Source organism: Aulonocara stuartgranti, assembly GCF_965226115.1.
Source record: "Aulonocara stuartgranti genome assembly, chromosome: 8".
Classification (NCBI taxonomy): domain Eukaryota; kingdom Metazoa; phylum Chordata; class Actinopteri; order Cichliformes; family Cichlidae; genus Aulonocara; species Aulonocara stuartgranti.
Window position 1 is genome coordinate 19525710 of NC_138959.1, and position 54937 is coordinate 19580646.

Consider the following 54937-nt stretch of genomic DNA (forward strand, 5'->3'; position numbering starts at 1 on the left):
TATACCAGGAAAAACAAAAAACAAAAACATGATTTCATCAAAGGAGATACAAATGCATCCTCCTATTTTCCATCCTCTGGTGAAATCGGAGATTCACTTCCCCGCCAGCTCTTTAAATGGACCCAGCAGGTCATGGCCTCATAAATGTTATTTTGAAAACCCATGCCAGTGACCGCATCAGACAATATGGTTCCCACAGGCACCATGGGAGCCTTTTAAAGGCTTGAGAGAATATGAAAAACAGTACAAAAGCAGACACTAGATAACCAGGTATCATAAAGGATTCCTCTGTGTAAAAGGATAAAAGCAATGTATGTTTGGGCTTTTCCGACCAGCTAAGAAAAAAAGAAGCTTGGATATGAAATAACAAATAATTGCAAATTCTTACCTCCTGAAATCTTTTTTTTCCTGAGAATGATATATGATTAGCACATTTTCCAGAGCTTCAATGTGTTTGTGATATCATGTAGGCTATAATTGTCATGACTTTGCAAAGGTTGCTTGTTAAGAAGTAGATAAACCACCAAATCTCTCAAATCTATCCTCTTAAATCTTTAACAACCAGAAAAAGGCACGTCTTTTTATATGCAGTTATAGCCAGAGGACATTCCTACACACACACACACACACACGTGTTGAATGCACATGTTGTTTAAGGCATAAGGTAGCAGGAGTTTTCTGTGAAGTACTCCCTACATGTAGAGCCAGGTGGACGTTGACTGTTCTCATCGATATGGTGCTCTGGTACTGTAGCTGCTATCAAACTCATCACAGAATAACTGAGTATTGCTTCATTGTGCATACATCTGCAGGGAGACATGAGAAGTGATGCATCTGCAAAAGAGTGACTTTTCCAAATGCTGTATATATTTTCAGCTCAGTTCAATATAAGAAACCCCCCAAAACAACACTTCACTTATATTATAGTGGTGAATACTGTAAGGACTTTAATGGGAAACAGATGTACAGAGTTCCATACTGTAGTGTTGCCTTGTCCTACAGTTTACATTGCTGTTTGATGCTTCCTCCTCACTTGTCTGTTTGTGAGAGAGGTACATCAATGTGCATGCACCACTGGATAAATTCTATTTGTATCCCCATGTTTGGAGTTCAAGAAAAAAGATGCCACAGCTTTTACTTCTTTAGCGCGCAGACTAAACCATCAACTCACCCAACGAAAAATCCTAATGGGCTGCTGAAACATGAATTATTCATCTGGGCTAGGTTGCCTGGTTTTCTTGTGCAGGCACATGTTTTATTGCCCAACTTGGCTCCGTGACAACAGCTGGGCAGTACCTCAGTCCTATTTGTTGTGGGATACCATTTCAGTTCCCACGCAAAGCTCCATCATCAGTCCTACACCACAGTACTAATGGTGGAAGATTCCTCTGACTTGCCCTGTCTGCTGGGCAGTGACTTGAGATACTCCAGATGTCGACGTGCGTCCTCCTGATTAGCCCTGACATAGTAGACAAGGTAGGAGATGACCATGGTGAACCAGCCAAACATAACAACCAGCATGGCCACATCTGTAGTCCTCTTCATCTCCACACAGAGGTCTATGTCCGGTGCCAACAGGAAGGCAAGTCCTTCAACTCCTATTTTCTCAGGTTCTGAAGTGTGGCACACAACGCCTGTCAGTGATGCAGGCTCCAGGTCCACACGAGGCATGGCCATCTGCAAATTGCAATTACAGTGCCACGGATTGTTTGTTAGGTTGGCGCGAGCTCGCAGCCCCTCAAAGGCATCAGGGGTCAAGTTTCCTAACTTGTTAGAAGAAAGGTCCAGGAACTGTAGCGTGGAGCCGAGGCCTCTGAACGCACCTGGTTCTAACTCACTTAGTTCATTGTGTGAAAGGTCTAATTCAACCAGTTGGGTTAAACCGGCAAAAGCATTTGTTGGAACTGTGGTGAGTAGGTTAAAATCCAGGTAGACACGTCGTGTGTCATTGGGGATATCCTGCGGGATCTCTGTGAGCTGCAGGTTGCTGCAGCGCACCGTCTTGCCGCCACTCTCGCTCTCGGTGCAGTAGCAGTTCTTGGAGCAACTTGTGGCAGCATGATGAAAGCAGAAGGTCATTAGCACCAAACTATGCAGCAGCAAACACATGACCACCGAGTGGCGTAGCAGCCAGTCTGCAAGAAGGGACATTGTGGGATACGGTGGGCATGCTCCAGGGAGGACCACCTCAGCTGAGGGCTGAAGTCCACGTCAACCTCCCCAGTAACTGTTGAACCTGTTGCATAAAAAAACAACAGAAAGTGACACAGGCTGTGGGAAGTTTACCTTCTGAAAGCAAGAAATGAAGAGCACCTTGTACAGTGAAAAACGTTTCTTTTGTAAAACACTGATGATTGTAAATGTTCTTCAGAAGCGGTGATGTTATTTAAGGGAGCAACAGGAGCTTATCTAATTGCACTGTGGAGGCAGCGGGAATACTGTACGCTCATTTCAGCGTGTTGCCAACTGGCATCAACTGGTGTTTCCAAGAAACTCAAAGGATCAAAGATTCCCTTCATCCCAGCACAATAAACAAGCTAAGAAAATACTTTGCTGTCACTGTGCCTCTTTTATAATTGACATCCCTGCAGTGCAGGGCTATTTCAGTACACATAGACGGGCATTAACATAGTAGTGTGACACTAAGAGGGAAAAAAATGTTCTAAACAAAACATAACTCCACCTACATTTTAACTTTTTTTCTTTAACGTCTTTTGTCACATTTCCAGATTTTTTATTTAACATGTTCTAGTTTTACTGGGAAGTGCAAGTAACACAGAGATAAGAGCTTGTCTTTGTGTCCTGTAAATGATAAAACTTTTATATTTTGTAGGCAAGTCTTTGAAAATTGCAGGTCAACCCACCTTAACACACTTCATTAATAGCTGATAAGGGCTTACTCCTATCCTGTTACTAATCCTCTTCAGGAAAAACTCCTTAAGTCAGTGTAACGTTAGCGCTGGCCACCCAATCCTTATGCTGAGGTAAATGCTAATGCCCCCAAAACAACTAAACAGACAATGTGATGATCTGCCTTGTTTGAAGAGAAAGAAGAATTCACCAGGCTGCTTAATTTCTCCAAAATGGTCAGGGACTGAGCAAGATCCACTTACCAAGATTAAAAATGAAATCGATCTCTAAGTACCTCAAAGTATCACATGACTGGGGGGGTTGGGAGTAGTGGCACTGGTGGTGTGTACATGAGATGCAGCTAAAACCCTCAGTGCACACTAGTTAACAAATGAGTGTCAGACAACCTCAGTAATGAGCCATTTGGGGAGACTGATGCAAAGCACAGACGAAGCTTGTGCTATTAAGCACTGACTGCTGCGGTTTGCCTCCTTCAGATATGCCATTTATCCATCTTCATCAAGGCCAGGCAAAGCAACTTTCAAAGGATTTCCCTCTGCACTCTGTGGCAGCAGGGTGTACGAGAACGTAAAACAGCACGACAGAAAAGCTTAAAACCCAAGGAAATTAAGGGTCTTGTACGGCTAGTGTTATGCTTCTGTAAAGGCAGTACTTTTCCCATCACATAGCATGCCAGCCTGGTATTTGGCTGAGAGATAATGGGGGAGCAGAAGTAAAAGGGCTGGTGACAGAGATGGGGAAAGCATGTGGGTGAGACGGGGAAATTGGACACACAAGCACAGGGTTGTGAGAGAAAGAATGATATCACAACGATTTAAGGAGAGGGGTAACATTGCAGTGACAGCACAGAGAACATTGCGTGACACTAATGAGAGATCGAGGAAAAGGGCAGATGTTAGTAAGCCAAAGAGGCAGCTGACAAAGACAGCTGGAAGAGAAAGGATAGGCAGGAGAGGGAAAATGCAAGGGACACTTGTAAATAAGATCAAGACAGTAGACATGGTGTAAGCTGGATGAGTAGCAGGGTGGGGCACAGGTCTGCAAAAATAAAAAATTAAGAAAAATCTGTAATGCATTTGCAAAAGATTGCATGCATGCAAATATTCTAGGAACAGTTAGTCTTCTTAACGTAATGTGATAAATAACGATGCAGCTGGCACTGCAAATGCATTGCTTTTGCAGCCACAGGTCAATCTCTCACTTCCTAAATTCACTGCTGTCAGGCCTGCGCACACTCTGGGACCATTTTAATATGGAGCAATGACGTGGACACACACACCCAGACATCCGAGTCATTAAGATCTCATATATGTTAGTGTCTGTTGTGTGTAGTCTCACAACAGTAGCCTATTGCGGCAGCTGCGAACACCACGTGAATTTTAAATAGGGGAAAGTGGGGTGATTTGTGCCAGTGGGGAAGTTGTGCCACCCCCTGTTTCTAGGGAACCATAGAAGAAATTGGTCATGTGACCACACATTTTTGAACAGTCAGCCATTTCACTTATCCTGCAAAGAAGGGAACGACACTGCATGAGAATTAAGCACATTTAAGTTAAGAAAACAACAGTTTTTCGGTTTTCAAAGTAAAATTTCTAGGCTCAAGGTTTTTCGGTTGATTTGTCTGAGCAGTTATAGACAAGTTTGAAAACATTGCACAAATGTTTTAATGCTTTGACAAGCTACACTGTGTCCACACAGCTAGCATGATGTTAGTTCAAAACTGCTGGATGATGCATTTTTTCCAAAATAGTAGGGTTGGAGTGATTTGTGCCAAGGAGCCTGGGTTAAGCTGTGTCAGTGGCACAACTCACCCCCAATTATGAATATTTTAAATATATTATTTTATTGTAATTGTAGCTTTTATTTCTACAGTTTACCACTAAAACTATACTACAATCTTAATTTCAGACCAACAATTAATACTAGACTATCATGCCAAGGAGTTATAATGAGGAGGACAGGCAGGGTTTCCACTCCTTTAGAGGACATGGAGAAGGGGGAGTCCATTCGTCAGGTGGCAAGGAGGATGAACATATGCAGGATGACATTAAAACAATACAGTGAGAAGAGAAGAACTGGACTTGCCAATCAAGTCTTTGATGAGCATAGGAGAAAGAACTGGCAGAATATATAAAGGCACTAGAAGCAATGTTTTATGGTCTAAGTCCCATGAAATGCCTTGAACTGGCTTTTGAGTATGCACAAAGAATCTTTTATAATCAGTTGCACAATTTACCACAAGGTATTCTTTCCAAAGGCACAACTTACCCCACACCAGGGGCATGCTGTGCCACTTTTTTTTTCCAGAAAGCTGTATTTCTTAAATACTATATTTCCGATTCAAAGTGATTGTGCCCAAGGATGCACCACATCCTAAAATATATGTACATATTTTATTTGAAAGCATTACTGTCACGGCCTCGCTTTAAAGTCACGTTAACTAAAAACTGGCACAATTCACCCCACTCTCCCCTGAGCTGACAGTTATTTGTGGCGGCCTGGGTAAACAGCAACAAGGAAAGGACAAATGAACATCCTCGATATAGCCTGTTTAACTTGGATTGGTCCTTTTAATGCAGGCCAAATATTATTTCACTGATTTCAGCTCATGAAGCCCTATTCTGGATACACTTTTCTGGCTCCGTGCAGCAAAACACTGCACTCGGTAGATTTCCATTTCCAAATAAAAATCTTTTTGACTTGACTTAGAGAGCAGTACAGTAAACAGTAATACTGCCGAGCAGCCAGCTCTTCTGATGCAATGGCTTTCACTCCGTGCTGGAGATTAGAAAACTGTGTCACTGACTCATCAGTGTATCCTCAAGATTGACTTGAATCTTCAAATCCTCAACGTAAAGTTTTACAGCCTGGTGATGCCATTAGTTTTAAACTTTAATTTATGATAATGACAACACCAGCTGACATCACAGGAGCTAAAATGAGTGGCTTAAACCGGCTACCGGGTCCTGCAGAAATACCAGTTTTCCTCACGTACAAGCATCTGGTTAAAATGAACTGAAAGCAGATAAAGGTGATACCTCGTGGAACCGATACCTTTGTTAAGTTTGTCTTTCATCCTGCTTATAGTCAGCATCATTAAGCGCCTTTTCCCAACAGCAGCTACGTTTTTAAAATCTTTGTTTAAACGGCGATTTTATTTTTTATTTTTATTTTTTGGTTTTTTTTTGGGGGGGGGGGGGGATTAGCTGCATAAATTATCACAAAGAACAAAAAACACATGCATCGTGGCCAGTATCACAAACACAAACACTCACGTCTTTGCCGCTTTCCCTCTTCCTTCCATGGCGCGTTTCTAGGCAAGTGTCCAAAAATAATATCTTCCACCAGATCAGTGCGCTTTCCAACAAGCGACTTGTTCGATATTTTGGTTCGCCTCCAGTAAGTCCTCCTGCAGCTCGTCAAACTTGCGGCGAAAGCCGCTCTGGAAACTACGACGCTCCAGTGGAAATGCCCCTTCACTCCAGGGCTCTCACTCAGAGCAGCCTTTTAGTTTCCACGCAACGAGAAAACTAGGCAACATTGCCCAAGCCTCAGCGAACTGGCAAGCAAACAGAGCGAGGGCATGACTTTCAGTGACGGCGGTGTCTCACTGACTTTGATCCAAATACATGGCAAAATTGATATTAATGCACAGTCTCACGGCGCATTTACGCACTGGTCGGATATTTTCTGCCACTGCTTGGAGCTGAGTGCTGGACATATATACAGAGGAAAAGTCCATGTGATGGCATGACTTAATCCATTCATTCGTTTGAATCTACTAATTGCTGGGATTGACGTGAGTTCAGTGTGCATGCATCAGGTGCCAGGAAAGTAAAAGAGTGTCCCTCCCACACCATCACACACAAACGCAGAAATGAGCACATGCACAATGCAGTGCACAAACATGGCTCGGTTGTGCTGGCAGCCTACACTGATCATGTTTGATCTGAAGCTTGTTGTTTCAAACATGCAGCCTGGCTGCCAGCGCTGTGGATCTTTGCCGGTCTCCAGTCCCCTTTCCTGCCTGCTGCCACCCGATAAGGATGTCCAATCAAATCCACTATAAAAACAGACGTGCATGGCCACTAGCCTGGGAGAGCCTGCCAAGCAGCCAGTCATAAGGTATTAATGGAATTAAAATCAATAAAATGGGATACTTCACCCAAACTCCCTCCCTGGTGCTCTGGAATAACAGAAGGCATATGATTCACTTCTTTTTTTTTCTTTCATTGATAGTGATGAATGTGTGCTAAGGAAGAGAGTCAAGCATAAACATAAAGAATTTTTGATTATTTGAGTTGAAATACAGTATTTTATGCATCTATGAACTGCTTTTTGTATAATCCTGGAGCAGTGAGAGATAAAGAATAAAATAAAATAAAAATCACTGTTTTCCAACACATCCTTTTCCAATTCCCATCCCAGTGCCTGTTTCAATTTAGAACGTATAATTTCTTTGTCTGTCCAGACATATTACTGTAAGATTATTTTAGGGACTAGTAATTGTTTGTGTTATGAGATCCAGGCTGGATAAAAGCATCATAACACATCTGTGGGTCTCAGTCCTCATGAGAGATACATGAAACATGGCGTTCCGTGCTGCTGCTCCTTCTGCAGCCCTCAGGTTATGAGACTGCTCTTGTCAATTAGACAAGGATCAGATAGGTGGAAAAGCATATGACAGAGAAACAGCAGAAAATAGGATTACTTTCCTCATCGACAGAGGAAAGTGCACTGGCAGTCAGTCTTTCTCAGCTTAATCAGATTATTTTAAATGCTCCACGGTGGTTGGCAGCTAGATGGTGCATTAAAAACCATGCATTAGTCCTGACAGAGTACACTTCCAAGTGGATCAAAGTTTCCCTTTTTTTTCTATGTAACTGGGGGGGCTTATGTCTGCATTCCTGATCAGCTTCAAGCGTCCTCTGTATTACCCCAGTACCTGTGCAGGTGGCACACCTACAAGCTAACATTAATCCATGAAGTCAAATTGCTGAGTGGGGATTTGGCTGAGAAAATGCTAGCACCAAACTTTTTACAATGTCACCTCAAAAGGGTGGGAATGTAATTTTTTTCTATGTACTCTGACTTCTAGTGGAACAAAGGGACTCATATTAAGATAAGATAAGATAAGATAAGATAGAACTTTATTAATCCCTCGGGTGGGTTCCTCTGGGAAATTAATGAGATCCCGCTCTTTCATTCTCATTTGGTCTGCTCACACAAAGTCTTACACATGCATACATATATAGTTAAGTGCACAGGAACACGCACACGCTGTCTCCTGCTCCCAGGTTACTCCTCCTCAAGATCAAAGCCCTGCCTTGTCTTTGTGAATACAACACTAACCTTCTTTATTTATTTATTTCATCGCCTGTCTTGAGCCTTTTAATCAAAAGCTGTGAGAACAGTGTATTAAAAGGATTTCTCGCCTGCTTAGGTCACCTCACCTCATCTTCTCTGCGAGGAGTCTTGTCTTTGAAGTCTGATATTATTGACATTGAACAATAGGGTGCCGATATGAAAGTATTGCAGATATTCATTTGAGCCTTCGCCACTCACAGAGCTGCGGCTGCCAGAGCCATTTCAAAAGCTTCTAAGTGCAAACCTTGGAGTCTTAAATCTCACTAAAAGCAGGTTATGAATGGCTTTATAGCGGTATGCTGGAAAACGGTGATGTTGTTTCTGTACATAAATCTTGTTTTTGATATGCTCCAGGGCCGTGGCTCTCACTTTCAGATTTGTGGGTAGGAAACCCAAAAGTGGAGCTACGTGGTCAAAAGATGTATCAAGGATAGAAAACTGTACATGATCAAGTTTTTAGAGTTAGTCAGTTGATCACAGTTGCTGACATGTTGATCCCATAGACTGTGTACAAAAGATGGATTACCACTGTGACATTAACCAAGTGACAGAGAATTACTGGAAATTACTGTCAATGTTGGTTTACGTTTAAAAAAAAAAGATTTAAAACAACATTCTGAGCAACTAAAGCAGAATTTGCACAGGTGTGTTTCCGGGTGAAGCACCCTCGCTTTTCATTTTCTTTGAATGGGGTGACATCAAGTGTTGCTGAACTGAATTTTTGATATGCCTCTTCACTTCGCTCATGCTGAAAGTTAAGGGAAAATTCAACCTCTGGAGTTGCAGCACAGGTGTCAGCATTCGTGTCATGTCAGCGCAGCCATTTGCCAATGAAATTCATGCATCCAGTCTCTAGTCTGGAGCCTATCCCTGCCTACCGTAGGGCAAGAGGTGGCAGTAGCCAATATGATGCAGGGCTAACACAGAGAGACAGACAACCATGCACGCTTACATTCACACGTACAGATATTTAGAATCACTACTTAACGTAACCCCACTAACTGCGTAAAGAAGCCGGAGTACACGGGGAGAACCCTCGCAAACACTGAAAGAACATGCAAACTCCACACAGAAAGACCCGGAATTTCTGTGGAAATAAAATCATGCTATGCAGATATGCTGAGAGAGCAACAGGATTTCATTGTACAGCTCATTTCAGTTTTATTTCAGTTTCACTAAAGGCACTTGTATTGTAAGGTAACGACCCAACAATAATAGAGAGAAAGCCCCAGCGAACAACAAACCCCTGTGAGCAAGCACTTCGCGACAGCGGGAAGGAAAAACTCCCTTTTAACAGGAAGAAACTACCAACAGAACCAGGCTAAGGGAGGAGGAGCCATCTGCTGCGACCAGTTGGGATGAGGGGAGGGAGACATAATAAAAGACTCACTGTAGAGCATTAAGTGTAAAAATGTAGCATTTCATTGTTGATTGTTGCAAATAATCAACCTGTTGCTAACAGGCAGCTAACTTGGCTACCTGCTGATTGAAGCTCCTTTTAGCTTGTCTTTTTTGAGGGTCGGTTGTTATTGCCATGACGATCACATGAGCAAATGTCAGGAACGCCCACATTTAAGAGCTGAAGCTTGTGAATCCTGCCTTGAAGTGTCTTCCCCTGCAGCAGCAGATATTTGAATTACATACAACACCTTCAGTTAAAATGGCCACAACCTTATTTATTCAGATCTTATTTACTAAGCCTCGTAGCAGTGCAAACAGGTTGTACAGCATTATACATAAAAACTAACCTTCAAAGTTGACATGAAGAGGGAATTTAGTAATATGGACTTACCGTAAACCAATTTTTGTACGAGGCTGTGAACATACGAGGAACTGCAGCATTTAGCGCTTACATCTTATTTTTATTTTTACTCCCAGTGGGTACAGCGTGACAATTCTTTAGCATCAGTAATGTTTTTGTATGTTTATCATTTTGATTTAGTGCTTAATAAAAGCACATGTAGAAAAAAAGACTACCGGCTTGAGCTGCTCACCATACACAAAAAGCTTTACATGACAGATCTGCAGACAGAAACATTTAGGAAATAAGGTTGTTGAATATAATAAACTGTACTGTTTGGGAAAACACTTCATGGTAAGATTATTTTTAACAAGTGTGATTAAATAACACTGCATCACCGATTGTTAAATTTTAAATGTTAAGTTACTATTGTTGCTCGCAGTTGCCTGCAAACACAGGATAGAGGTGGTCTGAGCTGCCCTTTCAAACTAATAATAATTCTTAGTCCCTCACTGTATTCACAATGACAGCCAGGGAGGGGTGTTCACCTTAAAGGTCATGTTGTGGACCTCCAAGGACACAGCTGGAAATGTGACGGTCAAAACATGACCCAGAAAGCAACCAGAGGAGAAAAAAATCTGTATATTAATGCTGTGAATTTTAGACGTTTGCTCTAAGATGTTATTTTCCTTCCTAAACACTGTTGTCTCTAATAAAAAGTGTTAAACGTTTAAATATTGAGTAACACTTCCTTCTTCCTCACATGCAGCACAGCCTGAGCTACTGAGATTTAGTTTTCTACCTTAAGCCATTCACTGGCGGTCGTTTTATCTGTCACACACCTTGAAATTGACTGAGCCAAAATATCCACAGTGGACCTGAAGCTGTAATTTTGTTTTCATTTTAGTTCATTGTCATCATTATTATTTTTTTGGAGTTCTCTCTTATCCTGCTACTCGCAGGGAAAAGCCTTTGCCAGGAAATAATTACACACAGTTTGAGGGGAATTTAATCAAATATAAGTAAAATCCAACAGAAAACACTGCTGTGACACTTACTCGTCATAGAGAGTGTTTGGTAGCACTTTATATAAGGGCCTGCTAAGGGCATAATTTCCAAAATCTGAAATTATGATGTAATTATATTCACCCACAAATACTTAGGGTAGCAATTCAATTTTTTACAGAAAATAAGAAATGATTATACTATAAGTAATTTTAAGATAGTTGTTATTACAGTTTTATAATGCAGCAGATAGTTTTATGTTCAATGGTGGACAACAAAATTGATACATATACCCTATATTTGATGAACCCCCTTTCTAATAAAATAAACAAGACTTTTTAATTGTATCAAATCACATCATGATTCAGTTTTCTTTATATAGTGCCGAATCACAACAACACAACTCAACAAGTCAACTCAAGCAACTTCACATTGTAATGTAACCATTCAATAATACAGAGAAAACCCCAACAATCACGACTCCCTATGAGCAAGCACTTGGCAAAAGTAGGAAGGAAAAATCCCCTTTAACAGGAAGAAATCTCCAGCAGAACCAGGCTCAGAGAGGCCATGAATCTTCTCTGGGGTCTTCCTCTTTTCCTCCTGGTTTGCAGCTCCATATTCGGCATCCTTTGTCCAGTTTATCGACTATCCCTCCTCTGCACATGTTCAAACTGTCTCAGCTCTGCTGCTCTTATTTTCTCTCTAGTCTGTTCGACCTGAGCCGTCCCTCTGATTTACTCATTTCTAACCTGTCCATTCTGGTCACTACCAATCAAAATGATTCCAGTGCAGGGTCATTATTAACTCCAATATCTTTGGCTCATCTTTTGTGGTCTATGATAGATGCAAAGCCAAAATAAAGAAAATTATCTTTTTTTTTCCACTCTTGGCTGTCACATCTTTCACAAATCCCAAAACGCTCTCCTGGACAAGCTCTGACAAGCTTGTCAAGTGCTCAGTTGGAGCAGCTCTTTACCTGTCACACTAATATCCGTAAAGGAGCCCTTTCCTTGTAAGACACTGTTCATCAAGCCACATCAAGCATCTCCTTCAGACAGCTATCAACACATCTGTGACACTCCAAGTTTCGTTTTCTCCCACCGTCCCCAGCAGTCAAGCTTCAGAAAACACAGAGCCATCAATAAATAAACAGGAAGGCAGGTGGTAGCTACTGAGAGTGTCCATCTACTTTGCAGGGTGACTATTTTTGGATGCTAAGTACTTAGCATTCCTGTTTCAAACTGCCCACTTCTGCTAGATAAGAGAAAGTCTGTGTGAGACTTACACAGTGTTTAAAAAAATCATTTGCCCTCATTAAAAGTAAAAAATGCAACAGAAATATATAAAATCAAAGGTTTATGTATTCTATTAATCATTAAAGAAAATTTTCTTTATATTAGATAGATAGATAGATAGATAGATAGATAGATAGATAGATAGATAGATAGATAGATAGATAGATAGATAGATAGATAGATAGATGAAATAGTCCAGATATATAATATCTGGAATGTAAGAAATAATAATTTTTGCATGTTGTTTTGTATGCATTGAACAAATGTGATATGTTGATCTGATCAAAATTCTGCACCCTTATTGTAAAGGTACTGCATAAACTGTCTGTTTTCTTTTTTTAAAAACAGTCTTTTTTTAAAGCTAGCATGTCCAACCCTGTGTTCATTGAAAGTGTGAGGGCAGCAGGCACATTCTTTTAGATTTCTTAAAGGAGATAACTCAGTCTTTTTGGCTGAAAATACCAAGCAAAAAAATATCAGATAAACAGTGCAAAAAGTGCTCGCTCCTTCATTCATGTGCGCAGCTGTGGGTGTATTAGTGTACTTGCAATCCACTACATCGACCGGACTGAGGCAGCTCTACTCAAGCTCCTCCGCCTTATTATTACCATGCTAAGGTCAGATGAGTGGGCAACATAGCAGAGGAAGACAGATAAGAATGGTAGAACGGTAGGATAAATCAGGTTACTGCATTTCCATTGACTGATAACCACAAGACAAGAAATATGAAGAGAGATGGTTGCTTAGAGCTGAATAAAATTGTGCTACTGAAGTAATGCTTTCTTAGCATCACATATGAATCTTTTTATCCCAGTAAAATAGAGGATTGGGGAAAAAGTGAAGGTCTAGCTGATAAATGACTAAAAAACACAGTTTAGGGGTATCGTGCAGCTACATGGGAAGAGTCCAGGACAGGAAGGAACAATATAAAAGAAGAAATCTGATATTGAACACTAGACAGATTTTAAGCAGTTCCTGTATTTTATGCAGGTAAAAGAGAGACAAAGGAAAGAAAGTGGCAGAGGTGGTGATAAATCAAGTGAAAGATCCAGTACACTCTAGTGTAAAAAGAAAAAAGAAGTGAGCACCATGGTCCCAGAAAAACAGAACACTTTTCTTGCAAGGCAAGTTTTGTACATTTAAAAGGCCACTCATGCTTTATATCCCAAGTGACCAAAAAGTGTCAAAAATCATAACACCAGACAACAAAATCCATTTCCTTTTTCCCTTTTTCCTCACATCATGTCCTCTTTTTCTCTACAGTTGGGGAGTTGGAGGAAGGAAAGCGACATCAATCAGGCTATGGTCCCTTTGCCAGCGTCAGTGGGGGTCTGAGCCTGCTGACCCTGGATCTCAGTATTAGTGAGCTTTTGTTGCATGAGCAAGCCAGTCTACAATCAGTCCACATCTGTAATGCATTTGAAAATCTTTCTTTTAGTTGAACTGGTGTGAATGTTTATCTGAAACAGCATTTTATTTCCTATGTGAGGTGAATCTCTTACCTGTAAAACTACTTGTCTGTTATGAATGCATGAGTTGTTGGAAATGTGATAAAATATGCATAGATGTTCAAGCTCCCCTCCTCAGATATGACTTCTGATTGGATTATGCAGCTGACTTTTTTTTCCGAGTTTCTCTGATCTCTGTAAATCCTGAAGGATTATAAACTAACATGTCAGCCTTCAAAGACTCTTGCCTCATCAGTGTCTTCTTTTACATCACGTTCAAACACTCATGTCTACTGAAAGATATTTTTTTGTAATTAATTTTAGTATATTTTTTAAAATAATTTTTTGCCATATAGAATGCGGTATTTTAGTTGATTTGTAATTTCTTTATAACTTCGTCTTAGTTTGTTCCTTTATTGTGTGTTTCTGGAAATTGTTATGATAGTTACTATTATTATTATCATTGTATTACAGTTGATAAAAAGTGAAGATTCACGTTTGAGACTGCTCAGTCCGCCTCTATTAAAAAACGAGAAACGTGAAATCATCAGAGAAAAAAAGCTTCGTTTGTACTTGTAGAACAAAAATTCAAAGAACATTGAAAACAAAACAGTAATAATAAAATATAGGTCGCATTTCTTCATTAGACACTATCAAAATAGAGCTGACAGGAATTTTTTTAAATCCAAATCAAGGAAACAGGCTATTTTGTTTCCCTCCTAACCCTTTTCCTGTCTGTTCTTGAATTCCCATGCACGTAGGTTACTTCTTTTTGAATGCTGATTGGCTGTGATACAAGAGATGGGTGGGCTCATGCCACTTTTACCGTCTACGATTGGTTATTTAACTGAAAAAGAACGGATTTGCTGCTCTCATTGGAGGAATTCGTCACGCGCTCAGTAGTATGATTGGTCAATATAGCTGGCGGGAGATGTTGCCACAAAATTTCGAATATTCATACTGGGACCTCAGCTCAGGCAGCCGTTATTATTATTGGGGGTAGCTGGGATTTATTTAGCTTGTTGCAAACCTAGAGTGTACTATATTTCAAACGAAGGGCTTTAACATTAAATACAAGAAGAATGGCTGAACCGTTGAAGGTAACGTTACTGTCGCTTTCATATTTGCTGCTAACGTGTTATTAGGCTTACGTGCTAACCTGCTACAACTGTAAGCTAAACTTCTAAGAAACAATTAAAGGCACTTGGCTAACGTCGTGAGCTGCTTAATGTAATAGTGCGCGATGTTTAGACGTAATAATGCACTACTTGCAGAGTGTCCCTTTTAGTAATTTAACAACTAGTCCTAACTCTTGGCACAGCAGCTTGTAAACATTAACTATAGCTAATGCTGTTAAGCCAGTTGAAATGGTGTTACCCCTGCATTCATTCTCCTCGCATTATTTATTGTGTTTGAAATAAAAACTGTCCTTAAATACTGAGCTAAACCCTGTCCTTGAGCCTCAAATGTAATCAGAGCCAAGCAACTTCAGGGGGGTGTTTTCTCTCCCCCCGTACATTTACATTGTTGTGTTTTTGTGCAGTAAAACATGCAAAACTGTCAGCAAGTAGCACTATAGATGATGTTGATCATTATATTAAGGTTTCCTGCAGTACAAAGATAAGTCCCATCTTCGTTACGGTGCAAGGCCTATAGAAGATATCAGTATATTGATATTATTTTCATTTATTTTTTGCACTGTGTGAGGTTCAGTTGCTTTCGTTATGCATGATGACAATAAAGAGTGTTGAATGATGAATCTTAAAAGATAACCTTGTGTCGTTTTCATCAGGCCTTTTTGGAGAACAAGCCGGTGGAAAAGCTGAAGAAGGATCCTAAGCGGCTGTCAGTGGAGAGAATCTATCAGAAGAAGACGCAGCTGGAGCACATTTTGCTCAGACCGGACTCCTACATAGGCTCTGTTGAGCCTGTCACTCAGGTAAGAAGTTTTAAAATTTCTTTAACAGTCACGTGTATATTTAAAGCAGTTTTTTGTTTGTTTTGTTTTTTGACTGCACAATTATGGTTCTTATTGAATGAACACATGCAAGCTCCTTGTGATTATTTAACTTTTTTCATTAGCAAATGTGGGTGTTTGATGAGGATGCTGGACTGAACTGCCGTGATGTGACCTTTGTGCCTGGGCTCTACAAGATTTTCGATGAGATCCTTGGTAAGTAAAAAGCTCTTGCAATTATAGATGTCCATGACAAACCTTTATTAAACAGTGTTTTAGCTCCAGTAAAATGTACCGGTAGTAAAAATAGATTTTACTTTCTCTTCCCATAGTAAATGCAGCTGATAACAAGCAGAGAGATAAGGGCATGTCCTGCATCAAGATCAACATTGATCCGTGAGTTGTGTATAATGGTGCACTACCAAGTTTAAGATATTAAAATACAAAGTAACTCTACTACAGCTACCAGCTGACAAATCAAGCGCTTGTGTATATTTTTGTTCCTTTTAGTGAAAACAACACCATCAGTGTATGGAATAATGGGAAGGGTATTCCTGTGGTGGAGCACAAAGTGGAGAAAGTCTATGTACCTGCTCTTATCTTTGGACAGCTCCTCACTTCAAGTAACTATGATGATGACGAGAAGAAAGTCACTGGTAAGATTGATACATTTGAGTGCTTTATATAATACTGATTGTTTTCTGTCATTCTTAATGAGAAAATATTCTGTATAATTACAAAGGCTCCCTTCAACATCATTATGTCCAACACAATTAATGCTGAAATTTTAGCGTTTTATTAGGAAAAAAGCCTAATTTAATGTTCAATCTGTTCCTAACTCTATAAATGTTCTTCAGGTGGACGAAATGGATACGGTGCCAAGCTTTGCAACATCTTCAGTACAAAGTTCACTGTCGAGACTGCTTGTAAACAGTCGAAGAAGTGCTTCAAGCAGGTATGAAGGAAGATCGACCTCATTTCCCACTTTCATTTTTATGTCTTGATTGGGGAGAATGTCATTTTCTGTTATGCCCATGTCTTCCATAGACTTGGTATGACAACATGGGCAAAGCAGGGGAGGCTAGCATCAAACCGTTTGATGGAGAGGAATACACTTGCATCACCTTCAGACCAGATCTGGCCAAGTTTAAGATGAGCATCCTTGACAAAGACACAGTGGCTCTGATGACCAGGAGAGCCTATGATATTGCTGGATCCGCTAAGGGTGTCCGGGTGTTCTTCAATAGCAAGAAGCTACCAGTAAGTTACTGTGATCTTTAACTTTTTTCCGTTAACTCTTAATGTTTTGGGAAGTAATTTTATTAAGCTTTTTAATATATTATGTGTATTTTAAATGTTGACTGAAGACTTCATTCACAAAGTTAAACCTAAAATCCAAAGCTTTTTGTGGACTTGTAAAAAGTAGTCACTTACCTGACTTAAAATTATTTCTACTAACTTCATTTAATGAAATATTTGATGTCAGCAAGACAAATCTTACATGTTACGTCCTAATTTGTTCAGGCTAAAATGCATTGAAAACTGATATAAACTGTATGAACTTCACACTTAAGGTTACAGGTTTCCGTAGCTATGTGGACATGTATGTGAAAGACAAGGTGGATGAACTGGGTGGTCCTCTTACTGTCATCCATGAGACTGTCAACGAGCGCTGGGAGGTCTGCCTCACCATGAGCGAGAAAGGTTTCCAGCAAGTCAGCTTTGTCAACAGCATTGCCACAACAAAGGTAATAACTCAGTGCATTGGATTTGATCTAATGCATATATTGTGTCTATGTGTAGGCTGTTGTTAAATCAGTAATTTAAATGATTAAGTTTGTTGGAAAGCTGTCTAAATTTACATCTTTGAGCAGCTCTGAAATAGTTTAAGAATGATTGAACTAGACTGAGCTCTCTTGGCAGCCAAGCAGAAATCCGGCTGCTCTCCAGCCACTTTGTGTCACTATGATTAAGACCTACGGTGTTTATTCTCTAAATGGATCTTGTTTTTGTCCTCTGGACTTTAGGGAGGCAGGCACATTGATTATGTGGCTGACCAGGTAGTTAGCAAGCTCATTGAAGTGGTGAAGAAGAAGAACAAAGCTGGGGTGACAGTCAAGCCTTTCCAGGTATTCATTTTATTTATTTTTTTAATGAAAATGAATATGTAAGTGTATTCCGTAAAAATGTTTGTTAACAAAATGCACAACTGAGTGCGCTTCACGTTTTTTTTCCATTTAGGTGAAGAACCATATGTGGCTGTTTGTCAACTGCCTGATTGAAAACCCCACCTTCGACTCTCAGACCAAAGAGAATATGACTCTGCAGCAGAAGAGCTTTGGCTCCAAGTGTCCCCTGAGTGACAAGTTCATTAAACAGGTGCTGATGAAAAGCCACCAGCAGTGTATTTCTCACAAGTTTAATCATTCATCGATTTCACTAACTGGTGTCCATCCTTTGTTGCACTTAGGCCACATCTTGTGGGATTGTGGAAAGTATCATGAACTGGGTGAAGTTCAAGGCTCAGTCCCAGCTCAACAAGAAGTGCTCGGCTGTTAAACACACAAAAATCAAAGGTGTGCCAAAACTGGATGATGCCAACGATGCAGGTAATGTGCGCCGCAGTCGGTACAGTCCAGCATCCCGAGAATGGAGATGACCTGCAGTCCTACTGTACTCACTATATTTTCTCACAGGTGGGAAGAACTCCATTGGCTGCACGCTGATTCTTACAGAGGGAGACTCAGCCAAGACACTTGCTGTGTCTGGGCTGGGAGTGGTCGGAAGGGACCGCTATGGCGTCTTCCCTCTCAGAGGAAAAATGCTCAATGTCCGGGAGGCTTCACATAAACAGGTTAGGCTAGCAAAAATAATGATTGCTTGAATCATCTATTTATTTAACAGCTGTAAGTAAAACTTGTTTGATTTTTTTTTTCTAATCAGATTATGGAAAACGCAGAAATCAACAACATCATCAAAATCATCGGTCTTCAGTACAAAAAGAACTACAGTGACCCAGAATCCCTCAAGAGTCTGCGCTACGGCAAGATCATGATCATGACAGATCAGGTGTTTTGGCTGATCTTTATTTTCACTCCTTTCCTATCTTCCCGTGTCTTATTTGTGTTGATAATATTCAGGATGTTCATGTTTCTGTGCCTACATATATGTAAGAATAGGTCTTTGTGACCATAATGGTTTTCTGTCCATACTGGCCCTGAAGCCTTTCATAAGGTGCTGCAGGAACAAATGGTGGTTAGAGCAGGTACAAATCCAGTGTAATGTTAACTGTGAGCCCAGTTTTAAGAGGAAACATGCACTTAACCTGAGGAAGGTATCCTTCCCCTACAGCTGTGAAGAGAGCTACTAAGTAATTTTCACTGAGCATGACTTTGAAAGCTATGACTCAATTTAGATTAGTGGGGCAGCTGAAGCTTCATATGAGCCTCAGATGGATGTTTGAGTGAATTTTTAGTTTTTCTTCATCGAGCAAGGCTTATGAATTTTGTTCATCATTTGCCAACACTGACTTTCAGATGGGAAAAACAGGATCATCACTACGATTTCTAGTAACAATCCACATGTCCTCTCACATATATGGGGAAATAGAATCTGAATTGGTGGATGGATGCATGTTAAAGACGGACTTCAAAATCCCAGCCCACTATTAAAAACTATTTTAGCGCTACTAATGTTGTCACAGAGCACTTTACTAACCCTTTTTTGTCATCACTCACACACAATTACTTTGTTGCAATATATCTGACCTGTGTTATTGTCACAGGATCAAGACGGCTCCCACATTAAGGGCTTGTTGATCAACTTCATCCACCACAACTGGCCTTCGCTGCTGCGTCACAACTTCCTGGAAGAGTTCATCACTCCCATCATCAAGGTATGTAGATGCTCTAAAAAGCCCTTTGCAGACTTGCCATGTGCAATATTGTTGGCTTCATCTGGCAGTTTACATGATGTGTTCTTTCATTCAGACATGGATCGCTTACAACTTCATACCTACAATAGCAATAGAGAGAGTTGTGATGTGCCATGTTTTGTTGTTACAACACAACCGAGTAGGGATGGGTATTGTTTAGGTTTTATCCGATACCAGTACCAAACCGGTACATTTGAAATGGTGCTCGAACCGGCGCTTAAAGAATGGAGAACACAAAATTGGTCCAAAAACCTCATTTTCAGCTGTTTTTTTTTTTTTGTAAAAAGATAACAATGTTAGCCTTTTCTGCAGCTATAGGGGATTTATGGCATCACTCTTGGCTGGAAGCAGTGCTTAAACAATGGAAAAAAACAAACTTTGTCCAAAAACCTCTCATGTTTAGCTGTTTTCCACTTTTTCTTTGGTCATTTTAGCCTTTTTGGCCAGGGTGAAGGGAGTATCTGCCATCAAACAAGAAGACAGCCGCATGTAACTACGACGGTGTTTGCTAGTTCACCTTACATGCATTAATGTAATAACGCGGTTAGCCTACTCAATGTAAATTACACACTAACAACATTAAGCTACTCACGCAGAGAAGAACAGCTGCTGCTGCCATCATCATCCGTCATCATTTCTGCTACACTGGCAGGGCTAGGGGCCAGGACTCTCCTCTTCGGGTTTTTGGGGGATGTTGCATAACAGGCAACCCACCGGCAGTAGATGTGCTCGGTGTGTCTGCGCTATCAAATACGGCGCAGTTCTCGGCTTTTAACAAAATGCTGTACGTCGCCAGATGTTTCATCATGTTCGAGGTGTTACCTCCTTTGCACAGTATCACCTTAAAGCACTTGTTGCAGGCTGCTGAGTTTGCATCTTTTGCTGTAAAGTACAGCCAGACTTTGACCGCTTCGCTTTGGGCATTTTTAATCTGTAGCTCTGCTCTAAAAGAACGTACGTACCTGGGCCCGACTACTAAGCTTGCAAAGGTAAAATGATTGGCTGGAATCCAAAGTGTATGACATCTCAGGGGGAAAAAAAAAAGCTCCGAAATAAAGCAATGAAATGTTCGCTGCTTTTCGGTCTGGTTACTACCGTTAGGGTACCCATCCCTACAACCAAGTAATATGAGTTTGTTCTTCTAAGACAGGGGTGGGCAATTCCAGGCCCCGAGGGCCAGTGTCCTGCAGGTTTTAGATCTCACCTTGGGTCAACACACCTGAATCACATGATTAGTTTGTTACCAGGCCTCTGGAGAACTTCAGGACATGTTGAGGAGCTAATTTAGCCATTTAAATCAGCTGTGTTGGTTCAAGGATACATCTAAAACCTGGAGGGACACCGGCCCTGGAGGCCTGGAATTGCCCACCCCTGTTCTAAGATCTTATTGTTCTTATGAGCATTCTTCGCAACATGCACACATTTGTTTTGTTTTTCTTCCCTCAAAGACACCTGAGAGATGCACAGTTGAGCTATGGCATGTGCTTATTTGTTAATGTGACTGAGTTTTTAACCATGTTGGAAATTTGAAACGATACTGCCATCTGCTGTCAAAACCTCAGAATACTCAGAGCTTAATGGAAAGCTTGGTTCCCCCCCCCTTTTTTTTTTTTCTTTTTAATTCCAAGTTACTTTTAAATTAAAAATCCACATTTTTTTCTAATAATGTTAAAATGTGAAAAGCTTTAAATGACTATGCGTCAAGAACCATGGTGATGGACATCTTATTTCTGTGTCTCTTCAGGCGTCTTTCAAGAAAAATCAGCTGTCTTTCTACAGTATTCCTGAATTCAATGCATGGAAGGAGAGCCAGCAAAACCACAAATCTTGGAAAATAAAATACTACAAAGGTTTGTTACAAACCCCTGTGTGGTAGTAAAACGGACAAGTAAGCAACACATAATGCATATGGCCATTGTCATTGTTATAGTTTCTATATTGTTTTGTTGTAACTTGTACCATCTCTTTTTTTTCTTTTGTGGCTATTGCCCATCTAGGTTTGGGAACCAGCACATCACAGGAAGCCAAGGAGTACTTCTCTGATATGCAGAGACATCGTATCCCATTCAAGTACTCAGGACCTGAAGACGATGAAGCTATCACCCTTGTAAGATGTTAGCCATCTGTGTCGATCATTCCTTGGCCAATTTATATTTGATCTGGACTTTTTAAACATCCTGTAGGCCATGACTAACAGTTGGAGCATTAGTTCTTGGGTCTGTTTTTACAATTCTTTTTTTCTCTCTGGGAAGGCCTTTAGCAAGAAGAAAGTGGAAGAGCGAAAAGAGTGGCTTACCAACTTTATGATTAACAGACGCCAGCGCAGAGAGCACAACCTGCCTGAGGTAATGTCTGTGCAACTGGTGAACTCAATATCTTGTTTCTGTTCTGTTAAGTTTGACTGTTTTACTGTCTCTTTGCAGGAGTACCTGTACGGTCAGTCAACCAAGTCCCTGTCGTACAACGACTTCGTCAACAAGGAGCTGGTACTTTTCTCCAACTCTGATAACGAGAGGTCCATTCCCTGCCTGGTGGATGGTACGTGAAATAATGATAATTAAGAAAAAAGGAAAGATTTAAAGCCATTAACTAATTATGGAGAAATAGAAAGCTGAGAGTTGTCCAGATCCAGTTTAAAATTTAAGTCATTTGAGCATGTGTTCAGGGAAGGGTTTGCTGAGTCTTCTTGACAGGTGTAAAAGGTTGTGAACCGCTGGTCTAATGTCTGGATGCATTTGTGTTTACATCAGGACTGAAACCAGGTCAGAGGAAGGTGTTGTACTGTTGTTTCAAGAGGAACGACAAGCGAGAGGTGAAGGTGGCACAGCTGGCAGGCTCAGTGGCTGAGATGTCGGCCTATCACCATGGAGAGGTGAGGTGGCTTTAATGTGTGGGTTTTGTCAGTGTGTTTCTAATTTAGATTCTTGGTTTGACTTTTCAGTTTAACTGTATCATTTTTATGTTCAGAAAAATGTTCACTTCTTTTTAAATAGGCTTTGCTTTTGAATACTGTATGTTATTAGCCATCAAATTCTTATATCTAAGGGTAGCTGTCAATTTTGCCAGAACTTGAATTGTTACACATGGAGAAGGTTCCGGTAAAATAAAGTTTATTTAAAGGAAAGTAGAAGCAGTGATCTTTCATAGAAAGATTTAAAAAAACAATGCAAGTCATTCTGGCTGTACATAGCTGTTTCTGTTGTATTTACTCTAAACTCTTTCTTGTTTTCAGGTCTCTCTGATGATGACCATCATTGGTTTAGCCCAGAACTTTGTGGGAAGCAACAACATGAATCTCTTGCAGCCTCTGGGACAGTTTGGAACCAGATTGCACGGTGGCAAGGACTCTGCCAGCCCTCGATACATCTTCACTATGCTCAGGTACGCAGGATTTCTCATAGATTTAATAACGAAGTGCTTATGTAGGGAGCCAGCAACCGAAAAGAGGCTACTATTGGTCATTGTTAAGAAGGCTTATTGTAGTTAAACCGCTGTCACTTCTTGCACTGCTACATCATGCATTGTGGATGAATGAGTTGTATGTAAGTGTGTAGAACTATCAGCCCATGTTCTGCACTTTTTTTCATGAATCTAAAAAAATGGGGACAGTTTTTTACATGGATTAGTTACTGAGTCACTAACGAAAATTCTCCCACCAATCTTTACTTCTAGCCCCCTCGCCCGCCTTGTTTTCCCAGCAGTGGATGACAACCTGCTCAAGTATAACTATGATGACAACCAGCGCGTAGAGCCTGAATGGTACATTCCCATCATCCCCACTGTGCTTGTGAACGGAGCCGAAGGCATCGGCACAGGTTGGGCCAGCAAGATTCCAAACTACGACATTCGTGAGATCATCAGCAACATCAACCGTATGCTCGACGGCGAGGAACCTCTGCCCATGGTCAGGATGGTTTCCTGAGATCTGCCATGTTGGGTGATTTGCTGTGCAAAAACTAAGTGCTTGTTTTTCCTCCTACAGCTTCCAAATTATAAAGACTTCAGAGGCACAATTGAGCAGGTGATGGATAACCAGTACTTGAATAGTGGAGAGATCTCCATCCTTGATTCGACCACTATTGAAATCTCTGAATTGCCTGTAAAAACATGGACACAGGTTGGTCAATTAAGTCATTTCCAGAACATTTTGCCATATGTACGCATAGTGTTTATTAGATTGACTCAAATAAATACCCTCTTACCCTTTTGCTGAACTCTTCATGTACTTTCTCGTCTAGGCTTACAAGGAGAATGTGCTGGAGCCGATGCTGAATGGCACAGAGAAGGTTCCTCCTCTCATCACAGACTACAAGGACTACCACACTGACACCACGGTGCGCTTTGTGGTCAAGATGACAGAAGAGAAGCTGAGGGAGGCTGAGGCTGCTGGCCTCCATAAAGTCTTCAAGCTGCAGAGCCCCCTCACCTGCAACTCGATGGTAATGATTGCCACTTATTTGCACACATTCACAGCAGGATGAATAAAGTCGTCTATTGCTTTCCTGTGAAATTTCAAACATTTATCCACATATTTCCAAACCCTGTGAAGCATCAGCATTTTTCCCTTTGTTTTCCAGGTTCTGTTTGACCACGTGGGTAGCCTGAAAAAGTATGAGTCTGTGCAGGATATCATCAGAGATTTCTTTGAGTTGAGGATGAAGTACTACGTGCTGAGAAAGGACTGGTTGGCAGGCATGCTGGGAGCAGAGAGCGCCAAGCTCAGCAACCAGGCTCGCTTCATCCTGGAGAAAATTCAGGGCACCTTGGTCATTGGTAAGTGCAAAGTTTCAAATAGATTCTGTGTTGTTGTTTGTTTGTTTGTTTGTTTGTTTTCAAGCACATTTTTCAATAACAGTGGAAAATCCTGTATATCTTCTGATATAGTTATTCATAGTTAGTTTGGTTGTTCCTTGATTAGTATTAATGCTGTCCGTGTGTGTGCAGAGAACAAGCCAAAGAAGGAGCTGATCCGCATGCTCCAACAGATGGGCTACGACTCCGACCCAGTCAAGACTTGGAAACAGGCTCAGGAGAAGGTGGGACACTCTGATTCCGACAGTTCCAACAAAGTTCAGCTACAACAGAGAGGGATGTTAAATAACCATCTGTGTGAACTCTCTTAGAATGAGGAGGAGATGGAGGAGGAGGAGGAGGAGGGGGAAGGAGGAGAAAAAGATGACTCGACTGGACCGGACTACAATTATCTGCTGAGCATGCCCATGTGGTTCTTGACAAAAGAGAAAAAGGAGGAGCTGTGCAAACAGAGGGATGCTAAGGTGAGCTATGCGGCAAACTTAGTGATGCTTTAAGCTTGAAATGGTAGATTATTAGCTCCTGTGTTAAGGTCGTGTGTTTCTGTCCTAACTCTTGTACAGGTGACAGAGCTAAACACCCTAAAGAAAAAGAGTCCAGCAGACCTGTGGAGGGAGGACCTTGCTGCCTTCTCTGAGGAACTGGCGGTACTGGATCTTTTCTGTCTTCCTCTTTTCTTTTCCTTTTTCTGCTTTATATCCAATCGGTGCACTTTGTTAGTCATGTGATCAGATTGTGATAATGTTATATCTAAAGAACAACTGTGATCGGTGCTTTTGCTCCTGGTCAAACTTGTGATGTATTTTTCTTCTTCTTGTGTTTAGCGGGTTGAGGCAAAGGAAAAGGAAAATGCCACCCTTCCTGTAAAAACTGGAAAAGGCAAAGCAGTAAAGGTGAAAAAGGAGACTTTGCCCACTCCACAGGGCCGCCGCGTCATTCCACGTGTCACCAGCACCATGAAGGCTGAAGCTAACAGGAAGGCTGATCTGAAGAAAGGAGAGGGCAAGAGAGGAAAGAAAATCAAGGTATGTTTTCATATGTGATTGTGCATATAAACTGTTTTTTACATTAACACATTCAGAACAACAAACTGCCCAAAAGTAACATTTTTCTTGACCTCATTTCTGTCTCTGAAGAGTGAAGATGTTGTGATGAAGATGGAGTTTGGAGAGGATGCAGAAAATACAGAGCCGGTTGAGGAAACGGGCTTAGCTGCACGGCTGAGCAAGAAAACCAAGACCCAAGCAGCAGAAAAAGGTAGAAATGACTGTTCAGGATATCGCCTGGAAATCATTTCAACTATGATCACACACCTCTGCTTACTGGTGTAACCACGAAGCTCTTTAGTGAGATCTAGTGGCAAACCTGTAACAATACACATTTTGCAGACTTGACCTCCACAATCCTCGCTGGAGCAAAATCAAAATTAGCCTCAAGTTTTGAAAATTTCCGGCTCTCAACTAAATGATATTGTACTCCGCCAACATGGATACAAACTCCATTTTTGGGGAATTAAAGTTTAGATTATGTTTTCAACAACCTAATCCAAACTATGCAGACGTTCCTTCATGCACACAAAACTGGATTGTGTAAAATTTGGTGCTTGCTATAACATTCACTCAAAAATGTTGATAATCATAAGCAAGTTGCTATAATAAATATCAGTTTGCACTTAAATTTTACATTGTTGTTTAAGTTCATAAAGAAGTGCATTTCTCGTGTGCAGCAGCATCAAAGACGGGCAAGCAGACCACTCTTCAGTTCAAGCCTGTTACCAAGAAGCCCAAGAAAAACGCGTGGTCAGATGAGGATGTCGGCCTGTCGGACAGTGAAGTAGAGGCAGAGGAAGCGGCTGCCCCCAGAGAGCGCGTAGAACGGAAAACCAAAGGTGAATCTGCTTGATGGCCCACACTGCTTCCTCTGCTGATGGATAACTCTTTAAGTGGTGTGATTTCCTATTTATTTATGTTATGTTTGTCACACCTAAGTGTTTTAGATAATTAAAAAATGTAAATATTAGACCAAGATAATAGAGTAAACATAAAATGCTTTTTCTAAATGAAGGTGTTTATTATTAAGATTATTAACTTATCTGGAAATGAGCCAAATTGAAGGGTTTTTGAGCAGCATTTTAACACCTCAGCTTCTCATGCTTGTTTTCTTTGACAAAGCGCAGCATTACTAAAGCTGCCTTTTCATTTTGTTCTTTTTTTTACTGTTTAAGCTGCGGTGAAGTACAGCATGTCTGACAGTGAAGATGATTTTGATGACTGGGGGAAGAAGGACGCTCCAAAAAGGAAGGCTTTAATAAGTGACGATGATGATGCAAGCTTCGCCCCAGATCCCAGCACTGTGTCGGACAATGATGTGGACTCTCCAGCTCCGCCTCCCAAAGCTCCAGAACCCACGTGAGTATAAGAAAAACCTTAAAACGTATCTTTCTTTTGTTTTAATGTACCTTAAAAACAAACCTTGTCTTTTGTCTGCAGGAAGAAGGTAGCAAAAAGCAAATCGACAGTTAAAAAAACAGACACAAAGTCGAGCTGTAAGTATTTTCATTTAGGATCATAGTTTGATGAATTTGCGAAATGTGGGGCCAAGGCTCTGAGGACTGGATATTTTGTCTCTGTGGCACTTTACAGCTCTGTCAGACGATCAGGAGCCAGCATCCAAGCCTCCAACTCAACGTAAAACCAAAGAGGCCGCACCGAAGAAGCCCGCCGCTGCCAAGAAACCAGCTGCATCCAAGAAGAAGGCTGCAGGTAACACAGATGTTTGTTTGGTCTTATAAAGGTCACAGGTAGATTTGAGCACATGATCATTATAAAACAAAGAAATCAACAAATTTATCTTTGGAATGTCGTTTTTTTTTTCTTCTTTTTCTCTAGATGTGAAGCAGCCATCTATCTTGGATGCTCTCTCTAAACCCAAACCTGCGTCCAGGGCTCCTGCTGCCAAGAATGTCCCGTCATTCGACTCTAGCGACTCAGAGATTGAAAAGAAAGCTCCCGTCACAAAACAGAAACCTGTTCTTAAACGTAAAAAGAACCTCAGTGATGACTCTGACAGCAGCTCCTCAGATGACCTCATGTCACGACTCAAATCCAAGACGACTGCTGGCACCAAGGTCAGTTTTTATACTGAACACTCGTTTTCTATTTATGTGTTACGTCATAAGATGTGATTCAAGTATTTCAGAAGTTGGCATATTCCTGCAGTACAGTAGCCCAACCTCAGGAAGTAAAACTCTAAATATAAAATGAAATACTATAAACTCTGACCACGAAAAAGTGGCTCAACAATGAAGCTATTAAAAGAATAAAAGTAGCTTTTTAAATGGTGACATTTGAAATAAAACTACTGACTTAAGTAGAACAAATGATTCTCTGCTACACATGTTTAGATTTTAAAGGTTTCCTGTATGCATCCTGTGCTAATATAATCACTGTTAATCCTTTTAATCTCCTTTTCTGCTACAGAAGAGCAAGAAGTGGGAAGAGGATGAGAGTTTCCAGGTTTCAGACCCTGAAGAAGCCGCTCCTGTAGCTGCAGCACCACGGGATAAACCCTCACGGGCCCGGAAACCCATCACCTACAACCTGGACTCAGATTCAGATGAAGATTTTTAAATAATAGTTCTCAAATTGTTATTTCGAAAAGATGAGTCATAAATGTTGTAGTGTGCCATGCAGGTAATATTGCACTCATTTTATCTGTTGAAGTTCAGCTGCATTTACACTCGCCTCATATATGGACCTTGGACCAGCAATCTGTAACCTTTAAATTAAAAAAAGACATAAACAAAAACTCACCATTGTTTATTTAAAAAAAAAAAAAATCGTATTATTTCAAAGAGAAGGGGGAAAAAAGCTGGTATACAAGTCTAGTTTTAATAGTATTTGTTCTTAGCTTCTAGGCGTATTTTGTAATCCACTTGTTTGTGTTTTGTGCTGTCCTGTAAATATTTCTTTGGCTGTTCAGTTTATACCTTTAAAAAATAAAGTTTGTTTTTATTGATTGCATGGTGTGTTTGCTTTGTGTCACCGGGTTGTGTTGGGGCTCCTGTTTAATGAAAAAAGCTACTTGCTTTAATTTTGTAGAAAGATTTTAATGCAATGCAGCAGTAGGAGCATCCAAATATACACTATATTGCTAAAAGTATTCACTTATCTGCCTTCAAACACATGAATTTGAGTAAACTCCCGTTCTTAATCCGTAGGGTTTAATATTGGCTCTGCAGGCCAGTCGAGTTCTTCCACATCAGACTCATGTCTTTATGGCCCTTGCTTTGTGCACTGGTGGACTCGTCCATCAGATTGCCAGACAGGAAAGTGATTCATTGCTCCAGAGAACACGTCTCCACAGCTCTAGAGTCCAGTGGTTCCATCCCAGACTTTGTATTGAGCTCAGTGATGAAAGGCTTGTATACAGCTGCTCAGCTATGAAAAGCCACCCTACGCACTGTTCTTGAGCTAATCTAAAATATTTGTAGAAGCAGTCCGCATGCCTAAGTGCATTTGTTATACACATGTGGTCATGGAAGTGATTGGAGCACATGATCCAATGATTTGGATTGGTACCTGCTTACTTGGGAAAACAAACATGACGGTAGGTCATGAGTCTCTGCATAGTAGATTAACACTGTCGTCAGACTATTTTATCTTGGCATCTCTGGCATCTCTGAAATGTAGGAGTTGGGTTTCAACCTGTCCATTAGCAAAGTTCAAATGTATGAAATGGAACCTTGGATCAGTCTTGAGGTTGGTTACTGTACTCTACAATGTTAGCTGGTTGTATTTTATGCTAACTGAAGGAGAAAAGAACTGAAAGGATATATTACAGGCTGTTGCTACAGTTTTTTTTCCTGAAGCGTTGTGCTTTATGTACTCTCTTTGCGGGTTCTTTGCGTCATTTTTGGTTTCAGCCCACTAAGACAGCCCACTGAGCAACTAAGGTGGATAAGCCTTGAAGCAACATTTAATCAGGTTTGATGGGTTCAGTTAAACCGTGAGTCACTGATTGGAGATTACAATAACAAGAATTCTGGTTTCATTTTTAAGACAAAGGCAGCATTTGCTCTGAGACGAACAGCTGAACAAGCCTCCAGACTTCCAAGAAGACAGACCTGACAAAGCTGCAGCCATGGGTGAGTGGGGCTTCATCGGTGGATTATTTAAAGACTTCCAGACCCATTTACCGATGCTGGGTCGTTTCTGGCTCGTCCTCGTTTTGGTGTTTAGGATACTAATCCTGGGAACTGTGGCCAGTGAAATGTTTGAGGACGAGCAGGAGGAATTTACCTGTAACACCCTCCAGCCAGGATGTAAGCAGGTGTGTTACGATGAGGCTTTCCCCATCTCCCAGTACAGATTCTGGGTGTTTCATTTGATCCTCATCGCTACACCTTCTCTGCTTTACTTCGTGTATGTAACACATCAAGATCACAAGAGGGCCAACAGCTCCTCGTCGAGGAAAAGGAGCAGCAGGAAGAACAGAGAAGAAAAAACTTCCAAGGCGCTCTACATTATCACTGTGATCTTCCGCATACTGGCAGAAATCGGCTTCTTATTTGTCCAGTGGCGTCTCTATGGCTTTGAGGTGAAGGCCCATTTCCAATGTAGCCGTTCTCCCTGCCCCCTAACAGTGGAGTGCTTCACTTCCCGGCCTGCAGAGAAAACAATCTTCCTCCTCTTCTACTTTGCTGTAGGGGTAGTATCAGCATTTTCCAGCATTGTCGAGTTTCTCTACGTCTCTTGTAAGTGGTTTTGCTCAGACCAGGAGGACAGAATCTACCACTGTGACTGCGAGAATCTCCGCAACCACAAGCAAGAGGATACAGAGGAGAAATCAGGAGGAGAGACGATGTCAGTGAGCACGGCCAGCAGTGTGAGAATGAAGAAGGGATCAGTGAGAAGCAGCTCCAGTCGACAGAGCTCCAGCATCAGTCACAAGTACAAGAATCCAAGAGGAAAATATGTGAGCGCCTCGAGGCTTACATTGTGAGAGGACACATATGCTGCAATCACAGCATCCTCCTTTTTCTATCATAAATTTGTGACTACATTTCTAATTCCCTCTACATGTTTTCCTCTTCATGTGTATTGGCGACATCATGAAGAAACTTATGGGAAAATGACAAAACGAGCACAGACGATAAGAAGGACGCATGAGAGACATCATTGACTTGTTAGTTCTGCTGAATGACGAAAGTCTGCAAGCATTTTGACAGAAACATTTCCTGGAAAACACTTGACAAACTTCCTTACAGGTGATTGGTTTTTAGTCAATGTTGCCCTTTCGTAGCTGTCAGATTCATCAAACATAGAACCTCTAACCCAGCAGGGGATTCAGGCCATACCGAGACAAAAATAAGACCCAAGAAACCTTGAAAATGAGTACTATTTTTATATTTCTTGGAGAGCCACGCCTTGGTCCTACTGGTTCGACTTGCTCTTCTATCTTTTCCTTTCTCTTCTGCTTTCTCTCTCCCCTTTGTTTGTGTGAATGTTGGCATTTGGTTTTTGTGTTTCAGAAGTCAAGCCTCAACCTTACCTGCCCACACATTTCCAGACTGTGGCTAATTACTGTGTTGACTTTGCTGATTGCTTGTTGGCTTCTTAAGGCTGAGGAGTTCCTTCAGTTGACCCCAGGCTGTTGCACCACTCAGTGTAGCTTCGTTTGCATGCTACACTACCAGTGGGCGAGGACCCTCTGCCTATGGTGAAGAGAGAGAATGGCTTCCTGAGTGTTCTAGGCTTTATTAAACTGCCTCAAATAAATATACTTATATATTTCCGGTGCTTTTAACACCACTTTTAAGTCCACTTTGCCAAACTCTTTATTGACTTTCTGGTCCAGATCTAAAAGGAGAGTGTGCTGGAGCCGATGCTAAATGGCACAAAGAAGGTTTCTCCTCTCATCACAGACTGTAAGGACTACTTCAGGGCATGCTCTGGATCAGGGCATCACTGAGCTCCTGGACAAACTGAGGTGCAACCTGACAGAATCAGATGGACTGAAACAAAATGACCCACATGTCAAATGTCAGTGTTTATCGTCCTCTTCCTTGCATGAACAAGGAGATACTAGTCCTGCTGGTGGATTAAAGACCTTCTACGACCCTCTCCACCTCTGCTAGACTAAGTAACTGGCTCCTGGAATCTCCTCCATGCTTCTGATCAGATATATTAACATTGTGCATGTGTGTGTCGAGAACAACTAAAAGAAGGAAGCGATACCTGTTCTGCATAAATGGGCTACGATTCAACCCAGTCGAGGCTTCGGCAGACAAGATTTTTAGCCACAACAAACGTCAACAATCGTGTGTTGTTTATTTGTTTGTTAATTTATTTCGATCATGTAAACAATATAAGGGTACATTTAGCAAAGAAAAGAAGAGAAAAAAAATACTATACAAATAAAGTTAATTTATTTCAATATTGCTTCATCTGTTCCGATTCAGTTACACATCGAAAAGGAGTGGGAAGAAGTACACACTCATTTAATCCCACCCCTTTGCCATAAGCTATCAGTCAATATATAGTCAGCTTCCTTACTGATATAATCTGTAGTAAAAATAGCAAACAGACTTCTGATAATATATACATCACATGACATTTTCGAAATAGAGACATTCACTGAATTTCAACATTTTTCCTTTCTTTATAATTCAAGAAAATCATATCTTTATAACTCTTTTTGAGCTGCTTTATGTTTAGATGTTGCTTCCACTCCATATTCAAACTGTTCCACAGCTTCAGTCTATGCACAGAAACACAAAAGCTTTTTCTTGTAGTACGTCCCTTCACAATTTTGAAGTTACAAATCAATGTTCAACCCATTTTATCTTGCCATCACTGTCATCTCTGGAACATAGCCGAGTCAGTATATTTCCTCCAGAGTCAATTTCAAAGAGTCAAAACCACGTATATATCCTAAAATAGAAAGAAATTTGGAGCAGTTGACTCTATAATGTTAGTGGGTAAGAGTTTCTTAAAGGCTCGTAAGCTGCTGTTATTGTTTTATGTCTTTAATGATATTGTTGATAGTCTTTGCAGGTTCTTCTGTAATGTTTTATTTTTGGTTTAAGGCCACTGGAGTATGAACTCAGTCAACACTTAGGATGGATAAGCTACCTTTGATCACTTTTATTGGGTACAGTCTCACTGTGAGTCATATATTGGAGATTATTATAACAAGAATTCTAGTTTCATTTTTAAAACAAAGGCAGCCTTTGCTCTGAGACAGACAGCTGAACAAGCCTCCAGACTTCCAAAAGGCCTGACAGAGCTGCAGCCATGGGTGAGTGGGACTTCATCGGTGGATTCTTTAAAGACCTCCAGACCGAGTCGCCGATGCTGGGTCGTTTCTGGCTCGTCCTCATGCTGGTGTTTAGGATAGTGATCCTGGGAACTGTGGCCAGTGACATGTTTGAGGACGAGCAGGAGGAATTTACCTGTAACACCCTCCAGCCAGGATGTAAGCAGGTGTGTTATGACTTGGCTTTCCCCATCTCCCAGTACAGATTCTGGGTGTTTCATATAGTCCTCATCGCTACACCTTCTCTGCTTTACCTCGTGTACGCCACACACCAGCATAACAAGAGTGCCAACCCCTCTCCATCGAAGAAAAGGAGCAGCAGGGAGAACAGAGAAGAAAAAGCTTTAAGGACACTCTACATTATCACTCTGATCTCCCGCATAGTGGCAGAAATCGGCTTCTTATTTGTCCAGTGGTATCTCTACGGCTTCAAGGTGGAGGCCCAGTTCCCATGTGACCGATTTCCCTGCCCCTACACGGTGGACTGCTTCACCTCCCGACCTGCAGAGAAGACAGTCTTCCTCCTCTTCTACTTTGCTGTAGGGGTGATATCAGCATTTTCCAGCATTGTGGAGCTTCTCTATAGCTCTGGGAAGTGGTTTTGCTCAAATCAGAAGAAATTGGATCTGTATGACCAATGTGACTGCGAGAACCTCCACAACCTCAAGCAAGAGGAGACAGAGACGTCAGAAAGCACAGCCAGCAGTGCGAGAGCAAAGAAGGGATCAGTGAGAAGCAGCTACAGTCGAAAGGTCTACAGCAGTGGTCACAAGTGCAAAAGTCCACCAGGAAAATATGTGAGCGCCTCGAGGCTTACATTGTGAGAGGACTGACTGCAATCACAGCAAGTGTGATTCAGAGTCTTTTCTATTTTAAACCTGTGACTACATCTCTAACTCCATTTCATTTGAAATGATTTCACTGTTGATGTGTTAAACAGTATTTACAGTGGGACACTTTACAAGGATTGTTTGGAAAATGAGCAAAGGAAACACTGATGATAAGAAGGATGCATGCAAGACGTTGTTGTTTAAATGATTAAAGGCTGTAAACAGTTCAGGAAGGAAACGTTTTCTGGACTACGCTTGATAAACTTGTTTAATGCTGATTGTTTTGTTTGTAACTGTGTCCCTTTTGTAGCTGCCAGAGGCAGAAACTCTAACTCAGCAGAGGATTCAGGTTGTACTGATAGGAAAAATAAGCACGGCAGTCTTTCAGACAAAATTTCTATTAATTTGACAGTTCCTGGTGAGCCACACTGACCGAATTTAGCTGTTTTTTTCTTGACTAGATCTCAAATCTTTCTTATTTTGCTCACCATCAATCAGCAGTATCAATAAAAAAATAAAAAAATAAATAATAAGCACATAGACTTATTTTGGAAAGGTCAGCTTTCCAAGGTCAAAGCTGACCTTCAAAACATTTGAGCTGAATTTATTTTAAAATTGCTGAATGTTTGGTGGAAAAAAAAAAAGAGTTGAATGAGCAGAAATATAAACATGTTAAAAGCAAAAATTCACAGAGACGAAGTTTCAACGTTGGAAAGTAGTTGAATATTTTTTTAAATGTACCTGACTAGAATAGATACAAACAATAAAGATTTTGATCTCAATACTGTGAATAAATCATCAAAGTTTTAGTAAAACCCTTGCACTTGTTTTTACAAATTACCTCGGACTAGCTTAGCACAGTTTAGAAACATAATGTACATAAAGAGATTAACCAAGTGCACAAGAACTGCAATCAGAGCTGTTTATGAACTGCAGAATTTACACTGTATGGGAGCGGAAGTGTTTGCTAAAGGACATTAATGTTTCTACCAACAATGGTAGCACACTTAATAAAAGTGGCAGAACAGGAGTAGCTCAAGAAAAAAAAATTAAATACACCACATCCCAAAAAGGTGATTCTGTTCATCTGGATGTAGTGTTTTTGGTGGGAGAAACATTTTGTCACATATCCGAGGGACTTCTTCAGTCTCAGCTGACTGCAGGCTTGCCGACTTTATAAACAGTACATTTGCATAATGACTATAATTAGCACCGCTGACAAACAATGGGCTGTGAGATCAGTTCCTTGACCATTAATATGGAAATTGTCATGTCGATTGATCAAAAACCACCAATCAAAGACCAATGATCCAAGACCATGAGTACCATTCACAGAGTTGGGGAATGGCTGCAATCACACAATTATAAGATGGTGAAAGATGTACCCTTAGGCCCCCTCTTCTATTCAGAGATGGTCTTTCCCTTTTCATGTACATGGACTCCTTGAATCCTCAATCAAACCAGCGTTCCTCCCTGTCCAGGATGTGTACATCCTCATCATTGAAAGAGTGTCCACTGGCCTGTAGGTGTAAATAGACTGCAGAGTCCTGACCTGGTGAGGTAGCTCTACTGTGTTGTGCCATCCCCTTGAGCAGAGATTGTTCGGTTTCCCTGATGTATAAATCACAGCAATCCTCCTGCTACTTAACAGCGTACACTACATTATTCTGTTTGTGTCGGGAGAACCGATCCTTGGGGTGGACCAATTTTTGGCGCCGTATGTTTTGAGGTTTAAAAGCCACAGTGTTTAGAGAAAATGCGTCTCAGCTGTTCCTATACTCCTGACACATAAGGGATCACTAAGATTTTTTGCTTAGGCAGCAGTTAATCTCTCCTGGACTGCCTGAAGCATTCTTTAGGTGCCTTCCCAGCGTTTCTCCCACTGATCAGCTTTTTGGGAACTCCTTAACTGGATTATAAAGCATGCATCAAGATATATTGCACATCATAAATCTAGCCTTAAATAAGATAAGGTAAACTTCAATGTTCAGTTATGCATTTTAACAGGTCAGTAATGCATCAACACTAATCCTGGTCAGTCTTCCCAGAATGACCATCTTATGATGAACCATGTCAACAAGGCAGAACCATGGCAGACATTCTGCTGCCCTCTACTGTCCAAAGTGATACACATCGACTTGAAACACCAAACTAGAAGGACATGTTATAAATCATACCAGCACAAAAACAGAGTGAAATGTACAGAAACACAAGCATATGCTGCATAATTAATTCACAAAAGTGACAGCATATTTGTGTGGGTCACAGTGGCGTGGACAGTGCCAGCCTTCCATGCCCCATGCTCAGATCACCAGGCACTTTACAAACTACATGACCTCTAAATACGCTTGTTTTTACGGTTTGTGTGATTGAGTGGCAGCCTAGCATAAAATAACCTTCAAATTACCATTAAAAATATATATAAGTTACAAGTGTTAGAACCACAGAATGCTAGTGTGATGAGTTTGAGAAACTCAGCGTAAAACCAAAGAGGCTCAACCAAAGAAACCAGCTGCATTCAAGAGGAAGGCTGCAGGTATCAACACAAAGCTGTTCGGCTCAATTAGAGCTATGTGCTTTTTTATAACGCAGATGTTGGTTTGGTCTTATAACAGTCACATGTAGATTTGAACACAGCTGTTAAAAAGGAAAAAAAGAGAGTACAGAAACCTTTGATTACAAGAAAAAAAAAATCCCTCAGTGACGACTGATAGTAGCTCATCAAATAACCTCATATAACGCCATATCAAGACGATTGCTGGCGCCAAGGTCAGTTTTTATACTGAACTCTGAAAGATGGTTTCGTTTTATGTGTTATATGATAAGATAAACTTTACTGATTCCATCTCATCTTTGCATGTGAAGGTGGACCAAAACAGCTGTGGAAAAACACTACAGTACAACAAAGAACACAAGCAGGCTGGGGATTTAAATAGACACATGATATAAAGAGGGAGATGGAAAACGCCAGGGTATGACACACAGCTGAAATCAATCAATGATAATGAGACAGAGGATGTCCAACTAAATACTAGACACAAAGACAAAGGCTAGAGAACACCAGTGACGCCAAAGATCATGATGCCTGTGAAGGCTGCTGTTATTGTTTTATTTCTTTAATCAGATACTTGAGTTGCTGTCTTTGCAGGTTCTTATGTGATGTTTCATTTTTTATTTCAGGCCACTGGAGTATGAACTCAATCAACACTTAGGATGGATACACCTTGACGCTACCTTTGATCACTTTTATTGGGTACAGTCTCACTGTGAGTCATATATTGGAGATTATTATAACAAGAATTCTAGTTTCATTTTTAAAACAAAGGCAGCCTTTGCTCTGAGACAAACAGGTGAACAAGCCTCCAGACTTCCAAGAAGACAGACCTGACAGTGCTGCAGTCATGGGTGAGTGGGGCTTCATCGGTGGATTCTTCGATATCCTCCAGACCGAGTCGCCGATGCTGGGTCGTTTCTGGCTCGTCCTCATGCTGGTGTTTAGGATAGTGATCCTGGGAACTGTGGCCAGTGACATGTTTGAGGACGAGCAGGAGGAATTTACCTGTAACACCCTCCAGCCAGGATGTAAGCAGGTGTGTTATGACTTGGCTTTCCCCATCTCCCAGTACAGATTCTGGGTGTTTCATATAGTCCTCATCGCTACACCTTCTCTGCTTTACCTCGTGTACGCCACACACCAACATAACAAGAGTGCCAACCCCTCTCCATCGAAGAAAAGGAGCAGCAGGGAGAACAGAGAAGAAAAAGCTTTAAGGACACTCTACATTATCACTCTGATCTCCCGCATAGTGGCAGAAATCGGCTTCTTATTTGTCCAGTGGTATCTCTACGGCTTCAAGGTGGAGGCCCAGTTCCCATGTGACCGATTTCCCTGCCCCTACACGGTGGACTGCTTCACCTCCCGACCTGCAGAGAAAACAGTCTTCCTCCTCTTCTACTTTGCTGTAGGGGTGATATCAGCATTTTCCAGCGTTGTGGAGCTTCTCTATAGCTCTGGGAAGTGGTTTTGCTCAAATCAGAAGAAATTGGAACTGTATGACCAATGTGACTGCGAGAACCTCCACAACCTCAAGCAAGAGGAGACAGAGGAGAAAGCAGCAGTAAAGGTGACGTCAGAAAGCACAGCCAGCAGTGCGAGAGCAAAGAAGGGATCAGTGAGAAGCAGCTACAGTCGAAAGGTCTACAGCAGTGGTCACAAGTGCAAAAGTCCACCAGGAAAATATGTGAGCGCCTCGAGACTTACATTGTGAGAGGACTGACTGCAATCACAGCAAGTGTGATTCAGAGTCTTTTCTATTTTAAACCTGTGACTACATCTCTAACTCCATTTCATTTGAAATTATTTCACTGCTGATGTGTTAAACAGTATTTGCAGTGGGACACTTTACAAGGATTGTTTGGAAAATGAGCAAAGAAAACACTGATGATAAGAAGGATGCATGCAAGACGTTGTTGTTTAAATGATTAAAGGCTGTAAACAGTTCAGGAAGGAAACATTTTCTGGACTACGCTTGATAAACTTGTTTAATGCTGATTGTTTTGTTCGTAACTGTGTCCCTTTTGTAGCTGCCAGAGGCAGAAACTCTAACTCAGCAGAGGATTCAGGTTGTACTGATAGGAAAAATAAGCACGGCAGCCTTTTAGAGAAAATGAATATTATTCTTGTAGTTCCTGGTGAGCCACACTGACTGAATTTTCTTGTACTGGGTTTCAATTCTTTCTTATTTTGCAGTATATCTGATGATGGCCATCATTGTTTTGGGCCAGAATTTTGTGGCAATCAACAACCTCAATCAGATTATGACCTCACTAGTGCATTGGTCGCTTTAGGTACCCATCCATTTAAAGGTAGATTGGAGGTTTATCCAGCTTGGGCGTTAACTGACTTCATATTCCGGTTTCCCGGAATCAAAAATGAAACACTGCATTAGAACACGTAGAGATATCAATTCTATGATATCACTAAAGTAATAAAACATTAACAGCAGCGTATAATACATACCTGCTTCTTTATCTTCTTACAAATTGTAAGAAACAGTTATAGGCTAACACTGTATACACTGTGTATACTGATGCAGGTTTCTCTCCATTTTAGGATTTATAAATACCCACTGCCCACTTCTTTCTGTCATTTAATGGTCGGCCATTGTACAGCTACAAGCATTTCACCCCCATGTCATACTGTGTATGGTTGTGTGTGTGTGTGACAAATAAAATTTGAATTTATTTGAATTTGCAGTATTCTCCTGTACTAGGTGTTGCCACTCAGGAGAAGTCAAAATTTCTCAAACTATTGTAGCATATTGTAGCATATCCTCTGTATAATCTGTGAATATCTAAGTTTCTCTACTGACTGATTAAAACATCATTAAAAAACAACAATGCTACCCCGGCCAGTGGCAGAAATGGCGGCTAGCAACAGCGGACGTGACTTTGTCGTACGGTATGGTCCTCATGATCCTGTAAAAGTTATTAAAAAGGAGAGGACACATGCTACCTTTTGCCTGGTTAGCCTTGCCAGAGTCTTTGCTTTCTTTGTTACGTAATTCATCCACATGGTTTCTATTACTTTTGTTAACCATTTTTATGAATTAGCTCAGGTTAGCTTAGCATATTTTACAAGCATAACACACAACAACATTTGAAACAAAAGAAACTAATCAGGGATATTTTCTGTGCTTCTGGACACATTACTGACCTTAGAAAAATCAGAAATAATGAGCAGAAGAAACATGCCGATGTTAGCCTGATCAGTCTTGCTAGGATAGCGATCTCATGACACCAACGGAAACAAGGCAGACCTATAGTAGGCATTCTGCTGCCCTCTGCTGTCCATAGTGGTACACACTGACTTGAAACACCAGACTTGTACGGCTTTATAAATCATACCAGCATGCAAACAGAGTGAAATGCACAGAAACACATGTATATACTGTATAATGAATTCACAAATGGACTGTGCCAGCCCTCCTGCTCTTCACCTCGTTCAGGTCAACAGGCGCTTTATAAAATACATGCCCTCTAAAGGTGGTGTTCATAAAGTTTGTGTGACTGAATGGCAAACAATTTAGTATTTGTCATGTCCTCTGCTGACAGTATGGTTAATTTTAACTTTTGTTGGAAACTAACTATAAATCAGTGTTCTGCACTTGGACAATTCGGCCGCTAAAGCTGCAGATATCTTGCACTACTTACTTCGCCTACCATGTTTTCTCAACTGTGGAAAACCTGCTTAAGAATAACTGTAACAAGAACATTCCTATCACCCTCACTGTGCTGATGCGTGGTGTTGAAGGCATTCGCACAGGCTGGACCACAAAGATTCCCAACTGCAAAATATGTGAGACTATTAGTAACATCCACTGTGTGCTCGACAGAGGACCCTCTGCCCATGTTGACGACAGAGAACGGCTTCTCTGGCTCCGGCCATGTTGTTTGATCTGAAGTTCAAAACTATGTTCTTACAGCTTTCAAACGACAGAGACTTACTGAATAAATGGACCAGAAATCTGTGTGACATAAAAAAAAAATCAGATTCACTGTTTCAAAATAAAGATTCTCATCATATCAAAGAGAAGAAAAAAACCCTCTTGTTTTAGGCTTATTTCCTCTTAGCTTCTCGAAATGTGTTGTGCAATCCGCTTGTTTATGTTAATTGTACAGTAAGTTGGAAGTCGTGTCACGGGTTGATTGTGGGCTGTTTCATGTAACCTGTTAAATATTTTGCTTCTGGGTAATATTCATGTTGAATGTAGAGGGAGGAGCAGCCAACATTCGATGCGCTGGGTGTCATGACGACACAGCACTCAGAAATATCTACATGTAAGTAATGTTTTATTATCAAGGAGTATCTGGAGAATGTTGTGACTGTATTAAGGATGTAATGTAGAGGATGAGAGAGGATTAGCAAGAAGCAAGGGAGGGAAGCTATGAAGAGGATGAAGAGTGGAAACGTCGTTAGTCTAGATGACATACTTGTGTAGAGAGGGGAATGGAGTTTTAAACAGGTTTGGACACGTGAGAGGACAACTGAGGAACAGAGAAGGTTGATTGTTTTTCCCTGATTGGTTATACCTCAAAAGTAGATGATATATAACTTAAAAGGTTTTTTTTTTCAATTAACTACTACTTAAGTACTCAGTAATTAAGTTCTGATCAAATTTGGACAAATGCCATATCCAGGGTCACAAAAGAAATATTTTTAATCTAACAACTTAAAACCAAAAACAAAAAATGAGTTTTGATTCTGGTTCTTGTTGACTAAAATAAGAAACTACATGTATAATTTTTATATTTAACAAAACATGTTATGCTGTGATCAGGAAACATGTTGGTACAACTTTAAAGATATTCTTCCGTCCAGTAAAGGAAACTTTTTTTAAAAATACTAATCAAGATTTTGTCTTTCTTAAATAAACAAATACAAAAAGAAAATCTATGCTCAACCTGTTTTGTCTTGGCAGAACAGACATCTCTAAATCATAGGTGAGTAGTTCAACCAGTCAGTATAAGACACATTTTCAAATCCTACATTTGAGACAACACTGCATCGGTAGACTCCAGACTATTAGCTTGTTAGTTTCTTACAATTTCTTTGAGCTGATGTGTTAACTAAAGGCAACAGAAATTGAGAATTATTGTAGGCTTTTAGTTTAAGCCCACAGGACTCAGTCAGCACCTAAGACGCAAATATCCTGAGCCCACTTTTGACCAGATTTGGTTTCACTTTGAGTGAAAGTCATGGATTGGAGATTATGATAACAAGCATTCTGGTTTCATTCTTAAATCAAAGGTGGCGAATCTGAGACGGATCGGAGAACAAACCTCTGGACCTGACAGTGCTGCAGTCATGGGTGAGTGGGGCTTCATCGGTGGATTCTTCGATGCCCTCCAGACACACTCGCCGATGCTGGGTCGTTTCTGGCTCGTCCTCGTGCTGGTGTTTAGGATAGTTATCTTGGAAACCGTGGCCAGTGACATGTTTGAGGACGAGCAGGAGGAATTTACCTGTAACACCCTCCAGCCAGGATGTAAGCAGGTGTGTTATGACTTAGCTTTCCCCATCTCCCAGTACAGATTCTGGGTGTTTCATATAGTCCTCATCGCTACACCTCCTCTGCTTTACCTCATATATGCAACACATCAGCATCACAAGAGAGCCAACCGCTCCTCGTCGAGGAAAAAGACCAGCAGGGAGAACAGAGAAGAAAAAACTTTAAGGGCACTCTACGTTATCACTCTGATCTTCCGCATAATGGCAGAAATTGGCTTTTTATTTGTCCAGTGGCGCCTCTACGGCTTCAAGGTGGAGGCCCATTTTCCATGTAGTCATTCTCCCTGCCCCCTGACAGTGGAGTGCTTCACTTCTCGACCTGCAGAGAAAACAATCTTCCTCCTCTTCTACTTTGCTGTAGGGGTAGTATCAGCATTTTCCAGCATTGTGGAGCTTCTCTACAGCTCTAGGAAGTGGTTTTGCTCAAATCAAAAGCACTTAGAACTAGATGACCACTGTGACTGCGAGAACCTCCTCAACCACAAGCCAGAGAAGACAGAGGAGAAACCAGGAGAAAAGACAAGCAGTGTGAAAGTGAAGAAGGAATCAGTGACAAGCACCTCCAGTCGAAAGGCCTCCAACACTGGGAACAGGACCAAGAGTCCAAGAGGAAAATATGTGAGTGGCTCGAGGCTTACAGTGTGAGAGGACTCTGAATCACACATGCTGCTATCACTGCATCCTCTCTTTCTATTATAAATTTGTGACACATTTCTAATTCCTTCGTGCTGCTTCACTTAAAATTGAAATGATGAATAATTTCACAGTTAAGGAGTTTTTCCATGGAACATATCACAAGGAAATGCTTAAGATCAGGAAATGAGCAAATGCAACAAAATGATAAGACGAATGCGATGCATTGTTGACTTGTTGACATTGTTCTGGTAAATGATAAAATGCTGTAAACAGTTCAAGGAGGCAACGTTTTCTGGATTACACTTGATAAACTTGTTTAACGCTGTTTTTTGGGACCTATTGCCCTTTTGTAGCTGGACAGAGGCAGGAACTCTAACTCAGTTTTCTGGCTTTGTATCTTCTCTGGCAAGTTAGCTGCTAACAGAGAGATAGCTTATTTTTTAATGAATGACTTCAGACTAGCTTAACACATTTTCCAAAATAATAAATAAAAACATCTTAAAGAGAAGAAATTAATCAGGGGCGCTGCAACTGTACACATAGCTTTACACTTTACAGGAACAGGAGTGTTTGCTAGTGGTACCCACACCTGTAGTTCAAGTAAAAAAGTGAAATCCATTACACATCTGTGTGAAATAATATTGGGTAAATTTCAGAGCTCATTTAAGCATATTTATTTGCTTCTGGACACATTCCTGACCTGTAAAATCGGACACATAATATAATAGTGGAATACACTGACTTGAAACACCAAACATGCAGGACTTGAGACACTCAAACCACCTACACTTAATTAGTATGAAATGTAATTTTTTTTTAAATGCATATATAACAAAAATAATTTAATAAAGTAATTACATATTTGTGTGTGTCACACTGACAGGGATTCTGCCAGCCCTTCACCATGCTCAGGTCAGCAGGAACTTTATAAACTACATGTCCGTGAAGGTTCTCAGTCATCCAGGTCATCATAGTCTAAGGAGCCTTGAAAGAAAAGTGCCTGGACTTCTTTTATGTTGCTTGAAGACATTTCACCTCTTATCCTGTCATGGTCCTGGGTCAAGCGACCCAGTATTTGAGTTTCATGTATCTTTTGTATTCATTTGCACCTAGCTTAGTTCACCTAGTTAATTTCTAGATTGCAGTTTAGTTTTGTTCCTTAGTTGTTTATGTCATCTCCCCCTGTACTAAGTCTCCCTGGTTCATGCGTCATGTCTGCGTGGTTATGTTTAGTTTTTGTCATGTCTAATCTCCATGTTTCCCATTTTACTTTGAAAGTCTGTATTCATTGTCAGCGTATTCAGTTTCACTTCTCCTGTCCTGTCGTTAGGTTCATGTGTGTCAGCTGTGCTCCCATGTGTGGCCACTTCCCCTGATCATCCCTCATGTGTATTTAGTCTCTGTGTTTCATGTAGTCTGTGTCGCGTCGTCTGTGTTCCCACCCTCCATGTTGTCACAGCCAGTCTTAGTATTCATAGTTATGGTTTCCTGTGTCTTCATAGTTTTTCCTAGTTTTACTTTCCCAGTTTAGTCATAGTTTAGTTTGTCACTGCGTTTCTGCCTTGTCTGCACTCCTTGTCATCAGCCACAATAAAGGCTCGCTTTCAGTTAAGTTTACTCCAGTCTACTCTCGTGTGTTCGCACCTGGGTCCACCACACACACCACCGCACGGTCTGCCTCCTCAGATCGTGACATATCCGAGAAGCTTCTTCAGTTCTTGGGTCAAATGGTGGAGAGTCCCAGATTTAAGCCCTGTGGGAGTGTCCCCCCAAAGGGACATGGAGCCCCTAATGATCCTCTACCTAATCACATGAGCCAAGGTGTGAAAATGGGTGTAGGTCACAATCATCCAAGATTTCGGGTGAACTCATTGTGGAACCTAACCCCTTCCCAAGGCGTCTGGGAAGGGATCTCAAAACTCGATTACCGATGGCTGACAGTTGGTGTCATAAACCACCGCCTCTGTTCAAAAAGGGGCGTTCACAGTGGACATAGATGGCTTCTTTCACTCCTCTTTCAAACAATCTGTCTTCTCTGTCCAAAATCTTTTGGACAGAGAGGACAGACGCCTTAACGCCCACTCACATCCTGGGCCTTCTGACCTAAGGAAATCACATGATAGGAGCTAGGTTCCACAATGAGTTCACCCAAAATCTTGGCTGACTGTGACCTAAACCCTTTTTCACACCTTGGCTCATGTGATTAGGTAGAGGATCGTTAGAGGCTCCATGTCCCTTTGGGGGGACACTCCCACAGGGCTTAAATCTGGGACTCTCCACCATTTGACTTTAGAACTGAAGAAGCTTCTTGGATGAGAGGTGAAACGTCTTCAAGCAACTTATAGAAGTCCAGACACTTTTCTTTTCAAGATTTGCCGGTTTTGTAGGTATATTAAACTGACTTTAATAAATATACACTTATTCATTTGTTGTACTTCTTAGACCATTTTGATGGAGACAGTTATTAACCTCTGTGTGGCAGGCAAGGTAGAACCTACACACAGGACTTGGAGACAGGGGAATAAACTAAAGGAGACAGCTTCATTTGCTGTAACAAGAAACTGTAAAACAAAAAATACAAAAATGCAGGCCAGGAGGAAACCAGGAAACTGTAAAACTCGGAACTTGAAACTAGGGATAAACAAAGGAAACACGGCAAATTGGGATGATGTGACAACAAGCAGAGGTAGACTGAGTAGAGTTAGAATTTCGTTCAGGATAACGAGAGGATGGGCAACAGAAGGGAACACAGCTAGAACTAATGCAAACTAAAGAGACAGAGAAAGGAACACTGAACAAGACACACACGAGATGAGGTACTGTCAAAATAAAACAGGAAGTGACACACACTGAGTCAAAGACAATGAAATGTGAATTTGGGGACAAGACTGACTAAATACAGAGGCGAGCATGAGGGACACAGGGAAGGAAACCAAGATACAAGAGAACATCACACTGCGCTTTGTGGTCAAGATGACAGAAGAGAAGCTGAGGGAGGCTGAGGCCGCCGGCCTCCATAAAGTCTTCAAGCTTCAGAGCTCCCTCACCTGCAACTCTGTGGTAACGATTGCCACTTATTTGCACACATTCACAGCAGGATGAATAAAGTCTTTGGGTGCTTTTCTGTGAAATCCCAAGAATTTATTTACATATTTACAAACCATATGAAACGTCAACATTTTTCCATTTGTTTTTCAAGTTCTATTTAGCCATGTGGTCAGCCAGAAAAAGTATGAGTCTGTGCAGGATATCCTCAAAAATTTCTTTGACTTACAGATGAAGTAATTTGTGCTGAGAGGACAGGTTGGCAGGCGTCCTGGGAGCAGAGAGTGCCAAGGTTTAAGTGGTTTTTATGTTTGTTTTTTCTCCATATCCAGTCATAAGTGCATCTTGTTATTCACATATGAAAGTACAACTGTAGTGTCCCTGTAGCACAGTCATATAAATATTGCTACATATGTTTTGCAAATTTTAGTTTGCATACTTTCAACAACATGATAGAAACTGCAGAGTCCTGCACTGGTATGCTGCTGGACTGTGGGAAACCAGGTGCTTAGTCTTGCACGGTTATTAGAGCATATAGCACTCAAAAGCATTGACTGTCATAAATAAGTTATGACGTCAGTAAAATAACAAATTGCAATTTAGATTTTTGTTAAAGTTCACAAAGAAACACATTGCTTATGTGCAGCAGCATTAAAGATGTGCAAGCAGACCGTTCTTCACTTCAAAACAGCTACCAAGAATTATAAATTATGTGTTTTGTTTGATGAATTTTAAGAGAAGATAAAGGTTATGTTACAATACACACAACCTATAAGAAGATGGCTTAGATAATTGGAAAGACTCAGTAAGTTAAAACTAACTAAAATAAAGGGACTCTGTTCTATAATCCACTTGTTAGTGTTTTGCCTTTACCTGTAAATATTTTTTGGCTGGTCATGTTATACCTTTAAAAAACACAATTTTGACTTGCTTACATTAATTATATGGTTTATTTGAAGTTGTGTTGCTATTACTGTGTTACTATTGTGTCCTGTTTCATGTCACTTGCCACATATTTTGCCTCCAAAATCAGAGCTCTGTAGAACTATTTAAATATTTACGTAGGGGGAAACAAGTAATATTTTGTTGTAACTTCAGCAGACAGCACAGCTCGAGTTTCATACCATTAACATGTTTGTTTTAAACCTTAAACTTCTTTTAAAAGCTTGTCAATGCAAAACTACTGGAACATTTCTATAGCTAACAAAGCCTGAACTGAAAACCTATGAGCTCTTTTGATTTTGGTGATAGCTGACTAAATGAAGAGGAAAAACATTCCCAATTTTTTCTTTTTACATGCAGCCTCTCATGCGGTTACCAGGGAAACTGGTGGACCAACTTAAAAGAGATATTTCCTGCCATTTAAGAAATGCTCATCAAGAGTTTGCCTTTCTTGGATAAACACCTTCTGTCTGGGGCTGGATGGACACTGATTAGGACGTAGCAGGAATTTCCTGACAACTGTTGCCGCCCTTTCAATCATAAGTGCCAGCCAGCCTGAGGAACATGGCACTTTGGAGAGAGCTAAGGGTGAGTACACTATAAGATCGTGTGGGCATGAGAATTGACCATTTTTTATCTGGTTTATCTGAGCTTATACATGGTAGGAGAATTTTAAGGCTTTTTAAGGGGTGTAGGTCATTCATTTGTCTAGATACTGCAGATTAAATCCTAAATCAAATGTGTGCTCGACCTTTTTTATTGTGGCAGCACATGTGTCTCTGACTGAGCAGTTCAACCAGCCTGTATATGTCAATGAGAGTCAGCCTTTAGTAATCAAAATCATTTACAAATCCTGTATTCTGCAAAACTGCATTATTATACTCTACAATTTAAGTTTGTCAGCTTCCTAGTTCTTTGAAATATTACGCTAACTGAAAGCAAAAGAAATATAGAGATTTATTGTGGGCTGGTGATATTGTTTGATTCCTTTAGTGATGTCCTTGAATTATTGTCTTTGCAGGAATATGAACTCAATCAACCTAAAGTGCAAAAACTATGAACCCACTTCTTTTGATCACTTTTATTGGGTTTAGTTTCACTGTGAGTCATATATGGGAGATTATAACAAGAATTTTAGTTTAGTGTTTTTAAACAAAGGCAGCCTTTGCTCTGAGACAGACAGGTGAACAAGCCTCCAGACTTAAAAGAAGCCAGACCTGACAGTGCTGCAGTCATGGGTGAGTGGGGCTTCATCGGTGGATTCTTCGATGCCCTCCAGACTGAGTCGCCGATGCTGGGTCGTTTCTGGCTCTTCCTCATGCTGGTGTTTAGGATAGTGATCCTGGGAACTGTGGCCAGTGACATGTTTGAGGACGAGCAGGCGGAATTTATCTGTAACACCCTCCAGCCAGGATGTAAGCAGGTGTGTTATGACTTAGCTTTCCCCATCTCCCAGTACAGATTCTGGGTGTTTCATATAGTCCTCATTGCTACACCTTCTCTGCTTTTCCTCGTGTACGCCACACACCAGCATAAAAAGAGTGCTAATCCCCCCCCATCGAGTAAAAGGTGGAGCAGCGAGAACAGAGAAGAAAAAGCTTTAAGGAGGCTTTACATTATCACTGTGATCTTCCGCTTGGTGGCAGAAATTGTCTTTCTATTTACCCAGTGGTATCTCTACGGCTTTGAGGTAAAAGCCTATTTTGAATGTAGTCGTTCTCCCTGCCCCCTGACAGTGAAGTGCTACACCTCCCGGCCTGCAGAGAAGACAATCTTTCTCTTCTTCTACTTTATTGTAGGGGTGATATCAGCATTTTCCAGCTTTTTTGAGCTTCTTTACAGCTCTCGAAAGTGGTTTTGCTCAAACGACGAGGACAAAATCTACTACTGTGACTGCGAGAACCTCCACAACCTCGAGAAAGAGGAGACACAGGAGAAATCGGGAGGAAATACGTTGTCAGAGAGCACAGCCAGCAGTGTGAAAGTGAAGAAGGGATCAGTGAGAAGCAGCTCCGGTCGAAAGGTCTATTGCAAGTGCAAGAGTCCAAGAGGAAAATATGTGAGAAGGAAGATGCTTATGGTGTGAGATGACTCTGCAGTAGCACATGCTGCAATCAAAGCATCCTCTATTTTCTATTTTAAACTCACAGCAACATTTCTAATTCCATTTCACTTGAAAGAATTTCCCTTTTTAGGAGTTTTTACACACTTAAAAAAAAAATGCATGGAAGCTAACCCATCAAATTTCAGGAAATGAGTAAAGACAACACAGATGATAAGAAGGACAAGAAGGATGCATGTGAGACATTGTTGACTTGTTCGTTCTGGTGACTGATTAAAGGCTTAAAGGAGAACTTTCTGGAATTCACTTGATAACACTTGTTAAGACTGATTGCATTTTGTGTTTGTGTTGTTCCCACTTTAAAGGACAAATCCGCCCTGAGGCAGCGTGTGAAGATTAATTTATTTAAGCAGATCTGGAAAGTGAAGTAAGGCTTTGTAAATGGAGGCATCTGTCTCTATCCAATCTGTAATGTTGGAATTATTTCAAGGTAGAGTGACCAAATTCCCAGCAAAGTAAATGTGAAGACAAAGTGAGATGCTGGGAAGTAGTCTGAAATTTTCGTGTCTACTTTAAAAATACAAATACACCAAATTCTGCACGTTATCAGATTGTAGGATGTACATGCAAACTCTGTTACTCGGAATATATCGCTGCTTCATTTCATTCAAGGTAGTTTCCATCGTATTCACCAAAATCTGCAAAGCTTTTACTCGACTTGAAGCCACTTGTGAGTATATCATTAGGTGCGTTAACCTTCTGACTATCAGAAAAAAACTTCCCTTCTGTTTCAAATGCCAGACTTCAGAAAAGTGCACAGCCAGCAGTACTAGTCAAAATGTGTGGCATTGTCTCAAGATGTAGGGGAGGGGTACAAGGAATAAAGTCGCACATAAAGAGGGACGTCTGGTCACCCTGTTTTTCAGGGTTTTTTCACTGTGTTTTTGAGTTTCTGACAGAGATTTAAGAGTTTCTATAACTGTCAGGGGGCTGGGTCTCCATTTTCACTTCTGTTATATTTTTGAGTTCTTATGTTATATTGAAATAGTGTTAAGTTCTATTATTATTATTAGTTTATCTGAGATGAATTTTAGTTAATATTTCCATACCCCTTGGTTTATATATCATGTTTCCTGTCTAGTCTGTCATGTGTTTCATCTTTATGTGTCCACATTGTAAAGTTTGTGTGTCATGTCTATGTTCTATTATGTTTCCTGTTTTATTTTGAAAGTCTTGTGTTTCCGTGTTCAGCATGTTTAGTTTTGCTTCCCCTGTGGCATCATGTTTAATTGTGTCAGGTGTGTTTCCCCAGGTGTTTCCACTTCCCTCATTATCCTTCTGTGTATTTTAGTCCTTTGTCTTCCTCTGTTCAGGGTCCGTTCTGTCAGAGTAGCTGACAGAAGCAGATGTGTTTGTGAAGCAGACCCAAATGCAGACACGGGAGACATGAACTGAGGTTTAAACACAAAGCGAACCTTTATTACAGCTGATACACAAAACAGAAAAAACAAGGCGAGGGGAAACTAAGATTAACTATGAAAACAATGAAAAGAGACAAGAACATATAACTGAACACTGAAGTAATCCAAACATGAGCATGTACATTAACCTGAGCAGTTGAAAACAAGACTCTGTGACTTGAAATGAAGACAACAGACGGACCCGCACTGAACAGACGACTAAAACACACAGAAGGATAATGAGGGAAGCGGAAACACAGCTGACACAAATGAACATAGAGTCACAGGGGAAGCAAAACTAAACACACTGAACATGGAAACACAAGACTTTCAAAATAAAACAGGAAACATAATTGAATGTAGACATGACACACGAGCTAAAAGTAAAACCTAGCATCAGCACTTTACTTAGCAGATCACAGACTGAGGTTATTCACTCGGCTCATTACTCATTACTTACAGTTAGTCACAAATTAGTCTCTACTCACTGATTATTTTTGTTTGCTGATCAGCTTTTCAGATAAATATGCAGTACATGACTGTGATACAGTAATTGTGTTTTTGTTCAAAGCAAATAAAATCTGCTTTCATCAAGTCATAGCTAACTTATTTAATAAAATAAAAATATAATTACATCATGGTTTCCAACTCTTGTGATGGAGCTTGTAACTTTCAGTTTGTTTGTTTTGTTTAGTTTTTCAAATGTGTTTTTTTTTTTTAAATGAATGGACAATCGATATGACTGTAATTGAATTAAATGAGGTTATTAAAGCCATATTGTGATATTATTGTGATGTACGCCTGTCATGGTTGCCTGGTATGTCTTTATGTGGGGTTCATAACTTGTGACTAATGGTTTTATCAATGGTTAATGTAAGATTTGCTGACATTCTACGGGGCCAACTCACTCCACCCAGTGTGGGTTGACTGGAAGTGAAAAATCCACACACTTCCTTTCTAGAAAAAAAAGCCTTAGAGGACAAACTCCATTTAGTATAAGGAATGCATTACTCGCATTCATATCTGCACTGCGTTTTCCCAGTCGATTAACCTTTTTTTTTTTTTTAATTCATCTTCATTTGTAATCATCTGCTAACCAAAACCATGGTTAAAATGTCCAAACCTTCAATAGAGGGTACAGTCTACAAAAGTGGTGTTACATTTCTTAAAGGATGACCTCACTTCACTCTAACTCCTATTTAAAAATGCTACAGCATCCTTAAACAACAAAGATCTCAAGTGGAGTTTAACGAATTGAATTTCTCCTTTTGAAGTGGAGTATTTAGCCTCGATGGCTGGGAAACTTTCAGAGGCGCACACCAGCAGCAGGCAGCTGGACTGGTTGCTCAGCTTTTATATTTGTGTCTCCGACACGGTCGTGAGCGAATGAATAGACTCTTTGTGAGTTCAATGGTGTTTCCTTTTATTGATGTCACAACACATTTCACTATTAATAATCAGACACAGCAGCTTTTCTCCCGGCGCCCTTTTTCAAAGGATATCGTAGTGTACCGTCAATAAGTTGCTCTAGTGCCGGCACACCACACACCACGAGACAGCATGCGCGCCGTTTCTGTTTGTGGCCGAGGATCATGGGGGGTGAATGTAATCATGTCATAAGAAACAAGCTCTGTGGCATTTTTCAGAGTCGTTGCTGCGCAAGTTTGGACACGAACCTGTTGTTTTTGTTCATGAGTTTATCGAGCTGAATTTCATTCAGTGTGCAGTCAAAAAAAATGTTATGTAAAGCCTTAACCCTGTAATGCCAAGAGTATCATATTTGATACATGAGTTTTTGTGAGTGTTCGAGACCTCTGCATCATCACTGTGGATTTTCTTTCCTCCTGAAAAACCTAAATAAATTGCACAATACATTTTAAAGCAATAAATTGGAAAAAAAAAAAAAGATTTATTAGTTCATTTCTTTTTTATTTCATTTGAAAGAAGGTTTAAAAAATGTACATTTCTGGCAGTTATTTCATGGTTCAGACTTTTTTAAAACGTTACCCTTTGCGATCATCTGATCTCAAAACTGCTGTTGCTGGGTGTTTTTTCAGTTTGCCTGTCTCATTTTAGTGTCTTTGTTGTAGCTCCAACACTGACTCTGACCTAAATACTTGTGTCACATGCACAGGTGGTGTAAAATATTCTAATCAAAGCAGTCTCATTTGATCACCGCTCAGCTGCACAACATGAATATTAAAGCCCCCCTCTGCTCAGGAACTTGATTTGCTTGCTGTTACCTCACTTGGATGTTTGACCTTGACGGTACGGGCAGTGTATGTGTAAAAGTTATTTCTCTCATGTTCTTTTGAATGACAGAGATGGTTTCCCTCTGCTCACCTCACATTTCTGGCAAGCAGGTATTTTTCCTGCCAGGATTAGTGATAAAACTGGTTTGGGACACCAGTTGTATAACAAAAACTTCCAGAAACTCCAGACAGTGAATTTTTGTGCCCTGCAGTGTAACCACTGTTGCATAATTATAAGTTGCGTAATAATGATATAACTTTTAATAGGTACACATGTCACAACTCGGTGAGTTTAGCCACGTTGACGTGATCAAGTCCATCAGAATGAGGAAGAAAGGTGATTTAAGGTTCTCTGAACACGGCACGTTGGTGCTGGATGGGCTGGTCTGATTATTTCAGACTGGGATTTTCCCACACGCCAACAAAAAAAAATAAATCCAGTGAGCAGTTCCTGATGGCAGAGGTCAGATTGCCAGACTGCTTCGAGCTGATGGAAAGTTTACAGATAACTCAAAGAACCACTCGTTATAACTAAGGAATGCAGAAGAGCATCTCTGAACAACACAACGTTGAAGCGGATGGGCTACATCAGTAGAAAACCACACCTGGTGCCACTCCTGCTGGCTAAGACTTTCAAACCGAGGGTACTGCTGACACAGGCTCATCCGAATCGGCCAACAGGCCACTGGAAGAAAAGTTTCAATCATAAACACAAAAGCGTGGATCCTTGCATCAACACTTCAGCCTGCTGCTAGTGGCCGAATGGTGCAGATGATCATTTAAACACTACAGCATGCCTGGGTGTTGTTGCTAACCATGACCGTGCCTTAAAAATGACCACAGTGATTACATCTTCTGTTGGGTACACACTGATGTTCCACGTAACATGCCTCAAATCATCTTAGATCAACTTCAGGTTGTGGTGGAAGTATCTGAGGAGCATATGTACATTTTTTTGGACTACAGTCTGCTAAAGAAGTCAATATACACCATAGTTTAAAATAATATACCACAAAAGAATTTGCTGAAAAGAAATTTTGCACTAAAGCAAAAATGATAACCTTGATTATTCTGTCAAGTTCGTCTTGTCAACAGTAGGGGGCAGCAGTGGAACACTAAATCCCACACTTATGCCACTCATCTTCTGTAAGATGACTTAATTTGCAGCCACATTATCCCAGTGACACCCAGTGACAGTATCTTTTACACTGCAGGGTTTATTCATGCATATCAATCCTTTTAGGCCTCGCTTCTTTTCTTCACGAACAGTTCAGACTGAAACTGTGCAATATCTTACTTGCTTTAAAGCTTTGTCATTTGAGGTAAATTGAATGAACTGGTTCTGTGTTTTCAGTTAAGAAAGAGCGCTGGAACATAAAAAAAAACAAGGTGACCGTCATTTGAACACCAAAGCATCCATAGGTCCAAGTGGCTCATCTGAACACAAAGATGATCTAAATAATCTCCAAAGGAGCTTATTTTTTGCTTTATGCATTCCTCCAGGAAACACACACACACAAACCCCTCCTGCAGTTCCCTGGACGCATCATATATGCAGATTGCAAAGTGGTGCAGCTTCTTTGATGTTGCACAGAGCAGAATTCTAGATGTGTTTTATATAACCGCTCGAGAGGGAAGGAAGGAAGAGTCGAAGAGGATTACCGTCAAAACTTCCCCTCTTTCCTTTTGCCCGCCTGCATTTCTACCTTTTTAAGTCTGTCTCGTCAAACTGGAAGCCTGTCTGTTTCTTTCTTTCTCTACCCTCTCTATTTTCCACTTTCTATGCTTTCCTACACTTCACACTCTCTCTCTCGTTCTTTTTTCCCTCTCTTCTGAATCCAAGGAGGCTTCGGTGCTGTCTCAGAGAAAATGTAGGTCATCTGTTTTCTGCGATTCCCCTCACACCAACACGGAGGAGGAGATGGAAATGATAACATCTTTCTCTGCTCTCTCCATCTCCCCACCCCTCTTTCATTCTCCACCTTGAATGAGACACTTCAGGGGCTCCCCGCGCTCTACCTGTGTCCTCTGCGCGCTCCTCGGAGGCTCCCTCAGTACACACCGACCTGAGTGACAGCTCCACGTGTGGAGTGCCTCTGAGCGTCCCCCATCTTGTTCAGTCGTGTGGGGACAAAACTTGCCAAGATGTCCCCCCCCACCCTCAGAAACATCACTCCTACAGTTTGCTTTCTCTGCTCCAAACAAAGTATGAACAGCTCACTCTCAGCTACTGCGTCACTCTTTGATTTGGTTTATTTATGGCACAACGCCCAGTTCTAAGCAAATCAAGCAGCTTGTTTACCGGACTGACTTTGGTAGCGTGTGACCCAATGATGTTGATGTAAGTCTCCGAGGGTTAGAGTAAACACTGGCGAACAAGTCACAGAAGAAGACGTCTTACATTTGTATGTATTTTTATTGCTAATGAACTTGCATGGGGGTTTGATTAGTGATTAATGGCAGGAGAACAAACAGAGAGCATTTCCTGTGACAACCAAATGACAAATGCTTATTTGGAAAACAAAACAAAACGAAGAAATGGCAGAGGAAAACAACAAATGCTGGAAAAACTGACTCAAGTACACATATTCATCTATAACTGAGTCAGTCACACCGATATTTTCAGCTTATATTAGCCTATACTCAAAATCTCAGGCTGCTGGTTTATTTGTGGTCCCTACGATATTTAAAAGTAGAAAGGGAGGCAGAGCCTTCAACGTCCAGGTTCCTCTTCTCTGAAACCAGCTCCCAGTTTGGATTCAGGACACAGACACCCTCTCTACTTTTAATTAGCCTTAAAACTTTCCTTTTTGATAACGTTTATAGTCAGGACTGGATCATGTGCCCCCCCTTAGTTGCATTGCAATAGGCCTAGGCTGCTGGAGGC

General features: G+C 40.8%; 7 protein-coding genes across 11 annotated transcripts; 6 read left to right on the top strand and 1 right to left on the bottom strand.

Moving 5' to 3' along the window:
• Window positions 1–894: 894 nt before the first annotated feature.
• lrrc3ca (leucine rich repeat containing 3Ca) lies at window positions 895–6862 on the bottom strand. Its single transcript, XM_082543087.1, has 2 exons — window positions 6147–6862; window positions 895–2236 (listed from the first exon to the last, which is right to left on the bottom strand). The coding sequence occupies exon 2, from the start codon at window positions 2149–2151 to the stop codon at window positions 1357–1359; it is 795 nt and encodes a 264-aa protein (XP_082399213.1). The 5' UTR covers window positions 2152–2236; window positions 6147–6862; the 3' UTR covers window positions 895–1356.
• Window positions 6863–14636: 7774 nt separating this feature from the next.
• top2a (DNA topoisomerase II alpha) lies at window positions 14637–28451 on the top strand. 3 transcript variants are annotated; one of them, XM_082543425.1, is made up of 35 exons: window positions 14637–14830; window positions 15523–15669; window positions 15813–15903; window positions 16020–16083; window positions 16198–16343; window positions 16545–16642; window positions 16735–16947; window positions 17262–17435; window positions 17715–17816; window positions 17929–18066; window positions 18158–18296; window positions 18384–18541; window positions 18631–18756; window positions 19472–19582; window positions 21366–21471; window positions 21619–21728; window positions 21874–21966; window positions 22045–22159; window positions 22372–22493; window positions 22854–23002; window positions 23294–23525; window positions 23604–23738; window positions 23860–24060; window positions 24199–24394; window positions 24566–24657; window positions 24745–24897; window positions 24997–25080; window positions 25258–25458; window positions 25570–25690; window positions 26163–26321; window positions 26658–26841; window positions 26923–26978; window positions 27076–27195; window positions 27322–27560; window positions 27913–28451. In XM_082543425.1, exons 1-35 carry the CDS (start codon window positions 14813–14815, stop codon window positions 28060–28062), a joined length of 4743 nt encoding a protein of 1580 aa, XP_082399551.1. In that variant the 5' UTR covers window positions 14637–14812; the 3' UTR covers window positions 28063–28451. The 3 variants fall into 3 exon arrangements, with proteins under 3 accessions (XP_082399551.1, XP_082399550.1, XP_082399552.1); XM_082543424.1 differs by having other exon boundaries at window positions 14638–14830; window positions 26160–26321; XM_082543426.1 differs by having other exon boundaries at window positions 14638–14830; window positions 24751–24897; window positions 26160–26321.
• Window positions 28452–28881: 430 nt separating this feature from the next.
• On the top strand, window positions 28882–31870 carry LOC309712564 (gap junction delta-3 protein-like). 2 transcript variants are annotated; one of them, XM_082543445.1, is made up of 2 exons: window positions 28882–29041; window positions 29500–31870. In XM_082543445.1, exon 2 carries the CDS (start codon window positions 29576–29578, stop codon window positions 30434–30436), a length of 861 nt encoding a protein of 286 aa, XP_082399571.1. In that variant the 5' UTR covers window positions 28882–29041; window positions 29500–29575; the 3' UTR covers window positions 30437–31870. The 2 variants fall into 2 exon arrangements, with proteins under 2 accessions (XP_082399571.1, XP_082399572.1); XM_082543446.1 differs by having other exon boundaries at window positions 29504–31870.
• A 104-nt stretch (window positions 31871–31974) lies between these two features.
• LOC309712566 (gap junction delta-3 protein-like) lies at window positions 31975–34045 on the top strand. Its single transcript, XM_082543448.1, has one exon. It carries the CDS (start codon window positions 32731–32733, stop codon window positions 33574–33576), a length of 846 nt encoding a protein of 281 aa, XP_082399574.1. The 5' UTR covers window positions 31975–32730; the 3' UTR covers window positions 33577–34045.
• A 2575-nt stretch (window positions 34046–36620) lies between these two features.
• Window positions 36621–37918, top strand: LOC309712563 (gap junction delta-3 protein-like). Its single transcript, XM_082543444.1, has 2 exons — window positions 36621–36669; window positions 36763–37918. The coding sequence occupies exon 2, from the start codon at window positions 36984–36986 to the stop codon at window positions 37848–37850; it is 867 nt and encodes a 288-aa protein (XP_082399570.1). The 5' UTR covers window positions 36621–36669; window positions 36763–36983; the 3' UTR covers window positions 37851–37918.
• Window positions 37919–40350: 2432 nt separating this feature from the next.
• LOC309712904 (gap junction delta-3 protein-like) lies at window positions 40351–44004 on the top strand. Of its 2 annotated transcripts, XM_082544091.1 has the most exons (3): window positions 40351–40422; window positions 41393–42271; window positions 43173–44004. In XM_082544091.1, exons 2-3 carry the CDS (start codon window positions 41450–41452, stop codon window positions 43218–43220), a joined length of 870 nt encoding a protein of 289 aa, XP_082400217.1. In that variant the 5' UTR covers window positions 40351–40422; window positions 41393–41449; the 3' UTR covers window positions 43221–44004. The 2 variants fall into 2 exon arrangements, with proteins under 2 accessions (XP_082400217.1, XP_082400218.1); XM_082544092.1 differs by lacking the exon at window positions 43173–44004 and having other exon boundaries at window positions 41393–42808.
• Window positions 44005–46739: 2735 nt separating this feature from the next.
• Window positions 46740–49306, top strand: LOC309712905 (gap junction delta-3 protein-like). The gene is made up of 2 exons (XM_082544093.1): window positions 46740–46864; window positions 47298–49306. Exon 2 carries the CDS (start codon window positions 47511–47513, stop codon window positions 48360–48362), a length of 852 nt encoding a protein of 283 aa, XP_082400219.1. The 5' UTR covers window positions 46740–46864; window positions 47298–47510; the 3' UTR covers window positions 48363–49306.
• The last annotated feature ends 5631 nt before the right edge of the window (window positions 49307–54937 follow it).

Bases quoted from the DNA above. Each gene is read 5' to 3' on its own strand.
- lrrc3ca (XM_082543087.1), bottom strand. From the start codon at position 2,151: ATGTCCCTTCTTGCAGACTGGCTGCTACGCCACTCGGTGGTCATGTGT.
- top2a (XM_082543424.1), top strand. The intron at 16,084-16,197 runs GTGAGTTGTGTA...TGTTCCTTTTAG, and splicing joins ATCAAGATCAACATTGATCC to TGAAAACAACACCATCAGTG. The intron at 25,081-25,257 runs GTACTGGATCTT...TCTTGTGTTTAG, and splicing joins CCTTCTCTGAGGAACTGGCG to CGGGTTGAGGCAAAGGAAAA.
- LOC309712564 (XM_082543445.1), top strand. From the start codon at position 29,576: ATGGGTGAGTGGGGCTTCATCGGTGGATTATTTAAAGACTTCCAGACC.
- LOC309712566 (XM_082543448.1), top strand. From the start codon at position 32,731: ATGGGTGAGTGGGACTTCATCGGTGGATTCTTTAAAGACCTCCAGACC.
- LOC309712563 (XM_082543444.1), top strand. From the start codon at position 36,984: ATGGGTGAGTGGGGCTTCATCGGTGGATTCTTCGATATCCTCCAGACC.
- LOC309712904 (XM_082544091.1), top strand. From the start codon at position 41,450: ATGGGTGAGTGGGGCTTCATCGGTGGATTCTTCGATGCCCTCCAGACA. The intron at 42,272-43,172 runs GTGAGTGGCTCG...TCACACTGACAG, and splicing joins AGAGTCCAAGAGGAAAATAT to GGATTCTGCCAGCCCTTCAC.
- LOC309712905 (XM_082544093.1), top strand. From the start codon at position 47,511: ATGGGTGAGTGGGGCTTCATCGGTGGATTCTTCGATGCCCTCCAGACT.